The sequence below is a fragment of the Pholcus phalangioides genome, unplaced genomic scaffold, assembly GCF_987345545.1.
Source record: "Pholcus phalangioides strain wild (caught in Gottingen) unplaced genomic scaffold, Ppha-v1.0 ptg000022l_1, whole genome shotgun sequence".
Classification (NCBI taxonomy): Eukaryota; Metazoa; Arthropoda; class Arachnida; order Araneae; family Pholcidae; genus Pholcus; species Pholcus phalangioides.
In genome coordinates, this window is record NW_028301615.1 from 28379834 (window position 1) to 28433087 (window position 53254).

The 53254-nt window shown below is 37.8% G+C and overlaps 1 protein-coding gene across 3 annotated transcripts; it reads left to right on the plus strand.

Annotated features, from left to right (window-relative positions):
* Positions 1–6782: 6782 nt before the first annotated feature.
* On the plus strand, positions 6783–49929 carry LOC149070138 (protein croquemort-like). Of its 3 annotated transcripts, none has more exons than XM_089250095.1 (14): positions 6783–7165; positions 9794–9916; positions 27684–27844; positions 27982–28123; positions 31097–31297; positions 34955–35046; positions 35143–35189; positions 35946–36012; positions 37279–37454; positions 37573–37691; positions 37911–37984; positions 41612–41666; positions 44312–44467; positions 49676–49929. In XM_089250095.1, the coding sequence occupies exons 2-14, from the start codon at positions 9797–9799 to the stop codon at positions 49793–49795; spliced, it is 1530 nt and encodes a 509-aa protein (XP_089106221.1). In that variant the 5' UTR covers positions 6783–7165; positions 9794–9796; the 3' UTR covers positions 49796–49929. The 3 variants fall into 3 exon arrangements, with proteins under 3 accessions (XP_089106221.1, XP_089106224.1, XP_089106222.1); XM_089250096.1 differs by having other exon boundaries at positions 7025–7165; positions 35949–36012; positions 49676–49876; XM_089250098.1 differs by lacking the exons at positions 27684–27844; positions 27982–28123 and having other exon boundaries at positions 6833–7165.
* Positions 49930–53254: the final 3325 nt, after the last annotated feature.

Consider the following 53254-nt stretch of genomic DNA (forward strand, 5'->3'; position numbering starts at 1 on the left):
GAATGCCTTGATTCTGAGGATATAACCCGTATGGAATGGCCAGCATTCTCACCTGACTTGAATCCGATAGAGCATGTGTGGGACATGCTTGGCCGACGAGTTGCAGCCCGTCAACCACCTCCTACATGTGCACCGGAACTTCGGAGAGCATTTCTTGCTGAGTGGAGTGATCTTCCCCATCGATAATTTGATACTCAGCATGCCTAAGCGTTGTACGGACTGTATCTCATCGCATGGGAGACATACAATGCATTAACCATCATACCAACCATGTAATAGTGAGTTTTTGTAAAGGAGATGTTTTTTACAATTGCTCCAGTAAGTCAAAATCGTAGTTTTTATGAATGGTATCATACATACACCATCGTTTTTGTTCTTTATCTTTTGTTTAATAAATGGGCTTTATGAATAAGTAACGTTTGTTTTGTTTCTGAACCTTTATTTGCCGGAGCTGGCATTACCCTCAATTTATGGACATGAGTGTAGTTGAATAACTGTGCGTACCGGTGGAAATGGGAGAAATAAATGGGGCAAATAATTTGAATGGGCGGCAAAAAAATGATACGAGACAATATTTACGGACCACCAGAAAATCATCAGAAGAGGGAAAATATTCTGTGGACCAGTAAAAAAAAATAATTAAGAAGAAATAATTCACAGACCTCTGACGACTAAGACAGAAGTAGAAACCAATACAGTTGAATCCCGTTTTAACGAATACCGATGTAGCGAAAATCTCGATTTAACGAACATGTTTCTAATCCTCCAGATAAGTTTACGTATGAACAAAATGCAAAAACCTGTAACCCTTTATAACGAAATTTCGTTACAACTAAGTGATTTCTCCGGTCTCTTGGAGTTCGTTATAACGGGATTCGACTGTATATAGACTCGACAATATTTAAAAATTAAATTTAGAATTAACAGCAGTTATACGAATTGAGAAAATATTTATCTGAGCGCGGTAGGAAATTCCCAAGGACCGCTGGTACGTGAAGAATTGCCGCCACCACGCACGCACGCATGCACACTGTGTTTCTAAACGCAATTTCACCTCTATAGATATTTGAGCTGAAAAATTGCCGAAAACGAGGAAAAGAACAGCTTATATTAAAGGTCAAACTTAAGAAAAAATTCAAAACGTTCTTTTGCCTTTGCAAGAGAGCCTTTGTAAGTTCGGTAAGTCAAGTTGATGAACATAAAGGTTGGTTGATGGTTGCCTTTGGCCGATCGGAATCGGAAATAAATTGTAGGTCCCGGTCTAATTATCCCTCGTGTGCAGGAAATGACCGTGGTGCGACAAAAATGATCAATGATAAAAATTATAAGTGTTATTTGGGCACTTTTTTTTTCAAGTGTACGATTGAGAAGAAAGGGGGCCTATGTAAAGGTTTTCTCGGCAGGGCCGTACATATATTTTTTGAAATTAAACAGAATTTTATGAATTTTTTAAATCATTTTTTTATACAATTTTCGAAAATATGTCCTCGATTTCAATATAAAAAATTTTACGCTCCCTAATAGATCATTATTTGTTCAATTAGAACGAAGAGAATAGCAACACTAAATAGCCTGATGCGTAGTAAATCGTAGTATTTACGTAGCTTACTAATGCGTAGTGTCCACCATGTATAGAAATATACAGAATCGCGCAGTATATTTGGGAAGTGACGCCGATGAGAGCAAAGATTTCCTATGGAATAAAAGTGAATGAGTTCCGCACAGAAAACAATCGAAACATTTCCATTACGAACGATATTTATTGCAAGAAAAACAAAAATCGTGTGGTGGGGAAGGAACTTTTGGAACAAACGTGACTCAAATTACAAATTTATATCGATTTTTTCTTCCATTTTATTCAGTAGAGAATATGGGTCATAAATTTATGGTTACGAGGGCACATAAAAGGCATTTTTACTGGTAAAATGATAAATATTTCCGATACGGAAGCTTCAGACAGACAAAAAATCGCAATGTGATCGGAAAATTTCTAAATTCCCGGTAATTTTGCGATATGACGTCATCATCAATGTCAATGACTAGGCCAAGTAGGGCGATGTGGAGAGGGAATTGTATCAATTTGACTCGGTCTAAATGGAAACACCACCTCTCACATCCGATTACAGTAGCAGTCAGTCAGTCTACGTGTGATGTGTGTGCAGTGATCAGTATAATCATGATGATGATCTCTCAGAAGAGAAGAGTCTGCTCTCTAACAGCCCATTTCCTGTTTGCGGCCCGCTTCCCATACTCTCGGGGGGTCAGTCAACGGGCTCGCTCCTATCCAAGACTTGTAATAATCATAATGATTGTACCAATAGATCTTCTCCCCCTTGGTTGTATGCGCCAAGAAAAATGAGCCACCCTTAATGAGAGAAGATTCTCGATGAACGTATTGGGTGCGAGATGATTCTTCCTTCAGATTCGGGTGACGCATATTAAGCCCCTTCCCCCAGTGACTTTTGGGGATTTTACGTTAAAATTCACCACCGGAAAATTAACCGACCGCAGTTCACTGATAGCAAAATTCACCGACGGAAAAATCACCGCGGAAAAAATCTGTACTCGTCACCAGTGAATGAGTAACAGAGCGATTTAGCAAGCGAGTGACAGAAAGAGTTGGTCAATGAGCTAGTGAGGGAGTGTCCTTATATAAGTAAATGTGTGAGTAACTTTATGAGTGACTAACCGTATGAGTGACCGATCGAGTGAGTCAGTGACCATTTGAGCATGTGAGTAACCGTATGAGTGGGTAACTGGCCAAGTGAGTAATCGTATGAGTGGGTAACCGTATGAGTGGGTAACCGTATGAGTGGGTAACCGTATGAGTGGGTAACTGGCCAAGTGAGTAAGCGATTGAGTGAGTGGCCGTATAAGTAACTCGCTTACGCCTGCTCACTCACTCGCTCATTTGATCATCCAGTCATTATGTCACTTCATCGTTTGTCTGCGAATTTTTTCCAGGCGGCGAATTGTAGTCGGTGAATCTTCTGGAGGTGAATTGTTTGCGATGAATTTTCCGCACACGTGACTTTAGTAATCGTAAATTTTTCGGTTGATAATCGCATTCCCGAAATTCCGGAATATTTGACGTAATCTTCATCAAATACGTGCGCACGAAGTGACAAAAAAAATTAGGTACTGATAACAATCACTGATACCTCAGTAAATTTTCATTCATTTGTTAAAGGGTAAATTTCTTTCGTTATAATTGAGAGGGGGGGGGGGGGTCATAAATTTTTCCAATTGATATTTTTTTGATTGGGACAGTAGAAAAATTTAAATTTTTATTTCTTTTCAATTTTCTGACTGTTACGAACTTCAAACATCATTGCAAAATTTTCCAGATTTTGCTGGTAATTCGATGTACAGGGTGTCCCATGATTTCATGAATAGTTAAAAAATGCATCAAAATTGAATGAATTGGTATATTTGAATGCCAGTTTGTGAAAAAGTTATTTTCACGAAGGACGATCTTTTTTTGGTACAGAAAAAATTATCTCAAATTTTTCCCGATAGAGGGCGTTACACAAAAGCAAATCACTCGGTTTTTTTTTTCTTTTTTTTTTCGTAAGATGTGATTTCATTGGTGGACGAAGGCTTTACCTTAGCCACGAATCACCGGCTGAAATTCTAAGTATGTTTCGGGCACACAATAAATCGAAGAAAGGTTCTGATCCAATCACCGGTTTACAGCATCCTCCGTCGATAAAAACTTGAACTACATTTTTTTCCCCAAAGAAAAACAAAAAAAACGCCTCCTTTCATGAGGATAAGTTTCACGCAAACCGCATTCAATTCCACCAATTCCTTCCATTTTCAATGAGTTTTTAAACTATTTACGCATTTCCGTGGCACCCTGTATTTGACGTCAGCGCTTTCTCAATCTGCTGCGATTCGCGGAGCGCTTTTTAGCCTATAAATTGTACGGTGGAGAGAGCCCGATCGTCTTTTTCTTTCTTTTTATTAAATTTATTTATCAAATTTAATGATTTATTTTATTGTCCCGGAGCGGCTGCCGATACCCTTGGAAGTGCGCACGGAACCCTAAAGGCTCTACGGAGAAGGATACCCTTGAAAGCGCCCTAAGGCTCCACGAAGCACATGCTAATATCCCAGTTGCACTTCAATTCCATAATAAGCAGTAGTAATTTCATTCTTTTTTTGGACACTTTCTGGTGAAAACATTGTAAAATAGAACGCCTAATAAAATTATCGCATTCATAAATTAGAACCATAAATCGTCAACTAAATAATAAATCATATCAACTCTCTTCATAGCTAACCTTATTAACCTTTTCGGGGAAAATTACGTATTGAACATCAAATATGGGGGCAAAAAATGATAGGAGATTTATCTCTAGTTTCTCTCTCTGCTATTGATCAATTTAAAAAAAAAAAACAGCATTATCATATCAATTGCCAATTCTCTCAGCTCCTATGTGCTCCGAATCGATCCTATGTGCGTGAAATAAATAAAGTGCAAAAATTTGGTTTGTATGTCAGTGCAAAGTGGCCATAGAAAGATAAGTGTTGTGTTCAATAATCTTAAGGAGAACGATGAACTCCTCAGAAAGATTAAAATTCAAAGATAACGCTGGTCATAACAAAATACTATTCATGAAAAAAACAACTACTGAATATTTACTCTCTCTCTCTATTGCAGAGTTTTTTGTTTTCTGAATGTAATCGAAATTATGCTATCTCAGGCACAGTTTGTTTTGTTTTTTGATAGTCGTTTTTAGTTCTTCGGATTTAGTGTTCTGGTATTAGGATTAATTCATTATTGATAAGTGTTAGTTATTTTTGTTTTTGTTATGGTATTGATTTGATGTGAATATCTTCTGATAATATTTGTTTGTTTAGGATGAACGTATAATGTTTGTTGTTTACAGTGAATCAGTATGTCAAGTTGCGGGGGGGGGGGGGCCGGAAGTGTTTCGAAACCGTGGGTGTGCTCGTCTTTAGTTTTATATCGGAAATTTTAATTTCTGAATCAATTCTGGAGGTGCTCGGATCCATGCCAAAAAATTATCATGGGTGCTTGAGCACCCACAGCACTCCCGATTCCGACCAGCACCTCCTAGAAATAGAAGGCTTCCGCACGGGTTGCCATAAACGTCATTCAGACTACCAAGCAAGTTTGGCACATTTTGAAATGCAGCATCCTATTTCGTTTCTTAACTTGGCGTAGAATCTTCCTGATTGGCTCACAAATACTGCACAGTGATTGGATGTGGAGCATACAAATGGCCAATTCTGAGCCCGATCATTTCTTTTCCTCACAACGATGATCCTGGCACGAGCAGGGAATTTTGTTTTCCCTGAAAAACCTTAGGGAAAATGGACTACTTACTGATGTCACAAGCAGGCTACAGATGTCTTCTATCTCTAGGAGGTGCTGCTCCGACGCCACTGTCAAGATGTATAAGTTTTTCCATGTTCTAACACGTTTAAGCGTATTTAGATCAGCGACTGACAAACTCCAAGCACCAGTCTACCATGGCGACTATAAAATTAGTATTAGTGCCTGTATACTATACATGGTGCATAGCAAATTGGCGGTATGGTATTTTACTGGCGAGTTGTTGATCCTACAGGCGTACTTCCAATTAGAAAAAGTCCCCAAGTAACGTGTAGTACTCAAATATGTCATTCATGTTTCAATGGGTTGTATAGGAATTAAAATTAAAAAAAAAAAAATTAACTTTTTATGTAGACACCGTGTGCTCCAAAACGCAATTGGAAAGTCGTTGCCCTCCCTGACTCTTCTAATGCCAAAAATACATCCACGTTTCTATAAGTGCAATATATTCACAAATATATCCGAATTCAAAAAACGGGGGGAGGGGGGACAGCTCTAAACGCAAAACAAAAAACCGTTTTCACTCGCATTTAATGCTGTTTTTCTCAAATTTGCTCCGTTTTTCGAATTCGAATATCTCAAGAGAATATTGTACTTAGAAACATGGATTTTTTTTTTCCTTTGGTTGGCATCCGGAAAGACAGGGGGAATAGCTTTCTCAGTGAGTTTTGGGGCACACGGAGAATGCATAAAAAGTTAATTTTTCTAATTTTGATAACCTCTTTAATTTTCTTTCTGTAAAATATATTTCGTCAACGTGTGTAATATATTGTATAACATAACGTTCGATGAATATCATCCATATACTTGGTCTAGATCGTCGCGGAATTTGTCACATCGCACAAAAGAAATCGTGACGACACAGTCATTTTTTTTTTTTTTCAATCACATAATAGTGATGAAAGAAAAATAATAATAATATTTACGATAGTCTGCGTCGTGCAAACGGAGGGAGTTCTATACATTGTGTGTGCTCAGTTTTTTATGTATATAATACTTCCTTTTTTTTCTAGTATAATGGCAAAGAAGCCTCTTTTGCGCTCACATATGAGTATAAATGGATTATTATTATTGGAGGGAGTGGGAGGAAAATCTCTCTTCCTGACTAGACTCAGTGAGTTAGTCAGTCGTTCAGCAATTGACTAGCCCCGTGAATTTATGCTTTTAGTCATCACCGCAGTCATCGTGTTATTGGTTCGTACGCACGTACGTACTGCGGGGCGCGAGCGAAATCTTAATTCACTCGAGGGATATTATAGCTAAGCGTCATGGCGGTTTCGATGGCATGAAAAGTGGCGACATTTATTTTTAAAATTTTTTTTTTCTTCTGTTTATGTGATTATTATTATTATTTTAACTTCTCTTTTTCCCTTCCCGAAGTAATTTTTTTCCTCTTTTTTTCCCCTCGTCGTTGAAGATGTTCTTGATGATTCCTCTAATTTTCTTAAGAAGTATGAGATAACGACCATCAGAGAGAGCATTAACGGAGCTGGAAAACACAGCAAAGCATTCTATCTCTCTTCTCAACGATTGAGACACATAGACGTAATAAGTAAAAAGGCGAGCACCGGGTCAATCTCCGGACTTTAACGACCGAAATAGCAACAACAAATTCTGTATCTGTCATCAAGATATCGTGTTGTGTGTGTGTGTGTATGTCGGTTTAGTGTGAATTAAGGTATCTCTGTGGACAATCCTGATCACAGTGGAAAGAAGAGACCCTCAAACATGTGTTCGTTTATCCAAGAGTGATGCTGGACGTCATCGAAGGATTTTCTAAAGATACTCGAAATTTCATCTGTAAGTATTATTTTTTTTCATTGCAAAGATTTTTATATATATACACAAATAATAAGACAAAAGTACAAAAACACATTGAACGACAATATACAAAACAATGTAGACTACTCAAAAATACAGAAATACATAAAGAAATATAGGGAAGACCGCTGTAAAATCTGAAATAGAAGAGACCGGTAAAATGTTGTCTTTTCAGATCATAACTCATATAAATACCATATAAAATACTATATAAATACTATATAAAATCGCAAACGTTTATCCCCTAAAATTAAGTGCAAACTTCCAATACAATCACTTTCCATGCAATCCAATTAATTTCCATGTATCAAAGGCAAAGGATTATTTTTCTACTATCATTTCTCCATCGGAACAAACCTTGTCCCTCTTGCAAACCAGGCAAGAATGCTGCCATTCACACCACTGAAGACACTACCCTGCCTTCCTTATTTCACGCACTGCGGCATAAAGCGCTGAAGTTGATGCATCAGTAGCCTCTCTTAACTTCATTAAATGGCCCCCAGGTGAGACGATAGAGAGATAAACGGCTTTCTTCTCATCCCAATATATCAAGGAAACAGCTATTTTCTGGATATTATGACGAGGTGAACTCGAAAATAAAAGTCATTTGGTGTAGATTGTAGCATGCTTGTCCGGTTTGAAAGAGGGCCTGAGTTCGTGTCCAGGTGAAGACCAGATGACTTTTCTTTCCCAGTTCACCTCAGCAAGATATCCAGAAAATATCATTTCCTTAATTGTTATTGCCATCAAATGATAAATCTTTCAATGATTTTGAGAAGCAAAAAAAAGTATGATCAACAAGTGAGAGTCTCGGGACACTAGAGATCCCCATCTCCCCCCAATAAACTTACTTTGTAACGGAGCTGAGTCTCTCAGCCAAAATAATTTTAGACCATATAACGCATGTAGGCCCATGAAATGCAACAAGTCCGGCAACACCCTTTTCTTCACGAGTATTTTTGTGTATCGGCTTTTCTGATCCAACCAACCAACAAAAAGTAGCATTTAATTGTCGCTGACACGTTGGCCAAATAGCTGGTCCAGTGATCGCATGATCCGCAAAAAAAGCAAACCTACAACATGATACTTACATAACGTGAAACTTACATACCATGAAAATTCAAGCATTTACCATCTTCACTTCAAAAATATGGCAGAACAGGTAGCAGCACCAGCATTAAAACGAAACAAGTATAACTCTGAAAACATGAATGTCGGGTACACACTGGACCGACACAATAAGCGATACAACCTACAGAACTCCATACGGATTTTTTTTTTCAGGATTGGTTGGACAAACCTGAAATTCAGTTCTTTAATCAACCCGTGTCGTATTGCAGGTTGTATCGCTCATTCATCACTTCGGCTCAGTGTGTACTCAGCCGAATACGCCAAGGTCACTCGGAACATACTGCGGCATGCACCAGTTTGTTAAAAATTCCACAAAGGAATGTTAACGAGGTGCATGTATGGTAAAGTAGTAGTAGTGAGCCCATGGTGAGAGAAAATGGTGACCGTGTCTTGTGTGCGTTCGAATTTCACGTATGGAAGTGTTATTGCATGAAAAATAAAAACAATATATCACAGTCGGTATTGGCCATGTCTACGTGATATTTTGCCTAGTAAAACCGCCGTGTCAACCTCAGAGTGTTAATCATTTTAGTGGGGCGTTAGCAAATAGTGTCCTCTGAACAGAAGTGTCACCTTCCAATAGGGCCAATGCCTCTCAGCAAAACTGGTTCTATTGAAAAGTGGCGGCACTTCAGAGTTAATTTCATCTAACAACATATTAGGAGCTTATTTTCAATTTTTCTAAATTTACAGTAAAACAAAAAGAACGTGTTTCTCCGAAATACATTTGCTTTGAAAAAGTAGAAAATAAACCAACAGGTAGCATATAGGAATGGTAGAAGAATATTTGAATTCCATGTTTCCTGATCAACATTTAAGAGAGTTATCCATATTTGAATTTTAGAAATGTTTCGTTTTGGAGGAAAATTATAGTGAAAAAATGTTACCTTTTGATTAAAATTTGAACTGGTCAAGTCTGTAAAATTGGAAGTTTCTACGTCACCTGTCGATTCCAAAAGGAATTTACCCAGGAAGGTACCATTACTACCCTCTCATCATTAACATAAGAAACATGGTCATGCTACAGTGGAACCTCCCATAAAGAACTCTCCCGTTAGCGGACACCTCCACTGACGGACACCGTTTTGAATTACATTGACGGGACTCAGTGTAGCTTACTATACATTAACGAACGCTCCTCTTTACCAAACAAAATTTTCCGTCCCATGAGTGTCTGTTATCGAGAGATGAAAACTACCGATGTATTGATGTATGAAAAAGGCGGATACGTTCCTTTTTGAAAGAAATAGCTAACTTTACATTATAATTTCTTCCAAAAATATTCCCGGTTGCATAATCTGGCAGAGTTCATCCCAAATATTCATAAACCGTTAAAAAGTGCATATCGGGGGATAAAAAAATCGAAACGCTTCCTTTTGAAAATAAGCTCCTCGTATGAGATGATACGAATCGCGAAAATGTCGAAACACAGAAGATAAACCTAATCTATATGTATTTTTTGGGTTAATTTTACAGATCATGGCTTGTTCACAGCGTTGCCGAGTCGCTGTCCTAGTGCTCGTCGGACTGACATCCGCTATATCAGGAGTCGCCCTTTACCTGTTCTTCCCTCCATTCTTCACTTCCAAACTTCAGCAGGTAAGTCTTTAAAACAAAGCAGACTAGGTAAAATCGATCAGATATGAGGTAATATCAACCGAGATTACATCAAATATGGATGCTTTAATTTAGAAAATGTCATAAAAATGAAACTATATAGCCATGAGTCACATCAACCACCTTATATCTGATGCTCAATTGATAATAGATTATTACTCTGTTACATAAGATTTGGCAACCCTATCAGTGACAGCAAAGTAATTACTAGTTTGTTTTCATCCATCTTTGTCCTTGTGCGATTGCGACAGAATCCTTTTTTTTTTTTTTGTATTACAGAAGCACAATATTTAGATACAATCCCTGTCATTATACATTTTCAACATGGTTTTCTTGTTTTTGTTTTCTTGACCTTGACTTCGCTCGTATACGCATTAGATTAGAGGTCAGTCAATGGTCAATAAGCCCAGCAACGATTCTTGGAATTTCGTTTTTTTTTTTTTAAATGCTTTCTTATCTCCTTGTTGCGATGTTATACCAACTTTAATGGTCATTTTCAAAACGTGTAACGGGCTAAGTAATTCATGTCAATATATGATTATTGAATATCATTATTTGTTACTCCACTGGAAGATAGATATATCCATGCAATACGGAGGGATGATTCAAATCTATTTTCCGGTAGAATGTATATCCCGCACAGTTAATCGCATTATATAAATACTGCTAATTTTGGCTGAAAGGTGCACGTGCCGTCTTCTCGAGGAGGAACCTCATCCCCACAATCAATTGTCCTCAACACGGCATGCCTCAGTTTCAACGGAGATTATTACGTAAATTTCGGACGTTTCTCAATCTTATGACACAATAGTGGATTATTATACCCTAAAGAAAGTGTTCTACTGTGCATGGCCCCCACAAGGGGTGGGCTGACAAGGCTCCAGCCCTGGGGCCCGGGAGGATTTTAATCATTTTTTGTTTTTCACGCTATATATTCATCATAAAAGGGCCCCCCGTGAAAGTCTGGTCGGGGGACCCGTAAAAGATCCCAGCCTAGGGGCCCCGCTTCAGGATGTGGGGGCCATGCTACTGTGAATGGCACGCAGGACAATCTCTTTGGATCTCACGTCATATTTCCTCCCTTCAACGGTGGTTTTGAAGGACATACAAACCGTATCAGGCAGGGCTGGGCAAATCTCCAAAAATAATCATGTTCATCGGGCATGTAACTTGAAGTAATAGATGCCCGAATCAATATATTATGCCCTAAAAATATTGTCGCTGGATTCACTTACTTAAAAAAAAAATTAAGCATGAATTGATTAATTTTTATTTAAAAAAAATATTGAAAGTGGTATAATTTTTTTAAATCTATATTTTGAAATAAATGCGAAATTTTTCAGAAGAAATGTGGTCACTTATTAAAAATCAAAAATTAATGAAACCGCTAATTATAATTTTCCACGATGAAGGTGTCGGAAAAGAAGTCACCAAATTAGAATTCACGTCGCTTATAGAATCGTAGCCAATTCACGGTATCGGGCCAGGACTTGGGCAGACGCGGCATAAGATAAAGTGGCCAGGTCATGCCACTGAGAAACTGGGACGAACCCTGATAAATACCGGGACAATCCTGATAAAAACCGGGACATCTCGAAAACAAATTTTCGCAATGCAAACTATAGTGTTGAATCGTGAGGCGATGGATAAAATTATCAATTGGCACCAAAAGCAGTGGCGTTGTGCGGTTTTTATTCGGTATTCTTCAACACTTTTCTCACTGAAGACCACTGAAATTAAGTGAAAATTTTCACGAACCGGCATAAATGTGATAAATAATTTGCGAGCCGGTGAAAAAAAAATTGAAGGAAAATTTCTCATATATATATATATATATATATATATATCTTCCGACTTTATCTTATTATATTTCATATAAAATGAATACGAAAAACCGCTTTGAGCTAGTACTCCTGCTGCCACCTATTAAATAAAATCAAAACTATTCGCCATAATTCTTAAAATAAAATGGCTAAATGTGCTAAATAAAAATGAACAACATGTGATACGAAAATAAATTTTTATTTTATACTGGATACCGTTGTGAATTTTGTGCGCCTAAATACCAGTTAATATGTTTTAGGACGTTTGCGAAACCAATCCAGCGGCAAACATAAAAACATATCAACAGGTATTTTATCGCATAAAATTTATACCCGGTATTCAGCATAAAAATGCATAATATAAAAGAAGCTCGAAAGCCGTTAATGTGCACATTACGTAGCTAATCTGCAGATTAACTGATTTGATACCTAGATAAGGGGTCATTCAAGTATTACGTCAAAATCGGAGGAGGTGGGGGGGAGGTTCCGGATTTGCTGACTTTTGATGACAAGGGGGGGGGGCGGTTTGAAGGTTGGTTACGTCATCAACCACCCCTTTTTGAAGACATGAAATATTCTAAGCTGGGGGGAAATCTTCTGACGGGGGGGGGGGGGGGGGCAGTGTTTTGTTGACCTTTGCTGACAACGGGGGGGGGGTCAAAAATGACTGAAAATCTGCTTACGTAATAATTGAATGGCCCCTAATATGTAGAATAACTGACTTCTGCACTTTAGGGGTAGCATAAAATCATTACATATGTAGGATTTTCAGTTATAGTTCTTTTAATTATCAGTAGATGGCGCTGTGGCGAGCCGGAAAATATTATGAAGATTTAAATTGGGGGAATTGGCAACGGTGAGTTTGTGCCGGGAGAAGTCAGCGGGAAAAGCCACGCTTTTTGTTATCTCTGTGATCGCCTTGCAGGGCCGCAACAAAATGCTTGGTCACCCGGGGCAAGTGTGCATTTTGGCACCCCCCCCCCCATTGTAATGTTAAAGGATAGGTTTGAGAATAAAATTTGCACACACCCCCCCCCCCCCCCGGTGCGGCCCAGTCGTCTTGTATTTTTTTGCGAGCGTAATAAATGTTTAGAAAATGGATTGTGGAGCCAGACCAGCTCAACTAAATGGCTGATTCTGGGGGCTACAAACGGGCCCAAGACGAGCCTAGGAAAGCCCACATACATTGTTTATTTTAATGCTGCGTACCGGTTTGAGAAACCAACAACTATATAAATTTACCTAAAAGATTATAACAGATACTTCAGTTTTTATTAGCTAGGTGGCAGCAGAAGTCCTATATTTTTTGTGATAGATATTTTTCTGATGTTTTTGTGTAAAAGGAAACGCGACAAAAATAATTTCTACAGTTTTTAGAATCAATTGCAGAATTTTTATCCCATTCTGACACTTTGTATACTTTATACAGTAAGTGATGGGGTCATGTAATGTATAAATTTTATTTATTTTTTGAAAAATATATTTTTCCGTTTTTATACGAAATACGTTTTTTCTCTTCTTCCATAATAACCATTAGGATGTATTATTTCGCTGGAATTGAGGTTTTTCATTTCCAGTAAAGCCCACTTGTTGTATATGACTCCATTTTGATTTTTATATTTATCGGAGGCCATGACCGCACCAGGCTGCTAAATATAAGAAGGAAACACATTTGCGTCATGGCTGCCACAGAGGAAGCATTTCCACACATTTGTGTTGGAACACTTTCCATCATCGTGGAGATTTAAAAATGTTCAATTCCTTTTTTTTTTTGTATGTCTATGTCGGGCATGTGGTTGAAAAAAATGCACCCCGGTCACAAAGTTTTTACATATGTAGGGGAACCCTGGGTAGAACGGGGTACCAAGTTGAAAATATGCTTTAAAAATACAAATGGGTTAGAGTTAAGAGAGCTGCAAATGTTTCTATGAACACATTACAATTTAATAATCACAAAAATACAGTGATATTGTAAGAAAACAAAAGAACAATATATATATTTTTTTCAAAAACAAAAAATTATGTCATTTGCCCCGTTCTGCCCCGGGTACAGGGCAGAACGTTAGCGGCACACTAACCACTCTGTCACTCACTCACTAATTAATTACTGACTCACTAACTCGGTCATTCTTCGCTCACTTACTGCCTCACCGACTCTTGTCGAACTGTTGTCGATGAATTGTTCCAGCGGTGAATTCTCCGTCGATGAATTTTCTTATTGATGAATTGCATGGTGGTGAATTGTTGTCTGTGAATTTTTTCCGTAAACCTTCATTTTACCTTCTCGAATTTAATCACAAATAATTTTTCCTTGATCAAATTCTTCGACTAATTGAAATTAATGCAGGGCTCATTGAAAGGTGCTGAAACCTCTATTGGCAATTCGTCAGAGATTGATTCACCATCAAAAAAGTCCTTTGAACAGCATGAGACGTCATAGATAAATGCAATATATTTTGCGAAGAAATCACCATTTCCCATAGAGGCATAATCACTTCCCGAATAAGCTGTTACGGCAATCGCTTAACCGAACAAAAAAAAAAAATTGTTTTTTCAGTATCATTATTATCTTCTGGCTTTTTGATGAGGAACAAGGAAACGACAAAGACAAATGGTTTCGTATTTGACGCAAGATTCGATCCCCTAACAGCCAATCAAACTCTCGTTTGGAACTCGCGAGACATGACGAGATTCCCGTTCGAGATATAACCGTACGATGACATTTTCAAACTGGAATGCAGACGCTAGACGCGTTCATGATTGATGCTTAATTTGAGTACAAATGTACCCGGATGGAGTAGAACTAACAATTCACGCGCAACATTATACAGTGGTGTCCTGTAAGTGGTAATTTGGCCCAGGGCCAAATTACCACTTACAATTTTGTGCTCTATGTATGTATATACAGGGTGATTATAAAAAAACTATCCCGACATATGGGCCCCTAACTATCATACCATTCACAGAAACTGAATGAAATTTTGGCATAAGGTATTTTGATGTATGCGCTCAAGAATGATATGGAAAACAACAGTGTCACTCTAACAGTTACGGTTACAGTGAGAAAATTTCGAAAATATCAAATGGCAACACCAAGTTTTTTGTATTGGAATGTGATCTCCATTGTGAAAAACCCTAAATAGCGTTCGAACGGCAACTGTAGCATGAAAATCACCGGCGGTAGATAGGCTAAAAGTGAGCACAACCAATAAGGACAGAGAAGCAGCATAAAATAAAGCATTTTATTGTGTTTCCACATGACCTTGTGGAGGACTAATCAGGCTGGGATCTCAGCCGAAGAAACGGTGTGACGAATGAAACGAACATTAATGCTCTGGTGCACGGCAAAGTCCTTTTTACTTTTTCCTTGCCTTGCTCCGGCATTTTCGTGCTACAGGTGCCATTCCAACGCTATTTAGTGTTTTTCACTATGGAGATCGCATTCAAATACAAAAAAATTGGTGTTGCCATTTGATATTTTCGAAATTTTCTCACTGTAACCGTAACTGTTAGAGTGACACTGTTGTTTTCCACATCATTCTTGAGCGCATACCTCAAAATACCTTATGCCAAAATTTCATTCAGTTTCTGTGAATGGTATGATAGTTAGGGGCCCATATGTCGGGATAGTTTTTTTATAATCACCCCGTATTTATATATACATATATTTATATATTTATATATACATATATATACCATTTTTAGTGTATTTTCAAAAGCCACAGGGGTCAACGCCCCCCTCACCCCCTAAATGACGGGCCTGACGTGGCCTTTCTCTCACAAACCGTCCGTCCAAAAAATTCCAAGTTTCAAATCGCAATATTCTAATTCAAAAACTGGAGAAAAGGTGGGAAAGGACAGCGTAAAGAAAATGAGAGAAAGGAGCGTTGTCCGTTAGTTTTTGCTGCTCTTTTATAACTTTCCTCCGATTTTTGAATTGAAAAAATATCTCAGCGAATATTGCGCTTAGAAACTTGAATTTCTTTTTTTCCTGTTGGGCTCAGGAGATACAGGGCAACAACTATCTAATTGGAAGTTATGAGGACAAAGGGAACGTATAAAAATTGAGAGTTTTTTTATATTGTGACTCAATGTATTTCACCAGGTGCTTTTTGAACACCTTTTGACCATCTTTTCAAACTGGAATCATACCTCTACGATGGACGGTTGATGAGATAAAGGCTGCATTAGCACTTACAGGACACCCTGTATATGCACTCACACTGTTAGGTACACACACACACTTTCGGCACAACTAGATAAGAATGTAATATTAATAGGCTTTGTCCTCTTATGATATGATTTTATCACAGATGATGATTCTTAATGATTCCCGTTGCCGTGTAGTTATTTCTTAGAATGCAATATTATCCTCGTGGGAAACCCAAATTTCCTGCTGGAATCGTCGTGTTAAATTTTTGTTCATTTTTCAGCCCTTTTTTTCTTTGTATCCCTCCCCTCTTTCTGATTTCTGATCACGTGTATTCCTTGGAATTTTGTCACGCTATATTTTCGTTTTTTCCCCCCCCCCTTACTTACGGTGTCATTTATGTCATTGTAGATGTGTCGAAAGTTCGTCGTCGTGTTCGTGCCTGAGTGTCCGGAAAATTCACCGACAACAGTTCGACACGAAGCTACTGAGTCCTTGAGCGTGTAAGCGAGCGAAATATAGAGTAAGTGAGCTACTGAGTCCGTGAGCGAGTGAGTGAGTGAGTGATCGAGCGAGCTACTGAGTCCGTGGGTGAGTGAGTGATCGAGCGAGCTACTGATTGAGCGAGTCCGTGAACGAGCTCACTCACTCTCTCGTTCACTCGCTCTGTCACTCAATGTTTCGCTCGCTCACCCGCTCACGGACTCGGTAGCTTCATGACTGTTGTCGGTGAATTTTCCTAGCGGTGAATTGGGGTGAATTTTCCGTATACCGTCCCGATGGGTTTGTTTGTGCCGGTCTTTCCACCATGGCTCACACTCCTTGGGGTAACCAGCTTATATCCCCCATGGGGACAGAGCAGGGGGCTATGGTTGACGTCTTGGTTTGGTTTGATTTGGCACAACTTGATCGGTAAAAAAATTGCCCATGGCGATAGATCGGAGTTGTGTTCGGTTTGAAAGAAAGAAAGCAAGTGCACCCAGGTAGAGTATAGGCAGTTACAGGGAGGGGGTGGGAGATAGTGACAATCCGTTCACACCAATTGCTCGACATGCCCGGGACATCTACAAATTTTGACCGGGCATGTATTATTTTCACCCACATGCCCAAATGCAGGCATGTATGTATAAAAAAAAATGTGAATATTCTTCGTTATTTTGATTTTTGCATCGACGATTACGCGTTTTCTTACACACATGCGTGAAATTTCATAGAAATGCTTTCTTTGGCGGCCATGACGCAATTGTATAGTTCTGTATTTTGATCTATTTTCATGGTCCTAATATTTAGCAGCCCGGTGCCAAATAGGTTCTCATGTACTGCAACTGGGCTGTTCTGGAAAACGGAAAAGGCCTTACTTCTAGCTTGATAGTACCTATACAGAGGTGGCTCGCGTGGAGGAGGCGTGAAGGCACACACGCCCCTTGAAAATTTCAAGCCATTTTAGTTTTATTCTTCAAATGGATTTGATACTAACTTAATACCATTGAATTTCTTTACTTTTCAAATGAATTTGATAAATTGTAAAAGAAATATTTTCGGAAGGCACTGATTTAAAAAAAAAGTGTCCCGTAAAGTACGGGTCATATGGCCAAGGTTCGGTGGAGCTTTCTATGGAGGAAGAGTATTATTCTTTCTTCTTTAGGTAATTTCCGCCCTGCGCAGATACGAGATACCCTTAGTTTGAGTTACCTAACCGTCCTCTTTTCTGATGTCATTTCAAGCGTACTCCTACGTTTGGGAAAATTCACCCTTTTGTCCTCCTTTTTTCCGGTTTCCGGAATTATTATTTTTTTTTCTTCTGAGGACATTGAAATTCCCAGAATTTTTCTGTCTCTGCTTTTTTTTTACAAGTTACGAAAAATTATTGTTGTGACCGGTTTTATTGATCGGAATAGTGGCGCCATCTATTGTGAAAATGGGGACAAGTGACGTCACTGAGGGTGTGCGCACAGACGTCCTCCTTTCTCAGTTTTCGGATCTAGTAACCCTAATCTTGGTACTGGGAAACACGAGAGTAGGGAGAAAGGGGAATCGGGTGGTTAGTACAGGTTATTACGCTCGTTTTCGGCCACTAAAAAACACGCCGTGGATACTGATGCTGCGATCTACCTTATATCTTTTAAATCTGTTGCATAACTTTTGAAATCAGAATATATTTGGGTATAAAAAAATAATGTATGTTTGCATAACTTTATCATTAAACTATGATATACAGTCGAATCCCGTTTTAATGAATACCGTTATAGCGAAAATCTCGTTTTAACGAACACTTTTCTGAATCCTCCAGATAGGTTAACATAGGAACAGTGCAAAAACCTGAAATTACTTTATAACGAAGTGATTTCTCCGGTCTCTTGGAGTTCGTTATAACGGGATTATAGCAGTATTAACGATCATTAAAGTAGCTCTGTAAGGGAATTATCAATAGGTAGAATGTTAATTCAGGTGCCCAATAAGTATCGAAAGGTTTTTTTCACGTTTTTGGCGCACCGAATAAGATGCCGTTAAGAATATTTCATATTTTCATAGAGGGTGGTTAAGGGTGGTTGATGACGTAAGCATCATCAAAACTTCCCCCTCCCCCTTGCCATCAAAAGTGAGTAAATCGAAAACCCATCCCCTCCCTCTCATCGATGCTGACGTAATACTTGAATGACCCCTTATGCAAAATAAGAAGTGTAAAGATTTTATGATGATCAAGGTGAATGGCATTGAAAATATTGTGAAAATGAGGAATCGATCAAAATACAGTCGGACGCGCTTATAACGATCACGGATATTACGAATTTTCATGGACAACGAAGTTTATCCCTATCCCGTGAATTTCGTTTTGCATCTCTATGTTATTTTGATTGCTTATAACGAACACCGATTTCAGCAAAGTACGCTTACAGCGAATTTTCAGCTGGTTTTGGAACATGAATTGTCACGAATTTCTTTGTTATCTTATCTAAAAATCTTCTTATCTATATATAATCTACTTTTCTCACGGTTCTCACTGAGCCTTTTCCTTGCAAGAAAATGTATTTTAGTACCTCCTCTATAGTTAAATCCTATTTCGCTTGCAGAAAAACTTTTGGTAAGGAAAGATTAACGCTATTTGTTCCCAAGAATCCAACCTTCCCCAATGACCTTTTGTGCATATTTGCCGATCTTTGACTAGATGTTATCGTGTAAGAGATCATTTTGAGACTGTCCGCGAGTGAAAAACACTACGCTTCACACTAATGGAAACAAATATTGCTTCGGAAATCGAAGCCATATATATGTAGCTGTGTGATTGCGAAAAATTGAAAAAAAAAACCTGAAGTATCGAAAAATATTCGAGATTCAACATAGTTCGTTAGCAACGATTTGGAACAAAGAGGAATTGAAGAGAACGTTCTTAAATGGTTCAAGAAGAGATTCAGAAAAAAAAGCTCATATTGATGTGGAAGCACTTCTTTTTGAATGGTTTGAAAAAAGACAGGCTGAAATGAGCAATAGTGACCCCCGGCCCTTGCTATAATAAAAGACATTAACTTTTGCATGATTATTTAGGCAAAATTTATTTAAGTGTGAAACATTTACCTTACACAATGATACTGATTGGAAAGAAAAAAAGATAAGAAGCGATTGGCAAATATTTTTGTTGAATTACGTAAGATTTAAATTAAATTGTAATATAGTTGATGAGGTTTTCGCGGCCATCGTTTGATGAAAATTGTTTTTTTCGGGTTCGAAGACCGTCGTCCGTTTGAGTTAGTTCGTCAACGTTTCCCCAACACTGGTGGTTGGCATCATCAGGAGAATTGATAAAAGGACTTTGATCATACAACATATGAAGAAAGATCATACAACATACTTGATGATATGAAGAAGAAGAAACGGCAAACAGAAATCACCATGTTCTTTCAGAAAACATCGCCAACATTCCCTTATATCCCTGTGTAACCTTGCTCTTCTCATACCGTTCAATAAACGAGATATACAAGGAAAAAAACTATGGTTTCGGTTACTCGCGGATTTCCCGTATTCGCGGTCACCCCCACGAATACTTGGCCGACTGTAGTTTAATCTTTATTTATTTTAAGAATGCTTACTATATTGAAAAAATGCTTGTCGTGCATGTAAATCGTGCTTCATTTCGCTTGAAAGCATCATTTTTAAAAAATCGGTACGCGGATATTTATTTTATTTATTTATTTAAAATACAAAGCTACAGGTTTAAAACCCAATTACAGCTTGCAGTAAAAATAAAAATTATCACAGAATAGAAAAAACGACAACACGATAAAGTACACAAAGGACAAATAAAAAGTAACAAAAATTACGCAAAATGCAAAAATTCTACACAAAGATTACACATTATACACCGCAATCTCAGCAAAAATCTTCTAAAGTCGGTAACACACGAATGAAAAATATCCAGATTATAATGAGGAAGCTCATTATAAAATTCGGAAAATCTGTTTACAGCACAATAATTACCAATATTAGTATTGAATGATTTGACGGCAAATAAGCAATTAGATCTTGTATTGTGGTACTTAATATTGAAACAGATTTCGTTAAGAATGGATATGCAATCAATTCGGTTAGCCAACAGTTTCTTGGAAAAAAAAACGTGCAAGTGCTCTCTGCGTTTTTGTAAACTAATGACATTGAAACTGTTTCGTAGATGAGTGGCAGATAGAATATTGTTACAAGGACCATGTTTTTTTGAAATATAAATACCTTAGAAAATTATTTTGAATAATTTCAAGACTCATCATATGACAAGCGTGAAATGGATTCCAGATAATTGAAGCATATTCCAGTTTAGATCTTATAAGCGTATTGAAAAGGGATATTAAAGTATCACTATATCGTTGAAATCTCTCGACATTCTTTTAAGCAAGCCAAGTTTTTTATATGACACAAAAGAACAAAGATTTCTAATGTGATCCAAAGTTAAAATTGGTACTATAAATAACGCTCAAATCGGTCACAGAGGTTCTCCAAGGCAAAATTGGCTTGCTTCCAAAAGATTGGATTCTTTATGTGAGTGAATGAAGGAACAACATTTATCAATATTGAGATTTAGTCTATTAAGTAAACACCGATATAACGAATAGTTTCGCTGTTTTTTCCTTCCGACTTCGTTATACGAGGGTACGACTGTGTGTATATATATATATAGACATACACACACACACATAGGCTACTAAATTTTTTTTTTTTTAAATATGTGAAACACTGGTATGATGCTAATATGGTGAAATTGTGAATAATATGAAATAAATTTGTGGATTATTTACATGTTTATAATCCTTTTACGTCATGTCTAATGACCGTCAAAAGCGTTTTAGGTACTATAGCAAATCTTGAGTCTTTGTGTACATGGATATGGAGCAATGTCCCCCTCAAATGTTGAAACTGATTCATCCAACGATTGGTGAAAATTTTTAGCACACTGTTGAACAAGTTCTTGGGCATAATATGTGGGTGTTTCGATATGAGAGAGCATCCTTTCTTATATCTTTATTTCTAATAAATCTCGGAGCATTGAGAAAGTGACGGAGTGTCAGATTTTGAAATCTTTCCAATTCGATAAGATTGGTTTTGAAGGCCGTTCAAGTATTACGTCAGCAGATTTTTAGCCATTTTTGACCCCCCTCCCCCCGTCAGAAAAAATTTCGTCAGCTCTGCCCCCCCCCAGTCTCCTAACGCACATTGGGATCAGAGACGTCCGGGGGGGGGGCATGGGGGCTCGTGTTCCTCCCATCCTCCCAGATGATCAAAAATTTATTTTTTTTGTGATGCCAAAAATATATATATTTTTTAAATTAAAATTTCGGAAGAAAATACCTTTATGTGTTATTTTAATCGGTTTCTCTTAATTTCAATGCTATTTGTGGAGGCTATGAACTCAAAATTTATTTGAGAAATTCATTGCAACCCTATCCTCTAAATCATAAATGCTCTAGACCCACGGCCAGCGGACCAAATGTGGGCCATATCTGATATGGTCCGCCACCTCAAACCTAATTTTGTAAAAATGAACCAAGTGATATATTTTTACAGATCGCTCAAGTGACCCGTGGCACAATTCCAGAGCATTTAAGCTGCCCGTGGCACATTTTCAGATAACTTAAGTAGGCCCGTGGCAAATTTTCAGATAACTTAAGTAGGCCCGTGGCACATCCACAGGTCACTTAAGGGGCTCACGACACATTTCCAGATAACTTTAAGAATCCGCGGAACATACAGAGATCACTAAGAGGACTCATCCCTGTAGAGGAGTTATCAATAGGGCGAATGTTAGTTCAAGTGCCCACAAACTAGGGAAAGGTTTTTCTCGTTTTTGGCGCTCTTAGTAAAAATGTTATTGAGAATATTTCACATTTTTGAAAGCGTGGTTGATGACGTAAGCTGCATTCAACTCCCCCCCCCCTCCTCCCCGTCATCAAAAGCCAGCAAACACCTAACCTCCTCCCTCTCCCCCATTGCTGCTGACGTAATACTTGAACGACCTTCTTACTAAGACGCATCCAGACGAAGGGGGCATAGTGCAAAATGAGTTGAATTGCCAAAAAACACAATAACCGGTATTTTGGACGAATAAAACTTACACCGAAAACAATATGTGTAATAAAGAAAAAAATTTACAGTTTCATACCACATGTTGTGCATTTTCATTCTGCACACCGGTTTGAAACCAGCAACGATTTTAGTTTTAGAATTAAAATAGTTTTTGTTTTACTCAATAGGTGACAGCAGATATCCTAGTTTAAAGCAGTTTCTCGTATATATATAATAGCAAAGTATTTTATACTTCAGAAGGCTGAGAAATTTTCCTTCAGTTGTTGTTTTTTTACTGGTTTGCAAATTATTTCTTCCATTTAATGTCGGTTTGTAAAAAATTTCACTCAATTTCATCTGCCTGTAAAGAGAAAAAGGTTTGAAGAAACACTTAAAAGTAAACAGCATAAAGCCTGGGCTTCTAGTGTCAATAGGTAATTATAATGATCTATTGTCTTGTAATTCAATACTATAACTGAATTTTTTTGTTATGATTTCTCGGTTTTCATTAGTGAATTTGCGTTATGTCCTGTGTCAGACCATATAAGGCCCGTTCTATGCCCCTTCTGGGATTAAAGCTCTTTACCCGTGTGAGTTGGCCCATGCAGGAGAGAACTGCCTTATGTCCTGGCTTTTATCAGAATCTGCCCCGGTTTTTCAGTCGCATTATCTGATCACCCTATCCTAGGCCCGCGACTGCCTAAGTCGGGCCTCGTACTCTAAATCGGTTATGAATCTATAATCGAGGTGAATTGTAACTTACAAGGAAAAGGTCCAAAGTTGTCGTCCTAAAAAAAATATGAAAAAATTCAAGTGAATTCATCTCATCCAGAAATACATAAAGAACGAAAAATTAGCGGAAGAATGCAGTTATTAAAGCCGCAAAAATGACACCAGTTGGCTACTCATCACCTCTCATGCCTCTTGGCGATATCTATAAAAAAATTATTTTTACACTATTCACACTATATAGCTCTTTTTCCCTCTCTTTTTTTCTCCTTCAGTTTTTTCTTCTAGGAACTGTTATTTACTTTTTCTCTTTCTTTGTCTGTAGCACAGTGCACCATTACAATACTTCCTAGATACTCCGTCTTCAGCTATCTAGATGGTATTGACCATTACCCCCTAGAGATCCCTCCTGCAGTGCATCTAGGAGGTAATGATTGTGCCTGATCGTATAGCCACTAGAAACAGCCTTATTATCTCCTTATTCCAGTCGCCTTACCTAATCGCATGTTGTTTGAATGACGTCACTCTAAAACTCCAGGATTGTGGGATTTTTAAATTGGTTCTTGGCCACCCCTCTCTCTATATGGCCGTTCAAAATATTAATATCAATTTTTTTGATATTAATGTATATAATAATTCCGCCTTATTTTTTTACATTTGTGTGCACATTTAAATGAGTAGAAGTCAGTGTCAATTTTTTCAAAACTTTTTGAAGACGTCACCTTGAGGCCCTTTCCGTGTCAGTGACTTCTTTTCCTACTCCAACGTCACGAAAAATTATAATTAGCAGTTCGACTAATTTATGTTCATTTGATGACCACATCCCTTTTGAATTATCGTATTTCTTTCAAACTATCGATGTAAAAAAAATTATATCGCAATAATTATATTTTGTATAAAAATAAATGAATTTGTTTTTAAAATGTTTTTAAAGTAAGTGAATCCAGTGGTAATATTTTCCAGTCGTGTAAACATATTGATTTTAGGACATCTATTATTTTAATTTGTATGCCCGACCGAGCATGTAAATTTTTGGAGATTTGTTCAGTCCGGTTGTACACAACCTTGGTGATTCGCCCCAAGCCTATTCGAGGAGCCTGTATCCTCTAATACCAGGTATCCCGGGGAGAAGATTGGATCATAATAATGCGTGATTAAGTCTAGGTCGGAAGGATTTTTGCATTAAAACCTACACTGTTGAGTCTCATTCCTGTGCAATTTACTGTTTTTGGCACCAGTTTCGCGTCAAATGAGGTAAATGATATAAGGCAAGAGTCGCGCAAGCTGACTGGGAGCGAATATAAGGGGAGATGTAATCACGGAAATATTTAACAACAATAAAGAATATTACAGTCGATTCCCGTTTTAACGAATACCGTTACAGCGAAAATCTCGTTTTTACGAAAATTGTTCTAATTCCTCAAATAAGTTTACATAGAAACAATGTGAACATATAGAATTCCCTTATAATGAAATTTCGCTATTGCGAAGTGATTTCTCCGGTATTCCGGAGTTCGTTATAACGGGATTCGACTGTATTAGAATTGCATCGGGTGGTTCAAATTGTTTGCCCATAGGACTATCTCTGCAACCGTTGACATTGGGAGTATGCTTCCAATTATGGAAAAGTATTTAAATGACATGCAGTTTCTTAAAATGTCGTAACTTTTTTGAGAGGTCAAATACATAAAATGTACTTCATCTACAGGCCCTGCGAGCTAAAATTTCCACAATTGGTGGAATATAGATTCTTCTCTGAAAAGTCATTTAAAAAAGTTCTATGTTTTCAACTGCAATATTCATCGAAATATTAAAGATGAAAACTACAATGTTTTGGCGGCTTATCACTGCGTTGGCAACTTTTTTTGGCTTGAGCATCATCATTTTTCGGGACTGTACCAATTAAAAAAATGGAATAATCCCAACTGTTGATTATTTTACTTAGAATCAAGGCCGTAGCGAAGGGGGGTGGACTTGGGGGTCTGGTCCCAGCCCGAAATGTGAGAAAAAGGGTAAAAGATGGCCAAATCTATTGTTCTATCACTTTGGTTCCCCCCCCCCCCCGAAATGAAAGTGATTGTTTCCCCAAACGAAATTTGTGGCTACGGGCCTGCTTATAATATTTTATTGTGTATTTTAAAAGATAATTTATGTTTTTTCATCGCTCGCTCTCACTGTGTCTGATTCTCCTCACCCTTCTTGGGCTAAATTATTTTCAGTTATATAAATTATTCAACCATTTAACCCCTTTACGATCACGGACGCAATACTGCGTCCAAACGCCAGTGGAATAAATCCAAACAAGTACTATGTGTTTTCTTTCCTCTTTCTTCACCATCGCGAAGATTTATAGTAACCCTATCAACAACTGAAGTTGCATTTTTTATTTCTCTCCTTTCTTTTTATACTCCTATGAATGATTTTTTTTCCACACTACAATTTTATTTTTCTACTACAGTCGAATCCCGTTTTAACGAACACGTTTCTAATCCCCCAGATAAGTTTACGAAAAAACAAAATGCAACAACCTAGAATTCCTTTATAACGAAGTGATTTCTCCGGTCTCTTGGAATTCGTTATAACGGGATTCGACTGCATATGCATGTAAGAGCGGAAAAAGAACACGTAGGATGAGGGTTAAAAGGGACTAAAAGAACACTCTCTTATCCATTATACATTTTCTTTCCCCCTTTTTTTCTAACGTGCGGTTTGGTTAGGAAGAGGTTATCAGATTTATCGCCGATTCGTCAAATAGAAATGATTCAAATTTGTTGCCAAAAGCTTCTATGTGGAGTGGCTAAAGGCAAAGAAGTGAAAAACGTAACATGTTATTTGGAAAAATACAGTAATTGTTTCTTCGGGAGATGCAGGAAATCAAACAATTTGACTGGAAAGGCTTTATTATTAAAATTGTAAAAGTGTGGGAACTATTTTACTTTTTAGTCACAATAGCGATAGTATTTTTTATACTTTGAATTTCAGTTTTCGCAATTTTTGAACCACACCCTCTATCACTGGATAAATCCTGATAAACTCCAAAGTCGAATATCTCCACGAAGATTGCATTTAAAAATATTCATATTTCATATAGGGTGTCTTTTCTGTAAGTCATATAATTTGGCCTGTATCTCATCAACCAATCGTCGTAGAGGTATGATACTAATTTTAAAAAAAAAATGTTCAACATGTGTTTAGGAATCACTTTGTACCAGTTTAGATTGTGAAAATACAGTGTATTAAAAAATATAATTTTTACACGCCCCCCCCAACCCCTCATTAAAAACATTATACGTCTCCAAGTGCAATATTCGTCGAGATACAACCTCTGACAATAAAGTTCGGTGAATGAAGTCAGAACGGCCGATCTGGCAACACTGGCGGAGCAAAACGCTGCACATGCGTAGCGGCAGGTGTTGACCATCTGCCGCCACCGTTGTTCAGTTGAGCGTCGTTTGTGTTCCGTGAAAGACTTGTGCTTGTTTAGTGCGTTGGTTCTTAACTGAGAACAGGAAAATCCACAAGGAATTTCTACCTGAGGGAACGACGATGAATGCTGCAAGGTACATTGAAATTTTGACCCGTTTCATGAAACGTCTACGCAGGGTACGACCTCAGTACGCACAACAAGGTTCATGGTTTCTTGTTCACGACAATGCTCGCCCTCATACAGCCAATATCGTCAAACAGTTCCTGGGGCAAAAAAAGGGATGGTGCAAATTGAACATCCACCATACTCGCCAGATCTCAATCCTCCAGATTTATTCCTATTCCCACGACTCAAACTCGCTTTGAAAGGAAAGAGATTTGACGATATTCCTGACATCCAACGAAACGGGACGAGGCTTTTGAACTCCATCCCAAAAGAAGACTTCTTGCAAAGTTTCCAGGACATGTATAGGAGATCTCAGCGGTGTATAGTAATGGGAGGTGACTATTTCGAAGGACAGTAAGGTAACTTTCGTTAACATTTCATCTACGTTAATGTTACAGGGCAATTCACCGAACTTTATTGTCAGAGGTTGTATTTGAATTACAAGAAATGGAGAAAATAAGGGAAAGAAGTGTTGTTCATTGATTGTTGCTGCCGTTCCTTCCCAACTTTTCCCCCGTTTTGAATTTGAATATCTCAGCGAATATTGCAATTGTATACATGGAATTTTTTTGTTGGCCGCAGAAAAGACAGGACAACAACTTTTTAATTGGAAGTTAGAAAAGGGGGGATTGTATAAAAATTTCAATTTTTTATTTTTTATTACACACTGTATTTTCACTCTTGAAATTGGTACAAAGTGATTCCCGAACTCATTTTGAGCATTTTTTAAAATTTGAACCGTGCCTCTCTTCGATGAACGGTTGATGGAATAAAGGCCGAATTAGGACTTACAGGACACCCTGTATGATAATAGCCTGTATATATATATAATTTTGTTCTTAGATCGCAAAAGCGACAAAGCCTGGGCGTGCTCGGTTCTATAATATTATTTTGTTCATGTATATCCAGGCTCTAGTCATATCAAAAGACGGTTACGGCTACGAATACTGGAAGAAACCTCCGATTGCATTGTACGTGAAATTTTACTTCTTCAATATCGTCAATCCGACAGACATCTATTATAACATCAGTAAGCCTTTACTCGAAGAATTCGGGCCTTATACTTTCAGGTGAGGTGATATTCGTAACTGTTATTCGTTAATATGAACCGTTAATTCGTGAAACTTTGGCGTACACAGAGTATACCATTAGTGGCATATAGATGATGGATTTTAATGGCTATTTCTGCGGTATATGTGGATTGCAGGGTAGAAAAGGAGAAGGAAAACATCACCTTCCACGTGAACGGAACCGTCTCTTACAGAGAAGTCAATCGCTTTTATTACAGGCCGGAACTCAGCAATGGCTCCTTGGATGATGTCATCACGACACTGAACGCTCCTATGATCGTAAGAATGCTTTTTATTAAGGGGGTTTGAAATATTCTTAATGACATCTTGTTCGGTGCGCCAAAAACGTAAAAAAATCTTTCGATAGTTATTGGGCACCTGAACTAACATTCTCCTATTGATAAATTCCCTACAGAGCAACTTCAGTGATTTCTAAATGTTTCACGGATCCTTCAAGTGCTCAGGAAATGTGTCCGGGCCGCTTAAGTGATCTGGAACTGTGCAACGCATCACTCTAGTGATCCGTAATTACGCCATGGATTACTTAAATAATCTGGGAATGTTCCGCGGGTAACTTGAGTGATGTAAGTGCTCTAAAACTGTGCCACATGTCACTCAAAGGATCTCTAAATATGCCACAGATCGTTTAAGTGTTCTGTAACTGTGTCACGGGTTACTTAGGTGATCTTTGAATGTGAAAGTGATCTTTAAGGCGTACTTCATTGATCTGAAAATATCCCACGGGCCACTTAAATGCTCTGGAATTTGGCCACGGATCATTGAAGCGATTTGTAAAAATGTGCCGCTTAGTTAATTTTTACAAAATTAGGTTTAAGAGGGCAAGCCACATCAGATAACCTTCAGGGCCACCTTTGGTGTACGGGTCAAGGGTTTACCACATGCTCGAAGGGTGGGTCGCAATGAATTCCTAAAGAGAAATTTTGAGTTCTTAATTTTAATTAATTTTAATTAATTGTTTAATTTTTGGCATTAAAAAAATATATTTTTTCGTCTGGGGGGAGGCACACGATTCCCCTATGTCCCCCTCCCACTTACGTTTCTGATCCCACCAATATGCGTTAGGAGGTAGGGGGCAGTGCTGACGAAATTTTGCTGACCGGGAGTAGGGGGGGGGGGCCAAAATTTCTAAAAATTTGCTTACGTAATACTTGAACGGCCCCTTATTTGTTTATAGCATATGTGTGTGGGTACATTGTGTTTTCGTATTTTACGTGTATTTTGTTTCTGTGTATTGTTTATGTGTTTTGTGTGTATGTAATAAATTTAAAATTTCAAAATTTCCTTTACTATAGTGTTTCCCAACCTGTGGTCAACAGACCCCTGGGGGAGTCCGTGAGTACTTTGTAAGATGTCAGCGCGGGATCATTTTTATTTACTTCCATTGCAATTAATGACACATTTTGTTACTGTGAAACTGTAAGTTATTTAATTTTTATGATATGGAAATTATATCTACAAAAAGAAATCAAAACAATGAATTTTGCATCTTATTTGAGGGTGGTTCCGAAGTTGGTGTTTTGACGCTAATGGGGGGATCTACGGAGTATTTATCTCTACTAAAAGGGGTCCGTGACATCAAAAAGGTTGGGAAACACTGCTTTACTACTTATTTTATGAAAATGTCCCGTTTTTTCACAACTAAGATTACTTAAATTTACAACCGGTACTAAAATTTCTCATATAGATACGTTTTTCTTTCAGTTTTTCCTCCTAAAAATGCATTTCAACTCTCATTGCAGTTCTCAGTAGCCCTTTATATGTGGTTTGGATAACTTTTTAGTAATTTTATCGCTAACAACCACTTTTACTGTCATTTGGCTACTCTTTGGCGAAGATCGGCGATGTGTCCTGGATTTTCCTGTGTTTTTGATCCTGTATTCTGTATTTTGATTCATGCCAGAATGTGGTGGGTATGTGTTATATACCTAGTATGAAGATGATTGTTTTAGGGGAAATGCGTGTTGATAAAGCTCAAGGCATTGCAGTTTCGTCAAAATAGATCTAAAATCATAAATCGCCATACCTCGGGAATGTTGATATGGAAGTTCAATTTTTATTCGAAGAAAACCAGACAAAAAGTTACTCTCCTGAATATGGCATCTTTTTGGCTCAATATTGGGTCCCAACTTTACCTCACGCCAACTCCGGTCGTATCGCCACATGACAATTTACGTCCATTGGAGCTGGGGTGGGAAATGAAGTTGCCATCTAACAGTGCTCGGTAGGTGAAGAACTTTTTTTCCTATGTTGTGCTCCCGGTTCCAACCCGTGGACCCTGACGGCAACCTTCATAGTGAAAGACGAGCATCCTGCCACTACTGCTACTAAACCACAAATACACCCCGTCCACATTCCTTTGAGGAGTTTTGAACGAATTGGCACATGTTGGAATGTGCCTGTACTTGATATGAACCTAACGTAAGTCTGTTACCGTGTAAAATAGTTAGAGTAAAATGCTGTTAGTGTGTACTGCTGTACTAGTCATGTGTAGTGCTGCCATCTGCCATCAGTATTTCAGACTATGTGGGAAGTGAAATGATTGAAATTTTGTGCCGTTGTATAGGCCTGTTGTGCTCTCTGTGGCGAGACATTATAATCGGGAGATCGGATCACATTCAACGGATCAAACTAACTTCAGCCGACCACCACTGCGGAAACCGCCATCTGACCACTACACAACTGGGGCTACTATTGGGTTCCTAGGAGAGCCGGTTCCTTCACATCCCGAAACTTTCGGACTGCTAACGTATACAATTGATGAAACCAAAATGTTCAATGAAGGAAGTGGCTTGTGGCTGTGGGGCCTGGTGTGGGTGGTTTGCTGATCTTGGATGTCGTTGGATTTTCCCACCGTTTCCTACGTCTCCTGAGACGGACCAGCTTATATCCCGTGAGGGGGGGGGGCAGAGCGGGGGTCACAGTTGGTCTGGTGGTGGGCAACAGCTAGTGAATAGTGTACTACTGTACAGCATAGGCGGAGATAGACTCGGAAGTCTGGGGGGGGGGGAGCAAGGTCATTATTGCTGGGGGGCACGATGATGATGATGTCAATTCATACACAACGTATACATTAGAACTGCCCACTCCCCTTTTTGACGCTGTGGGGGGGGGGCATTGTCTACCCCCCCCCACCCCCCATATTTCCGCCCATGCTGTACAGTGAACAATACTTTTTTTTGTTGGTTAAAGTTATGCCAAGTAAAATAAACAATAGCCTTCTCTTTTCCACAGGCCTCGTCGTTCAAGGTGAAAACTATCAACAGTTTCTTCCTCAACATGGCGGTAAGTGCATTCTTCGAGTCCATGAACATTTCCAGCATCATCAGGAGATCAGTCCGTGAGCTTCTATTCGAAGGTTACGAGGACCCCATCATCGGAAACGTCCGGAGATTCGTCAGCGTTCCTTTCGACAAGTTCGGCTGGGCCTATAAGGTATAACTGATCCATCCTAACCGTCAAATCACTTGAATTACCACCTAAAATATCTGTCCTGTTCGAACTAATCAGGGCCGCATTAACAGCATCGGGGGCTTCCAACGAATTAATGTTCTGGGGTTATCACTTATCTGGGTGTAAGTCTGTGTCTGCCTAACAATTTACATACATACACTCAAAAATTACAGTGCAGTCAACCCTCGGTTTACGGACGGCTCGGTTTGCGAACAATTCCGTTCACGAATAACACAAAATGATTCGGTTTACGCAGAGCTGCCCTTATCAGACGCGGGGCCAGCTCCGGTTTCATATATTTTGTGTGTTTGTGCGGGGGGGGGGGGGAAGAAAGGAATAGGACGTCCAAAGATTCGTGCATTGTCACGGAATATGCAGGAATGCTGAAACATCCTGAATTGATGAAAATTCTAAATTAACGAGAGAGGAAAAATTCCAGAATTTTCGAAAATATTGAATTAACTAGAGAAAAAATCCTTAAATTGAGAGAGAGATGGAAATTCATAATTAATCCGCGGACACATCCCTGGATTGATCAAAATCCTGAATTGGTGAGAGACAAAAATCCCAGAATTGATGAACGTTCAGAATTAATGAGAGAAATAATTTAAGAATTGATGAAAATTCTAGAATCAAATCAGGTAAAGCTGACATCTCATCTACTACGAAAAATATTTATCAAGGTTTCACATCTCTTACCATAAGTGCGGGGGGCCCCAAAACCGAGGGCGGCCTCATCTGTCACCCCTACGGGCGGCTCTGGGTTTACGAACACACAAAACAGACTGAGGGGAAGTTATTTCAGTATTATTAAGTCCTAAGGGAAGGTTATTTCAGAAGTCTGTGATCACACGGCGATTCTTTTTATTTGACGGAAGAGTTGATTGAAGAAATCGATTTCTCATCAGGGCAATATTATAGAGCGTATCAGAGCAATGGTCCTCTATAAATACGGTATTTATTATACACCCTGTGATTCATGTATCAACATGTTATTTCATATTTCAAGAAGCTTTTTTCATCAAAGAAATTTTTCAAGAAGGTTTCACAATAATTTCGGGCATAAAACGAACACTCTCTCAATGACTTTCTTATTGAGAGAAATCTCATGATAATTTTTCCCGAAGCTGTCTGCATCGCAAATTGCATATTGTATTTGCTATCATTGGCAAAGCTCGGCAGCAAATGTTTAACACACAACTATGAATTTGGCTTGGAAGATATTGTGGCCAGATTGCGTTGCAGGCAGAGATTTTGAGGGCTTTTTAACACTGAGATTATAGATGATAGTACTAGTGACTCCTAAACTCCGGGAATATAGTCGGAGAAAATTTGCTCTCAAAACGGCTGCGTAAACAAAAAAAATCAGTTTTTTCCAGTAGTCTTTTGCGAAAGACAGAGACACTCAAACTCACATAAGGTGCAAATACCGCTGGTACATCGGCTAATGAAGTAATTCGTTCCAGAATCACGTTCGTTTGACGGAAACTTCGTAAGCCGAGGCTTTTCGTTATCCGAGGTATCGTTGTGTGGTGAAACCTGTTGATAAGACGGAAGACGGACACTGTAAGAGACAGAAAGCTGTCTCCGACGGAATCATAGAAAATGGTATGTTCATTGATTAATGCTTCTGTGTGTGTGGGAGGGGAGGATGCACCTTTAAAAAATGGAAACCTGTCTAAAACGGCATATTATGTGTCTCTTGACGTTCTTTCGTACAGGTTTCATTCCTAGCATAATTGGAAAAAAGTTGCGATACAAACAGAGAGAATCTGGGTTCGATTCCACAATCACCGTCAAAATAGCGAATAGGGACAGGCAGGCACTCTACTATTCTACTCAGCAATGTACAGTCATCCCACGTAGTATCAGCGAACCTGTCAGAAAGTAGAGAAATAATAATAAACTAGAATATATATATGCGTACCCTATCTTTACATTATTTTAAGAACTTCATGTTAAAAAATGTATTTGAAAAATAAAATCCACATCATCTCAGGATGATGCAGGACGCTGCTACGCTTATCATACCTGGATGATGATGGGAGCTCGCTGAGGGTTAAGGCTCTAGCATCGTTTTCATTTCGTCTCTTTCATACGGGCATTATTTTTTTACTGTAACTTATTATTTTGATGATTTTCACTATTCACAGGGAAAAAAAATCACACTAGAAATCTTCGGGATACTAGGAACAGAATAATTCATTTTACATTGATTCTTACGGGAAAAATTGTTTTGGTTTACGAATAGTTCGGCTTACGAATGGATTTCAGGAACGAATCATGTTCGTAAACCGTAGGTTGACTGCGCCTGGTTTTCTTATCATGCCCAGTTGGACGATGGTTATGGGTTAAGACAGGGATAGCCCTATCACTGACGAGAATCGTTTCGCTAGCATATCCCAAATTTACTACGCGATGCTATCTTCTTAAAATATTCGACCGACCCAAATGATAGCTATCAGTGTTGTTCGCTAAATTTGTTAGATTTCATCGGTACTAGACATTCTATTGTAATATTTTGTAGTTATATGTTCTTGAACTTGAGTTTATCGCCTTTTAAATCACGCACGTATGGCTACTTATCATCCCCAAGTTATATTAAGTACAACGTAAATTATTTCTGATACACACAACGCATAATACAAAGATATTGTGAAGAAAAAAACCACACAGAGTACACTAATTAACTTCAACACATGCTTCGCTGGTTTCCATAATATGAGGAAAAAATCTCGGAAATTGAAGATAATTCATTCAAGAAAAACCATTTGATAAGGAAATTTTAGTATATTCGCTGCACAAAAGGGAAACGTGTAAAACAGCGGTGTTGCATCAGATTGCGTGACTCAAAAAGAACTCAAAAATTCATGGTTTCACTATTCTGTGCAATTACAACGTTAAGAAATTCTGAGAAAGGCTATTCAATTTGTTCGATTGGCATCTAGGGTTTCTGACCGCGATGAGTTGACATTTTATTGGCAGTTCCAAATCAGACAAGCTTAGTTAGATGGCTTTAATGCAAGTCCTTTTCTGAGGTTCGTAAGCTATGGAAACGATTTATAACCACAGATTCGGTATTCAAGAGGTTCAGTCAAGATCTGCCGAAGACGGATGCGTATTTGCTGTTTAGCGGACGAAAAGAATAGGACCTGGACAAACACTCAACTAATGGGTGTCATTGCTGCAGCTGTTATCAAAGGCTACTTCGCAAATGGAAGCGGTGATATACGTGCAAGGCAACCAGATCATTTTGCCTACCACTCGCTTTTCTAGTGGACTCGTCTGGACTACAAATAAATGATAGTTAGTTCCTTTCAAAAGTGAATCAAGGTTTAATTTCGTATGATTTAGAAATAAACTTGGAACACGCTATCATCAATCAAACATCTGTGAAAAACACAGGATATGTGTTTTTGGTGGAATCTGTGTTTTGTGAATGTGTTTTTGGTGGACGTAAAGATCTCAGCGTCTTCTCACGTAGTACCGTGACTATTGTCCACTAAACCCTGAAACTGCTCCCACCGCTCTTAGATGATGGTCTTAGTGGCCTGCTTAACTCTTTAACATCTCAATCATCTATAAGCTATAGACGGTATATTTTATCGCTTACAAATAATATATATTTTTTTTCTCCAGAGAAATGGTTCCGCTGAAGGCACAATCACAATTTTCACTGGAGAGAAAGGTCTCAGTAATATCGGGATGGTGGACAAATTTAATGGCTCACCGTAAGTGAATTCCACCATTTACCCAAATAGACTGAAAAGAAACAATTAAAAACCGATTCATTAGTTTTATAATAACATTTATTTATTTTCATACAGATACATTGGATCGTTCGAGCCCCCGTGCAATAAGATTAACGGTTCAGGTAATTTGAATTTTTCCAGAAAAAAAAAAAATCACTCACATGCGTAATTTGATAAACAGGGTGACCCATAAACTCGTATTATTTTAGAAATACTCGTAAAATTAGAAACTCATAAAAATTGAAGAAATTGGTAATTTGAATGCGGCTTGCGAAAAAGTTATTCTCAAGCAGAGGAATTCCTTTCGGTACAGAAAAAAAATTAGTTCAAATTTTTGTCGATAGAGGACGTTGCACGAAAGCAATTAGTGTGAAAACTAAATGCGAATCAGACAGTCTCCTATATATAATAAATGCTTGGTGTACGATTAACAGCTCATTTCTGAATTTTCCTGTTACTGGCGCTTACGTAAGATTTTTTTCAGTGTGTTGTTGACATTGGTGGATAGAGTACTATTAGTGAAGTTTTTTTTCCTCAGCCAAGAATCACCGGCGGAAACCTCACGAACGTTTCGGATACAGAATAGATTGAAGAAAGGTTTAGGTCCAATCACTCATGCCGGGCTCTCGTGTGTGCAGCTCCTTATATCGACGATTTTTTAGACGACGAAAATTTGAACTAATTTTTTTTCTGCACTGTGAATAATTTTTTCGCAAACCGCATTTGAATATACCAATAAATTCCTTCAGTTTTAGTGAATTTTTAAACTATTTACGAATTTATGGGACAGCCCTGTATTATCTTAATCAGATCTTGAAATTATGATGTGTGATTTCATCAATCTATTAGATTCTCATTATCCAAATTTCTTATTCCAGCAGGTCAGACATATCCACCGCTGTTCAACATCAACAAAATCTCAGTCTTCTTGCCCGGAATATGCAGGTAAACACCAGTATTAAGAATATATAATGAAAATATTTTCTAAACTATAAACATTATATAAACAGCCATTCCCCGACTTACGACCAGGTTCCATTCCGAGCGTCATCTGCAATTCTAGGCGTTGTTAATGTGCAATCGCACTCTAATTTGGCGACAATTTACTGATATTGCACGGAATGTTTCACCAATATCTCCAAAAATCCAATATCTTTCATGAAATTTATAGCCTTCAAAGTCGTTCTTGATTTTTTAAGTACTTTCATTGAAGATATTTTCAGGTACGGGGTATGCACCAAACGTCTCTGTCTATTTCTCGAATGCTATGTGCATACTCAAACGCACCGAAGGAAAAGCCATTTGAACACGTGGTAGGGCATTCGTAAAACATCATGGGCATGTCTTAAGAATGCCCGGGTACTTCCCGTAGGTCACGGAGGGTTTCGTAAAAATGCGATCTAGTACTTGTGTTTTAGAGTATGTGAATTTGTCTGCTGATACCTTCAAACCAAACAGGATGGCCTAAAATATTACTTTGTACGGGGCTCGCGATGCTTTCAAGACGTACCCGACTTGTGTGTTATCCTCCTTCTTTTGGCTATGGCTAATTCTGGAATTCCACCAAATCCTTGGTTTTCTGTGGCTCCCAACTTCGAAGAGTGAATGTGAGCAGAGATCTCCCCGTTAAAAAAATCTCTCCACAGAGATCAACAGGCCTTCAACGGTACAAATAACCAATCATTACACTTCACTCTTTGTTTGAAAACTAGATCGCAGCATCAAAAAGTCACACACAACACTAGAGTACTCACTCAAACTGCTAGGTGCACGTGCAGACTTCCGGCATAACTCAAAGAATGGTTCCCAAATCCAAACAAGCCCCTTTCACAAATAAAATGGATTTCTTACTGTGAGTTTCATTCTTCTTTGTTCTTGCCTACGACCCCTTCCCCCTCTGAGTCACCTGGGGAACCCCACCCCCTCTTCCTAGGGAGGACATACAGCCTTAGTTTGTATATCATTGGTATAAATGGTAAAGAAGTAAATTTTTTTAAACGCTATATGCATTTCCTTGGAAACACATAATTGCAGAACGAACGAAAGAGCGGGAAGAGTCTGTTGTTTAAACATTTCTGCAGAATGTCACCAAGGGGGATCTATTATTCGCCAAGAGCGCCAAATGTTTCGAATCATATGTCGGGGAATGGCTGTGAATGAAATTTCAAGGCATTTGTATTAATTAATCGACTCCCCCCCCCCCCTTGACAGGTCATTATACCTGACTTATTTAAAGTCGGTAAAAGTCGACGGGGTAGAGGCCTTCAGGTACTACGGGGACCACAATGGCTTCGACAACGGCCAGAATATACCCGCCAACAAGTGCTTCTGCAGCAAGAAAGGCTGTCTACCCTCTGGCGCTCACGATATGAGTTCATGTCCACCAGGTAAGAAAAAATTCTCACACCCATTATACGGATATATATTTAGGTAATATATAATCCCAAATTTCTGAAATGATTGGATTTGTTTCCCCCGCCCCCGCCCCCGCCCCTCAACTGGCAGGTACGCCTACTGTGGTGTCTTTCCCGCATTTCTTGTTCGCTGACAGTTCGTACAGTCGAGCGATTGATGGACTCAGACCCGATCCAAGGAGACATATGCTTTCGATGGATATCAACCCGGTAGGATTGCACGTGAATAATCTTTAATAATTTCAGCAAATAATAAGACTTTTCTGCTGTGATAAAACTACAATTAGGAAGAGTCTGCAATGACATTGGATGAATCCGATATCGTTTATTAACTATTTCATTTGAAAATCGTGTGAGATTCGACAAATGCTCTTCGTGGATTCGGCATATAATGATCTGATTCCACGGATATTTTTCTTCTTTACCTAGGACACAGGAATCTTGATGCGGGCATCTCTGAATCTGCAATTGAGCATGGTTTTCGAAGGCAACGAAGGACTATCGTTAGTGATCACTATATTATCATAATCATTATTTTGTTATATGATTTACTTAATCTTCTTGCATGTTTCAAATATTAGTCTATCATTTGCCATACACGACTCCCCATCTATCTCTGGAAAAATAGATGCTTGGATGCAGCACATTTGTATGCAGTCAAATACACGCCCACATACATATCCGTTTAAGGGTAGGCTGACCATATTTTCTCGAGAAAAATACGCGAGATTGGGCTTCAAATTACGGGACATATGCCAATAATCACCAAAAATGATGTCGAAAGTAAGCAAAGACGCTAACTCGCGCTTAAATCACAGAAAAGTCGCCAATAGAGGAAAATGAAGCACACGTGTAATGAATTAAAAACGAACGTGACAAACATGCGAAATAAATATTCTCATTCGCAGTCGCAATTATCGTAATGTAATTTTTGAATTGGGAAGATAATGCTAATCGTTTTGATTTGAAGAATTAAAGTCAAGTTGGTTTCGTTGAAAATACGTGAAAAACCGGGACATTTTTGCAAAAAAAGTCGGGACAGCCAGAAAAACAGAAAAAAACTGGGACTGTCCTGGAAAATACGAGACGTATCGTCATCCTATTTAAAGGACACTTCGAATAAGGAGCATCTCTAATTGAAAAGAACGGGGTGTCTTGATACTTATCCCTTTAAATAAGAACTCTTATGAGGTTGCATTTCTGAGGACCCCTCTATTTAAAGGACAAAAAGTCTGATCCCCCATGCACTGTATATTCATATGCTGACATCTATTGTTTTTAAATTTAAACGAACATTAGAGGTGTATTTCCAGTTAAACAAAGTATTCAAATAACGTTTAGTACTCGGGTACCGTATATACTCGTGTATAAGCCGAGTTTTTTTGTGGAAAAATTCGTTCCTCAAGTGGGGGGGGGGGGGTCGGCTTATACTCGGGTCAGTTTTTGATGATAAAATATCGACCCCTCCAATCAGTAGTCATTTTTGTAGGCGGCATTATTGGTATGAGATATGTTCAAACCCCACAGAACCAATAATGTCAAAGCCGAGGCAAAGAAAATATCATTGGCTTTAATACCAGGTGGGATAAAGTCGATTGTACAGCCTTTAGATGTGAGCATGAACAAGCCTCTCAAAGACTGAGTAATTTGCGGATCGAATGGATGAGTTTCGATGATAAAGAAACTACAAAATAGTGGTACCTTGAAGAAACCGGACATTGGCCTAGTGTGCCAATGGGTACATGCGGCATGAAATTCTGTTTCCACCGAAATTATCATCTGATCCTTCAAAAAATGTTGCATGAGCAATGCGATGGACGGAACTGAAGATGATATCCTCTTTGAAAGTGACAATGGAGATGACAGCCCAGATGAGGGTTAAAACAAAGATGGAGTACGATGAGCTTGGAGACTCAGAAGAAACGGATTAAAAAGTTTGAATCATTTTCTATTGTAAATTTCCGTAAGATATTCATTTTGCATGAAAATATAAGAATTTTTATTTTCTCTAAAATGCACGGATTTTTTGGGGGTCGGCTTATACACGGGTTTTCAATTTATTGCGGTTTTGGTCGTCCTGAAGTGGGGGGAGTCGGCTTATATACGAGTCGGCTTATACACGAGTATATACGGTATGTCATTCATGTTGCATGACATACATGTCTGAGGTTGGTTGGATGGGTATTAACATAAAAATCTAAATTTCTATACGGCTATCTTACACTCAAGAACCCGATTAGAAAGTAGTTGTCCTGTCTCTCCTGATGCCAACAAAAAAAAATTCCATGTTTCTAAGAGCAATATTAGCTGAGATATTCGCATTCGAAAAACGGAGGAAAGTTGGGGGTGCGACACCATTAAATACGGGTAAACCGTTCTACTCGCACTTTTAACGTAGGTTTTTTCCCAAATTTCTTCCGTTTTTTGAACTCAAGAAAAATTCCACTAAAGTAACATTAAACTACCCCTGAACTAAAAACATTCCACAACTTTAAGTGCAATATCACAGTAAATATTGTGTGTGTGCACTTGGAGTTGTAGAATTTCTTTTTTTTTTTTGTTGTTGGCCCCAGGAGAGACAGGACTACAGCTTTCTAATTGGGTTCTTGAGCACAGGGTATCGTATAAGCTAAAATTTTCATTTTAATAACTATACACATATCTCCTTGCAACATGAATGGCATATCTGAGTTATTCGGAAACTTTCTCTAATTGGAAGTACACCTCTATGGTTTAGTAAAATGTCATACTCCCTGTTACCTATGCACTCTGTATACAGGGTGGTAACTATCGATCGCTCATTAATTACACACGTGATTCCTTGTGAAATACTAATATGGAAAAAAAAATTCAGTTTTTTTTTGATTTGACAAATAATTAATGAGTTATAACGCTTTAAAGATTGATGACGTCACTTCAAAATCCTGCCAAATTCACCGAACGTACACCAAACGTACAGCTTGGCGTTTTTAGAACTGGATAAAAATACAGTCGTATACCGTTATAGCGAAAAAATAAAATATCGTTTTAGTGAACACTTTCCTAATCCCCCAGATAAGTTTGGATAGGAACAATGCTAAAACCTGGAATTACTTTGTAACGAAATTTTGTTACAATGAAGTGATTTATCCGGTCTCTCGGAGTTCGTTGAGATTTTTTTTTCCAGTTACAACTTCGAAGTTTCCGCATATTTACATATGGCATCCATGCAATGCTGTCTTAACGCACGGGTCCACCCGAGCACAGCCCTGGGGCCTCAACAGAAGAGGGATCCTAAAAAAAATGAGACATAGTTGAAATTATGGAAGAGTATGCATGTAAATTTGCCTGATGGGCCTCAGAAATTCACTTGGCCACTTCGGGGATGTGCGGTGCTCTTAAGACTGCCCTGTATCTATGGCTCCCAACATAGGCGGAGCTGACAGGGTTCTAGCCCTGGGGGCTCGGGAGAATTATCATCATTTTTTTTCCTCCATGTAATAAATTCACTATGGAAAGGTACGTAAAAATCTAGCTTGAGGGCCGGCCAAAGATTCCAGTCTAGGGGCCCCTACCCTAAATGTGTGGACCGTGGTTGCACCACGGCTTTTGATTATAATTCTGCAGCATAATTAACTTGATTAAGTTAGTTGATTATTGAAACTTTCTCTAGAGGAAAAACATTTTCGACTTAACAACGATCGGTAGTAAATTGCTGTATGGTGATATTGCCGGGTTCGGTGAGCGATGTAATCCCAAGAGATCTTATTTAATATCAATGACAGCATTACGAATTTCCTTGACATTTCATCGAAATCATCATCACGATACCCGAAAGCCTACCTGGACCTTGAGAAATGATAACCAGCGCTCTCTTAAAGGAAGTAATAATTATTCACATCACGGTATTTTCATACACGGAATCGACGTCAATTAGAAGAGGCAATTACGGGGTGAGCTGCTGCTGGTAATGAGCGATTAATAGCCTCGTAAAAAAAACATGAGCATCGAACGACTGATGTAACATCGCCATTGTGCCATCATCATATACATCCTTGAAGAAAGAAAAATGAAAGTATTATTCATATAATTTTAATGCATATGTGCAAATTCATGTTTCATGTTAATCCAATGATTCGTCTTTTCTGCAGGTCTGCGTCTGATCCCACAGAGAAAATATATTTTCCCGTCCTTTGGGCAAAAACTGTAAGTGTCACCATTCCTTCCGAAATAGATTAATGTGTTTCATTTATTCTCTTTCAAAATCGATTAATATCTCGCATCTTTGGGGCACTTCTCCGAGCCCGGTCTTCTCCCCTCGAAAAAAGTATCTCCACAGAGAGCTGCTGCTGCTACTTAACCACACATGCACCTCGTCCACATTCTTCTAAGGAACCTCTAACGAATTGGTACATGTCGGAATGTGTGTGTACGTGTAGTGACACCTAACGTGAAGTTTGTTTCTGTATAATGCTTGCTATTTGTAGTGCTGCCATCTGCCACCAGTTCTTCTAACTATGAGTGAAGTGTGGTGATTGAATAATTTATCGTTGTAGGCCTGTTGCTCTGTGTGGCGAGACATTTTTAATGGGGGAGATCGGCTCGCATTTACGCTTCGAAGTTGGGAACCACAGGAAACCAACTTCAGCTGACCACCACTGCGGTGACGGTGGTTAAAAGAGCTTTTCTTTTTTTTTCTTTTTTTTCAAGCCGAGCACAACTCAGGTCTATCGCCATGGGCAATTTACTACCTAGTGAGTTGTGCCGGAAGTATACCTAACAGTCTGAGTGCGTATCTAGTGTTGTGTATGATTTTTCAGTGCTGCCATCGATATCTCAGAAGTGAAGTGAGTGATGTGTCGTGACTGAATATTTGTACTGTTTGTAGGTCTGTTGCTCTCTGTGGCGAGACTTTTTAACGGGGAGATCGGCTCGCATTTGCGCCTCGAAGTTGGGAACCACAGAAAACCAACTTCAGCCGACCACCACTGTGGCGACGGTGGGGCTCGAACCCGGGTCCCCGCGATGCGAGTCCGTCACTATGACCACTCGACCACCACAGCGGCGGTTACAGAGAGCTGGCAGACCTTCACAAACACGATACTTACTTGAACACGAAAATTCAGGCATCTGATACTTTCACTTCCGATATGGAATACAGATGGCGGCACCTCTTGAAAACGAGATAAACGCAATTCTGACAACATAAATACGTTAGGCCCATGCGTATGTACACGCAATGTATTTCGGCATGCAACCAGTTCTTTATAAATTCCTCGCAGGAATGTTTACTAAGTGCATGTACATACGGTGCAGTAATAATTTCAATATCGATTAATATTAAAATTTCAAAATCAATTCTTATTACGTATCAGTTATTCCTTTTAAAATTGATTAGTATTGCAGAGTTAACAATTTCAAAATCGAGTAATATCTTCTGTTACTTCTTCAAAAAAATTTATCGTTTATTTAAAAGGTAATTCTTCCAAAGTTATTCCTTCCTTAATCTACTGACTATTGTTTCAGTTGCTCTTCTAAAAACGTATTTAATCTTTCACTACTAAGTTACTCTTTTCAGAATCGATTTAGTATTTCAATTACTCCTTCTATAATCCACTAACATTTCAGTTATTCTTTTCCAAAATCGGTTAATATTATGGGTTTTCTCTTTTTATAATCGATATATAGCCTACATATTTCAGTAATTACTTTCAAAATTTTTTAACATATTAATCATTTCTTTCAAAATTTATTTTTACTTCAATTACTGCTTTCGAAACCGAATAATATATAAATCACTCTTTTCAAAGTTTAATTAAGATTAATATCTTAATAACTCAAAGATTAATATTTTCAGTCAGTTTCCTTCAAAATCGGTTAATATTTTCAGTCAGTTTCCTTCAAAATCGGTTAATATTTTCACTTATTTTTTTCCAAATCGATTAATATTTTCACTTATTTTTTCCAAATCGATTAATATTTTCACTTATTTTTTCCAAATCGATTAATATTTTCACTTATTTTTTTCCAAATCGATTAATATTTTCACTTATTTTTTCCAAATCGATTAATATTTTCAGTCAGTTTCCTTCGAAATCGGTTAATATTTTCACTTATTTTTTTCCAAATCGATTAATATTTTCACTTATTTTTTTTCCAAATCGATTAATATTTTCACTTATTTTTTTCCAAATCGATTAATATTTTCACTTATTTTTTTCCAAATCGATTAATATTTTCACTTATTTTTTTCCAAATCGATTAATATTTTCACTTATTTTTTCCAAATCGATTAATATTTTCACTTTTTTTTTTCTTCTTTTTTTTTCCAAATCGATTAATATTTTCACTTATTTTTTTCCAAATCGATTAATATTTTCACCCCTCCCGCCCCTTTTTTCGAATCGATTAATATTTTCACTTATTTCCCCCAAATCGATTAATATGTTCGATTAATTTTCTTCAAAAAATCTATTATGTAATATTTTCAGTTATTTCTTCGAAATCGATTTTATCTCCAAGTCAACCCCAATCTATTAGTATTACGGATATTTCTTTCACAAAGCTCTATTAATACAGTCAAACCTCGTTAATGAGTCACTCTTGGGAGAGCAAAAATATGACTTAGTAAGCGGAGTGACTCGTTAAACGGAGTAAGCCTTAGCTGTGCCAATTCCTGCCTGAGGACAATTGGGACTTCCAAAAAAGTGACCCGGTAAGCGGAGTGACGTGTTAACCGCGTGACGCACTAACGAGGTTTGACTGTATTTCCCTTAATCTTTTCGAGATTTCGCATTTCATGTGATTCTGCATATACCTTGAGCCACATATGTATATTTTTATGCATGCAGTATTTCACGTTGCCGGACGAAATAACCAGCAAGATGAAGTTCATCCTGTATACTATACCGATGGTGACGTTCGCCATAGCGTTCTTCTTGGTGGGATTTGGTTCGGTGCTTGTCGTCGCAGCGTTTTTCTTGGCAGTCGTGTACAGGTGTACTGATGTAAGTAACCCATGTTGCTCATTTGATCATTATAGTATTTATTATTCAAAATTCATTTATAGGTAGTTAACTTCATAGTCTCGGAGAAAACTTTTCGGCACTAGAAAAACTGGGTATGATATATGTGGAATTATGAAAAAACAGGGGTCCGACACGCGGGCCAAATGCGGCCCAGCAACGGGTTCCGGCATAAAACTACCAATACACACATGATACGATAAATACCTAGGCTGACCATATTTCCTTTATAAAAATATGGGGTATCACCAATTATGGTCAAAAATTGTCAAAATGCAAGTAAAAGTTTCATAGTCAAAAAAAGATGCCAAAAGCGAGTAAAGTTGATGATTACAGCAGAAAAGTTGTCAATTACAACCAAAAAAAGTTGTCACAGAAGAAAAGAAAGAAAAAGGTTGTCAAAGGTAAATAATGTTGCTTGTCATCGCTAAAACTGCTGAGAAAACGCCAATGGTGGAAATTAAATTCGCAATGGGTGAAAACGTTATTCCCCAAAAAAAACTCATGTTCTCTCTATGACTGTAAATAATTTTGACAGAGTCATAATTATCATTATATAAGTTATGCCATACATGGAATAAATCTTAATTCTATATTTTAGTAGGGAATAAAAATTCAAGTAAGCCCGGTCGAAATTAATGGGGGGAAAACGGGACATTTCATGAAAAAAGATGGGACGGCCAAAATTATACGGGACTAGAAACCAATTACAACTTCAGCCGACCGCCAATCTGGAGCCGGTTGGGTTCGAACCCAGGTCTCCACGAACTGGCTGTTCAAAACGCGAAATTCGGATATTAGCCTGGCTAATTTACAACGAATTTTTCCGATTCACGAACTGGCCGATTTCGGGCTTTGGCCGTAACACATAAAAGTTTCTGGCCCACGAGCGGGAGAAAATACCGTAGGCTAGAGAGAATGTGCTGATATGATTATTAATTTATTTGACATCGGCACCGAAATGAATTTAATTTTATAAATGCAGTTGGACGCAGCTTATTAGAATCACGGATAATATTATCGTTCGGGTAGTTGTTATGACTTTTGCAAAGTACGGAGCAGACCCATATCATAACATAGAAAAAAATTCGTTTACAGTCATCGTGATTTCACTTTATGTTATCACTTTATTTTGCGTATTTTGACGAAGTGAGGTTGAACCACACTTTCTTTCTGAATAAAATATCATTATCAGTCTGCAAGAAGGAGGTCAGAAGGTGTATCCTTTCCTTGTCGACGACCGTTTGTTTCCATACCCTGTTCACAACGCACTATTTGGTTCACTACTACTACTGCCCTGCTGAATGAATGAACGCCAGAACTTTGCCACTGGACTTATCCCGTTGCTGAGATCTCTTCCAGTCCAGCTTCGTGGCAGAGTCTGCAACACTTTATTTCGTGTCAAAAAAAAAACCATACGAAATTTTTACAACATATTTTCCGCGGACAATTGGGTACTACTTCACCAAACACCAACTCCGGCCATATCGCTATAGTGCAATTTACTGCCATTAGTGAGATGGGTTGGAAGCGAAGGCACTGTCTATCGGTGGTCGCGTCGAGTTCGTTAAGGAAAATATCCTATCAATATCCTCCCTTGGGTTCGAACCCGGGACCCTGACAACAACCTTCACGATGGTAGACGAGCATCTTACCACCATGCCACTCGGGCACGGACAATTGGGTACTGTCACGATTAACAAATTTTGTGGTGATTACAGACGAGATGGGGTTGGGAGTTGGAGAAAAGTTTCTGGGTTTCGTTAGAATGTGTACGCATATTAGGATGGAGGTATATTTTAAAAGCAATTGGAGAGGGCCCCCATGCCATCTCATCCGTTATCTTACACTTGCCATATTATATACACAGGATACAAAAAAAAAACAGAAGAACGAAATGAGAATCTTATTGCGAAATATAGAATATCCCTCGGAACGAGTCATTTCTCTTAAGGCCTTATTGTTGAGCAAATGGAGTTGATAACGTGCGGATTGGAAGCCAGCATCAGTTTTATTGGGTTGAGTTCACTCGCTCCAGTTTATTTGATGAAAATCTACAAAATAATAGTCTTGTGTGGGGGAATATATACAATTAGGGGTCACCCGTGCCATCTCGCTTAGCACCTTATTCGGTGAGCAGCATGAATACGACAATATTAGTATGCACGTGTGTTGTGGACATGAAATGAATAACTTGAATAAGGGAAAGAGAAATACACATACATTCACATATATATATAACTGCCAGGCCGAGTCGTCTCGCTATAAACCTATTTTGGTGAGCAATGTAGGATTAGTTTAAATGCGGGATTGTCTCTCTGGAGAGAACCTTAGCTAAGGATCAGCTTCGGTCTTGGTGTTTTGGTTGATTCGCTCCGGCTGGTTATATTTATTAAAGAAGAAAATGAATATATATAAAATAAAAACTGCATGTAATGGTTATTACGAAACCTGCCCTGTGATTACGATTGAGAGTAGTCTTTGATGGCTCTTGTCAGTCATCCACATCCGTATCTTTGAATGCTATCCTCGGAGTAGGAAGCATCACGCAACGAGACATTTTCTCTATTCTTCTCACACAATTTCCGTTTTCACAAAATTGTTTACGCATCGGACAAATGTATCGTTAAATTGTAACACAAAAATGTGTGTGTGTATCGTTGATCCTGCTGAACAAAGGCATCAATGAATAGTTTAGAGAGGCCACAAGGGTGCAGAGATAATGGAATATCAACTGTGTGCAGGGTAACTTACGGGACATCATCGGCTCCCTTCATCGCTACTAGAACGTTGCATCAGGTGGCCTTGAACTGTGAGGAGAGCTTATCAGCTGTTGCTGACGTAATTGAGAACGACACGTATGCTCACGATATATTATCTGGTTGTGATGATTTGACGAGCGCTATAAACAAGTGTTTAAAGCTTATCAGTATTTTCAAGAACCATAGCTTTCATCTCAGGAAATGGCGTTCGAATTCATCTCTCGGAACTGATTGAATATGTTTCTCAGAATACCAAATCTGAAAATTCATTCATCGAAATTTGTGGTAATGATGACAGCTGTGGCAAAGTCTGTGGCAAAGGTTTTGGAACTTAAGACATTCTACAATGGAACTCTGGTTCTGATTCAAGGTCAGTTTCGATCCGGACTTTCAATTCACTATAAAAAGAACATTCTCTCTCAAACATCAAAGCTTTTCGATCCATTGGGATGGTTGTCACCTTTCACAGTGTTTCTCTCAAAATATTCTATCAAAGACTTTGGCTTCACAACCTACACTGAGATAATGTCGTACCTCCTCCTTTGCAAGGGATTTGGAAAATACTTTGTAATGGATTCAACGGTCTCAAGAACATCCAAATTCCTAGGTGGTTGAGGGGTTAGCAGTAAAACAAATTGAATTACACGGATTCATTGATGCCTCTGAACTTGCTTATGCAACTGTTGTGTATTGCAGACAGCTCGATAAATCCGGACAGGTAAAGGTAACCTTGGTGTGCGCAAAAACCAAGGTGGCTCCGATAAAAGAAATATCAATCCCTCTCGAGCTCTGCGGTGCATTGCTACTTACTCGGCTACCGAAATCTCTTGTGCAAGCATTCGGTACTCACGATGCTGTTCTTCATGCTTGGTGTGACTCCAAGGTCGTATTCGCGTGGCTTGCCTCTCATCTTCGTAAATGGAAGTCCTTCATAGCGAATCGCACATCCGAAATCTTAGATTTAATTTCAGGTGCTAAGTAGCATTATGTGCCATCTAAATCTAACCCAGCTGATATTACATCTAGGGTTGTGGATGCCTCCTCGCTCCCTGATAATGATCTGTAGCGGTCTGGCTCACTAAGGATGAAAACCTGTGACTACGGGGTATGTTCACAAGATCAATAGGTAACATATGTGTTCTACCCATGTATCAAGAATAATATGACACCATACATATATTCTTGAGAGGGTGGGAGTATGTTTGAGTATGTATATAACTTTATACTTCTTTTCCATGTTTTTACCATATACTTTTCCATATTATATTCTTTTCCTCTGTATAGCCACTAGATGGCACCGCTAACATAATTATTATCCACGTTATTTTTCCCGCCTTTTGAGGCAGATGTATTTTGTATCGGCTCAAGTCAGTTGTACCTTTGCTCCTTTGCTCATGTCTAAATAAACTTTTCATTATAATTGAAACCTTGCGTTCTCCGTATATATCGGCGCATTCGTCGTTCGTATACACCCACCCACTATTTCTTAGATTTAATCCATTTTGTTTAGCTTATAGATTATAAAAAGATTATAGAAATATCACACGCGCATATTTGTGACACTACGATAGCATCATGAACGGAGATCACTCTCTTAAAACAATGAAATAAGCAACTAAAATGTAAAAACAGGAGCACGTTTCTGGTGTGCTGATGTGGTCTGCTAAAAAAAGTGTTTGAGCGGTGACGTCACGCAGTAGTTTCAAGACCACGCCCATTGACCCAAGGCGGCAAGCGCGACTTCAAACGGATGAGACAGCCCTTATTATATAGCCCCGAGTAGTAGCCACTTTAATCCATCCGTGTACGCATGAAGTTACTTTTGCAATGGCCCACCGATAGGGGAGACAAATTTAATTTAAAACTAAAGTCCCTCCCTTCAGCTCCTGGTCAGTTTCTTTCAGTAGATCAGATTCATACAGTACTATTAGATGATTTCATTGAGACTCCTCATGATGGCTGAATAATAATGATAATAAACGCAGGATTTTTTAGCTTACAGAAAAAATATCCTGTTTTAGAACAATGTGGGGAAAAAAGAAAGAAAACGGCCTGATTGAACACATGATTGACACAACCAGCTGGGTCAAAAAAAAATCCGGAAAAGTCCCGTTTTGATCGGTCCTGTTCGATTAAACTGTAGGTATGGTCATCGTATTTGCTTTTGGATTTCTTTCGGATATAGTTATCATTCGGTTATTGTTATCAGAAATCTCGCGTCTCAATGCAATCACATTAAGCTGCGTGCACTGTATAAATTTCTGCGCACAGACATGTCTGTGACTTTTGTGAAGAAAAAAAAAGCCGTGTTACTGGACGGGCTGGATTAGCACTCGTCCGGATTATCGAGATTCTTTCTACTGTACGTGTACACACTACAAAATTTGACAATAATTAATGATTTTTTTTTTTTCAATGATTCTTGCAGCCAGCGGAGCCAATATATTCTCCCGTCCACCATAAGATACTGGACCTCAATGATTTCAATCACACTACGAACGGACATGAGAAGATTACGAACGGTAAAAATCAAAAAAATGGCAGATGACCGTGGACATAGTGGATTATTTATAGTTTTTGAATAAATTGTTGTGTGCGTGTAAATACTCGTTTTGTAAAAAAAAAAAAAAAAAAAAAAATTGCGAATTGATAATCGTTCATTGAATAAATTATTTTTTAGCGAATGAGTTATTTTATTTTTGACCATAAACATGTTTCATATCGGCGTACATTCAGAAATACAGCAAAACCTTTCTTTTCCGGATTCCGGCGGGAGAAAAAAATTCGTCCGCAAAACGGGGTGAAAAGTTAAAGGTGTTCTTACTTTTTCCATTAATTTTGAAATGATTTTTTCCATTAATTCTGATATCATTTTATCCATTAATGAACTGGTTTTTTGCATTAATTCTGAAATTATTTTTCCCATTAATTCTGAAATTATTTTTCCCATTAATTCTGAAATTATTTTTCCCATTAATTCTGAAATTATTTTTCCCATTAATTCTGAAACTATTTTTCCCATTAGTTTTGAAACGACTTTTTCCATTAATTCTGAAATCATTTTTCCCATTAATGAAATGGTTTTTCCCATTAATGAAATGGTTTTTTTTGCATTAATTCTGAAATTATTTTTCCCATTAGTTCTGAAAAGTTTTTTTCAATTATTTTTTCTCTCTCTTTCTACTCTATTAACTCTGGAATAATTTTTCCCATTAATCGTGAAATGAGTTTTCTTATTAATTCTGAAATGATGATTTTTTGCGTTAATTCTGAAATTATTTAAAAATAATTAATTTAATTATTAATTAACTCTCAAATTATTTTTTGCATTAAGTATGAATTTCAATTATATATATATATATATAATTCAGACAATATTACTTTTTTCATTAAATATAAATTTTCATTATTTCTTAGAAAGTACTTTTCCATTAAATAACAATTTTTATCAATTCTGAAATTATTTTTCAGGAAATAGGAGTTTTCATTAATTTTCAGAAATAATTTTTTCCATCAAACGTGAATTTTCATTAATTTTAGGAAATAATTTTTCAATCAAATATGAATTTTTTTAAATTCTGAAATTATTTTATTATCAAATATGAATTTTCATTAATTTTGAGAAATTTATTTTTTCACTGAAAGATGAATCTATTAATTCCGAAATTATTTTCTCATTAAATGTAAACTTTCATTCATCCGGAAATATTTCTGGACAAATACTGTATGAATTTACATCAATTCTAAAACCATTTCAGCATCAAATATAAATTTTCGTTGATTGTGACAAATTATTTTTGTCCATTAAATATAAATTTTAATGATACAGAAATTATTTTTTGATTATGAAAATTTTTATAGAAATGTGAACTTTACACGTGTCTTTGATGAAGCTAATACTGATAATAATACCTATACACATGTTTTGATCATGTATCATCATCATCAATTTAAATTCTAATTTATTTACAAAAAAAATATGAAATCCAAAAATGAAACAAGACACAATGATTGGGTTACAAACGACTTGATCAAAATGATAAATATTACAGAAAAATCATGCATAAAATATTGCAAAAAACCATTTAGACTTGATTATAAAATTGAGTATAAACATCATGAGACTAATTTAAAAAAAAAAATTAAGAACTATTTTAAAGAGGAAATTCACTAACTTATAGAATCACATAAAAGTTGAATGGTGTCACTATCCCGGATGCAACTAGGGTCACCGATTTGGGAATTCGCATTGACGAGCGACTTAAGTTTTCTGAACATTGTTCAGCGGTTGTCAAAAAATCGAATAGAATGCTTGGTCTCATTTTCAAAAAGGTCTCTTCGCGTTCTCCTAAAGTCATTCTTCCGCTTTTTCGAGGCTTAGTTCGTCCTGGACTGGAGTATGCTGTAAGGTTTTGGAGACCATACCTACAGAGGGACATAGACTTGGTTGAAGGGGTCCAGAGAAGAGCTACGCGTGTCCTTATTGGCACACGGGGCTTGAGTTATGAAGAGAGACTTCATTTTTTGAATATGTTTACATTGGATGAACGCAGGTGTCGAGGAGATATGATCGAAGTGTTCAAAATTTTCAATGGGATGGATAGGATGGACCATGAACTTTTCGTACACCGCCAATCGACTGCTTTTACAAGGGGACACCAGTATCGATTGGTGAGGGACAATGCAAGGTTATGGTGTCGCAGGGAATTTTTCTCTAATAGGATTGTTAATAAATGGAATAGCTTACCCCCGGAGGTAGTAAATTGTAACACAATTGACACGTTTAAAAAGAAATACGATAAACATGTTGGGGTAAATCGAGAAGCTATCCATTCTTAGAATAAGACAACCATAAGTATTCTTTATGGGCATTGTATAATATTGTATCATGTGTATATATTGTTTATAATTTGTGTTAATTGCATTTTTAATTGGGTTGCTGTATTTTTGAAATATATGACATCCATATTTTTATTGGCATCTTTTTATCAGCCACCTCGTTGGGCATTTTGCCTGTTGTGGCGTTGTATTTGTATTTGTATAAAAGAAAATAATAGAATTTCATTTCACATTTTTGTACCAAATTTCTATATCGAGTGAAAAAAGGTGATGTAAACAATCAAGAGAGAAATTAAAATTGAAAATTCTAATATTAATTCATTTGTTCTTCGACAAATTAATTTCACACATCTTCACAATTTAATTAAATCAATAAATTATAGAAAACCTGTGGGAAGTGATGGTTTAACACCCAGAATGCTCAAGATCATCTATCGTCATCACCCATCGGTTATAATTCATCTACTTAACTAATTTCCATGCACCAGAATTTTTTATACTGAACTCAAAAATATCTCTAGTCACATATACAAAAAAGTAACAAAGAGGGTATGAACAATTACATACCTATCTCAATATTACGTTAAGTCGAAATTAATTGAGAAATGGATTAAACAACTTAATTCTTATTTAAAAACTATTAATTATTACTCGCATTGTCAGTTTGGTTTTACAGAAAAAATGCACACTGAAATGGCTTCGACTAAATTTATCGATTGCATATCAAATCGTGCGCGCGCGTGTGTGTGTGTGTGTGTGTGTAAATAATCATAAAAAAGGTAGCACCTGTGTTTATTGATATTAGCAAGGCATTTGATGCAGTCAATTGGGATATTTTATTAGAAAAACTCAAAATATTTGAATAAGAGACTTTCCCCTTGACTAGTTTAGATCTTTTATTACAGATAGGAAACAGTCGGTAAGAATTAATATGTGTATTAATTAATGTGTAAATGGTTTCGAAATAATATATACAGATGTACCTCAGGGATCAGTTTTGGGACCAATACTTTTCTTGATCTATATAAATGGAATTCAAAATTGTTATATGTCTTGTCATTTGGTGTCATTCTCAGATGATGCTGTCTTAATTTGTACTGCTGACACAACTGAAGATTTGATAAAAAAATTCAGGAAAAAATCATTTGCACACCATAAATAAAAGCCT

Coding starts and splice junctions, on each gene's coding strand:
- LOC149070138 (XM_089250095.1), top strand. CDS start 9,797: ATGGCTTGTTCACAGCGTTGCCGAGTCGCTGTCCTAGTGCTCGTCGGA. Junction 35,190..35,945: donor CAATAAGATTAACGGTTCAG/GTAATTTGAATT, acceptor TTCTTATTCCAG/CAGGTCAGACATATCCACCG. Junction 37,455..37,572: donor TATGAGTTCATGTCCACCAG/GTAAGAAAAAAT, acceptor CTCAACTGGCAG/GTACGCCTACTGTGGTGTCT.